This window comes from Oncorhynchus mykiss, chromosome 20 (genome assembly GCF_057628025.1).
Source record: "Oncorhynchus mykiss isolate SJ-2025 chromosome 20, ASM5762802v1, whole genome shotgun sequence".
NCBI lineage: Eukaryota > Metazoa > Chordata > Actinopteri > Salmoniformes > Salmonidae > Oncorhynchus > Oncorhynchus mykiss.
In genome coordinates, this window is record NC_143041.1 from 40,005,473 (window position 1) to 40,076,908 (window position 71,436).

Here is a 71,436-nt window from a genome sequence, read left to right on the forward strand (position 1 = left end):
CTGACTTGAGCTTTTTTTAAAACTCTTTGTTCACACCCTAAGCGTTGCACACAGTTGACTGTGTCTATAGGGAGACATCCCATGCTTATATAGTACAGTATATTGATTGGTCAGTATATACTGTTCAGTACACTGACTGGCCGGCAGAACAGATGTTTGCTAGAAGATTCCTTGATTTTCCAATTTTCCAATAGAATACCACTCAGAGGCCTTTTTGGTGCTAATAGATTACTGGAATTGCCCTCTCCATTCATTTTCTGCGACAGTGCATTTGTGGCCAAGGTAAAGATAGAGCCTGTAGGTATAAAGAGCCTGTAGGTATGTAGCTATAAAATAAGAGACCGTAGGTTACGTTGAAATACTCAAACAGGTAGTTAAAGATGATCTTTCTCCTCATATGTCTTGGTGTGTGCTGAAATACTACTAAATATCCTCCCACTGGGGCTCAACAATGGCATACTTTTGTGTGAGTTGCCCTCAAGCCTATAATAACAATACCATATATGACCATCAATGGTATTTCTTCAGAAAGGCTTTGAGCAATTTGTTTATTTTGCATCAAAAATATGAATACTTTGTTCATGAATTATGTATTAGTACTATTAGCAGTGGCTTATATACAGTACCTCATCCCAATGACCAGGCTTCTGGGCTCTTCCATGGCAACGGTTGAAATGTCTCTGAATTGCTCTCATTTTTCTTATTATACAGTTCAGAGACTTTTCAACCAATAAAGAGCCCTGTGTGTTGTGTCAGTTACCTGATTTCCTGCCCTGATCATGGGGAGATTCTCAATCGGTTTTGCTGACTCCTCCGTCCTGATCATGGGGAGATTCTCAATCGGTTTTGCTAACTCCTCCATCCTGATCATGGGGAGATTCTCAATCGGTTTTGCTAACTCCTCCGTCCTGATCATGGGGAGATTCTCAATCGGTTTTGCTAACTCCTCCGTCCTGATCATGGGGAGATTCTCAATCGGTTTTGCTAACTCCTCCATCCTGATCATAGTGATTTACTTTATCTTTCTCCTCAGAGGGAGGCTCCCTGTCTTCCTGGTAATGACCTGCTGCTGACCGGCTCCGTAGCCTTTATTGACTTGTTGACAGGTAACTGTCACGACACACAGGGTTTTATTGATCACTCAAGTATGGAAAGTCTTTATATCAATTCCCCACCAGCCACCACCCTGGCCAAACGGCTACTAGTGTGATGTTGATGATCAAATATACAGAATAATAGTTACTTGAGGCACTAAAACGAAATACATTTTTCAAACACTGTGGTTTATGAATGGAACAAAGGTTGGAATGAGTGACATCATGTTGGTGCCTGGCAGCCTTCTTTGAATAGGAACCACAAATAATTGTGTTTTCTTTCCACCATTCCTGTTTGACTGCATGGTCAACATTTACAATACGATCTGTCCATTCCTTGTATTCATCCAAATTGAACAGATTCTCAATCTAATGGAGGGAGCTGGTACCACGACTCTTGCCTTGGGAGATACTGCCATCTTCTGGGTAGAATATAGAACATCATATGAGAAAATTGTATCTCTCGTGGACAGACTACACATTTGACTGATGACGTGAGATTTTAGTTCTGGATTACCCGAGAAGACTGACAATGAAACATTACAGCTTTACTGATCGGACAGTTGGATTACCATTTTTGGCCAGGTCGCAGTTGTAAATGAGAACTTGTTCTCAACTAGCCTACCTGGTTAAATAAAGGTGAAATAAAAATAAAAAATAAAATAAAAATTTAAACATAAAACAGCAGTTTGTTATGTTGTATGTCATTCTAAATAATACAAATATATCACTAATTACTAAATAATGAATGGTCACTTGAAAGTAATATCCACATTAATATTTGATACATTTTTGTCACTGTGAATTATCACTGAAATACATCTTGGGTGATGAGATCATCTTGATATATCTTAATCTATGTATTCCGTGCATTTTGCTAGTAATGCATTCATACAAACAGAGGTGTCACCAGAGACGGAAGAGGAAGCGAGACATCCTACTCCCAAATGTTTTCTGCTTCATATACAGCCACCCCGTTAGGCAGACGAGAACTGACCTTTTTTAATGGTAAACGGCCTGAGTGGGACATCTTAATTCTTCCACCATCTTTGGTGTCACTCACTTAAACCACTTCCTGAATGTCTTTGCATTCCATTTACTACAGGAGGCCAGGGATTGGCCGGCCTTTGTAGGCTTGTTCCTCCCCATCAGCAGAACCATTCCTGCCCCTCCTCAAACAGGAGACTCCTCCTCCGCCCTCGTCGACCCCTCTCATCTGCTGCCCGTATGTGTACTATGTGCTCCGAGTTGTTCCACTGGGCGACATTCCCTCTTCTCTGCCTGTGACTGACTGCAGAGGGATGAGGCTCCCTCAGTACCAAGGCCCAATGCAGCACACCCAACAGACCCCAACCCAGCCAGGCAAGATCTGGAGTTACTGAGTCAGTCTGAGCCCATCTGAAACAAGCCAAGCAGTGTGCTGCTGCTATTGTTGCTCTGCCTGAGGTAAGTCAGCACTATTTTCATCAGAGTCCAGACAGACAGTCCAGCGGTTCATTTAGTACTAGTGTATAATGTTAATTTGTTTATGTGCAGGGAACATTCTACAAGAGAACACAGAGGGAGGATGTTACAGTGTAGAGTACATATCTCAGGGAGGATGTTACAGTATAGAATATATATCTCAGGGAGGATGTTACAGTACAGAATATATATCTCAGGGAGGATGTTACAGTATAGAATATATATATCAGGGAGGATGTTACAGTGTAGAATATACAGTATATCTCAGGGAGGATGTTACAGTATAGAATATATATCTCTGGGAGGATGTTACAGTATAGAATATACAGTATATCTCAGGGAGGATGTTACAGTATAGAATATATATCTATGGGAGGATGTTACAGTATATCTAAGGGAGAATGTTACAGTATAGAATATATATATATATATCTCAGGGAGGATGTTGTAATGTAGATTATATATCTCAGGGAGGATGTTACAGTATAGAATATATATCTCAGGGAGGATGTTACAGAGTGTAGAGGACATATCTCAGTCCACGTGTAACTGGTAGAAAGGGAGGGTGCCGCAGGAAATCAGAGTCATATGATAGTGCAGCACTGACTGGCAAATCAGCAGGAAAACAGCAGAAACGTTACTGACACTGTCAGTGGAGACAATGGACTCCACAGTCCTGGTTCCTGCTTGCTTCTGAAAATATAAGAAGGCTGTTCCGACTGTAGAATCAGGAAATGGAATAGGCAAGTTAATAGAATCTGTATGGTTCCACGGAACAATGTTCAACTTATTTAGTTAATGGATCCAAGACCAACATATTTATAATCATATTGCTCAGATTTATTACATTGTTTATCATTTTGTTTATCTCTCTCCATGAGTTCATGACATGCTGTGTTATGGTCCAGATTCAAAACTAAGGACAATAAAGTGCACATTATACTGCGTCAGAATATTCCTGTTTTATGTTGGTTTGTGACCAACTGACACTGTGTGGGCACTCAGTTGGCCCTCGGGCACATAAATCAGTTATTTCCCCTTCAATTACGTGATTTTGGTTTTGCATGAATTATAATTTACATTTCACAGTTATTATTCTCTCATGGGGAGAATGTGTGTGATGTTTTTTCTAAGGCTGTTGTTGGCATCCCTGTATTTGTGTAACACTTCGACTTCTCTCCTCTCTTACTGTAGACTAAATAGTTGTTTGTCCAGGTCCCCGGACCATCTTGGGTTGAAGTGATCTTCACCATGTATTCTCCTCAGAGTTTACATCGCTGGGGCATCACTCATACCGAGAGCATGGAGCGACTTGCATACAGTCAAGGTAAACAAGATCAGATAGCTTACAATTTCTTCTCAATCATATTGTGGTACAATTGGCCACAACACTATTTTTTAAACTGAGTATTACAGACACAGACATGGAAAAACTGGAATCCTACTGAAATGCTCCATTGAATTATGAAAACTATCAATTTCAGATCATTTATTAACTTTGGAGGGACATGCATCAAGTTTATCTAGTGACCATTTTTCATTCATTACTAAGTAAGATTATTATTTTCTGTGAACTTTTAATGACAAGAAATATTAACGTCTGATCAACACTTCTATTTTCTCTAAACACTGTATAGAGCTAGGCAAGTATACTAATTGTTTTATTAATATTTAATTACTTAAATCATATTTTATTTTACTCCATTTAAATAATTGATACCATATCATTATATTATACAGTACTCCAAATTGTATGCAGAAATAACTTGATTTCTTCCAGCCCGCGGTAGAGGGTAGCAGAATCCCAAGTATCTCACGCCATTACGTAGTGCATTGTGTGCGTTTTTGACGCCTCCCATACGGACCTGAGGGATTCGGCTTCATAGGATCTTTACACTCTGCGGCGAATAAGGGATAGTCATTTGTCATTGATGACTGTGAAAGCGGCGTTCACACTTAGAATGTAGACGAAATGTGATAGGCATTATAGTGTTGGGATTGGATGGTTTAGCAATGCTATCCCAGACATTTCTGCAACAATGGTCGCCAGGTGAATTGTCCGTATGATATTTCGACGATGGCGACACCTGCAGAGCACGACCTTGCATTAGCTGAAGCAGAGAGCAACAAAGAGAAGTCTCAAGTATTCGGAATCCTTAGGTTTCAGGAAGAAAAATCGACCGGTGAAAAAGCTAGCACCACCACGTCCACGACCATGAGAGCCGGGGACGGGAGATGGCAGGCACCCATATTTGCACTAGCCAGGAAAGCATCAGAGACCTTTTCAGGAAGCAGCAGTCATGTTTTGGCGAAGGTAGCGGAACCCACATCTTTTGTAAACGAATGGAGTGCCCAAGGTAATTTGGATTTATGTGCTCATCTTGTTTTGTTGTTTGATTTTGCATAGATCAACACAGCTGTCATGTCATCCCGTTCCTGCTCCAGACATGTTGCTACAGTATCAAATGCATATGTGTCGGTCATTGTTGATTGTGCGACATGCATCTATTTTTCTGCGTGAGTTTACGCATCGGCGGAAGAATCTGTTTGGAATTATTCTCTTATCAATTCAACTCATTCACTGTCAAATGGTGATAACCTTATGTTGTGTGATTAACCAATAGCTAGTTAGAACCACACCCCGAGCTCATATCGTGATCCAGATGCGATGCTTGCTGCAGTTACTTTGGGTGATTCAGACCAGTTGCATCCCTTGTGGAGTGGGAATAGGCCTGTAACGCACATTAATAGATCTCTCACCTACTGACGACTCTGATCTGAAGCAGAATAGCAACAAGATAGGTGGCATCATTTGTCCCATGTGTCAGTTGCATATTTACAGCTAAAGGCCAGTGCAAAACTGTTTCTGATCAATGTTTTCTTCTGGTTCGATCAGAAATAGTAATGAAACACACATCACAAATTTAGTTGATCAGAAAAGGTTATTTATTAGCCAGGATGAAACCCAATAACATGCCTACATACGGTGTCATGTCTGTACAACACATATTGCAGAGAACTATGACATGGAAATGTGAGATGATGAATTGATGACTGTTTATTGACATAATGTAGATAGGCATTACAGATGTCAACGTGCTGTATGTTTGTGTGCACCACTATGCAAAACATAATGGCATGACTCTTTTGTTGACATACTATAGGTAGTGTTTGAATTGACCACTCCCAAATGTGGGTCTGTTTCCTTCCCCCGTCCAGCTCTGCGGGACCCTATGGCGATGGAGAGAGCCAACCTGCTGAACATGGCCAAGCTCAGCATCAAAGGCCTGATCGAGTCGGCCCTCAGTTTTGGACGCACCCTGGACTCCGACTACCCTCCACTCCAGCAGTTCTTCGTTGTCATGGAGCACTGCCTCAAACATGGTCTCAGAGGTATTCACTTATCATCGTTACCATGGTGCAGAACTAGTTGAATCCCATTCATAATGTTGACGCGATCAGCTCATGGACACATTTTTATGACATAATGATTTGTTATGTTCATTAATCAACACATACTGTATCATCCTCAAGGCCCGCTGTTGGCAGGACGTGCCGGAATATATAAATGTGCTGTAATCTCCCCTTTCCCATTATTTTCTTGATTGTTAAAAGATGCAACAACATACTTTCTCGACTGTGTTGTGTAACATTACCCATGAGATAAGGCTCAATGTTTATTCTTGCACCCACAGTGAAGAAGTCATTTCTTGGATACAACAAGTCTCTGTGGGGTCCTCTGGAGATGGTGGAGAAGTTGTGTCCCGAGGCAGGAGAGATCGCAGCCAGCGTCAGGGACCTACCAGGACTAAAGTATGGTACCAGAAGAGAGAGATGACTGTAGCTGACATTTCTATGTAGAAAAATGGAGAGATTAACTTCTTAATTAGGGCTTGATTCAATCCGTATCGCCGAAGCTCAACGATGTAGCACGCCTGAAGTTTTAAGGTAATTACGGATTAAGTCGACATGCAGCATTTACCTTGAATGCAGTCTCCACTAATGAGGGAGCATTGGCTTTAAATGTCAATCACGCTGTAAAGCTGCTCTTCAGCGATAAGGGTTGAATCGAGCCTTTATTTTCGTGGCATTTAGTTAGAAATAGTTAAGAACAAGACAAACAGGCCAATGCATTTGGGCATGGTGTCAGCCTTCATCTTTACGCCCTGAAACAGGCTGACACCATGCCCAAACATGTTGGCTTTCGTTTGTCATGTTTTTCAGTTAACTAAGGGGTTGACACATTTGAGCTCACCAGAAGAACAGTGTCTTTTCTTCTCAGAAATGTAGATTTTCTGAACTTTGTGCTTTGTGTTCACGTTGGTTTTGTTTACATTTGTAGGCCCTAATGACCACTACGGTTCACTGCAACAGAACGTATACTACTAGTTTAAAAGCACTAGGCCTAATTGGGTCACTGTGTGCACTGATATGCTAAAGAGAAACTTGAGCCAGAAAAAGGAAGTGCCTCAATGTATTTTTGTACTTTCGCTTCGTGTTTTTCATTAAGACTGAAACTCTGGTGAAGCATAATTTCAGCCCAGATTATAAAGGGAACCCCATATAGAAAGGTTAAGACATACAGTGCGTTCAGAAAGTATTCAGACCCCTTGACTTTTTCCACATTGTGTTACGTTACAGCCAGTTTCTAAAATTGATTAAATGTGATTTTTTTTTCCCCCCCTCATCAGTCTACACACAGCAATGACAAAGCAAAAACAGGTTTTTAATTTTTTTTGCTAATTAAAAAGCAACAATAATAATGCAATATGACATTTACACAAGTATTCAGGCCCTTTACTCAGTACTTCGTTGAAGCACCTTTGGCTGCGATTATTCTTGGGTATGACGCTACAAACTTGGCACACCTGTATTTGAGGAGTTTCTTCCATTCTTCTCTGCAGATTCTCTCAAGCTCTGTCAGGTTGGATGTGCAGGTCACTGCACAGCTATTTTCAGGTCTCTCCAGGGATGTTCGATCGGGTTCAAGTCCAGGCTCTGGTTGGGCCACTCCAGATCTCTGGCCACTTGACCATAAAGGCCTGATTGGTGGAGTGCTGCAAAGATGGTTGCCCACCATTTCCACAGAGGAACTCTGGAGCTCTGACAGTGACCATCCGGTTCTTGGTCACCTCCCTGACCACGGCCCTTCGCCCCGATTGCTCAGTTTGGCCGTGTGGCCAGCTCTAGGAAGAGCTGGAATGATGGAGGCCACTGTGTTTAATGCTGCAGACATTTTTTGGTACCCTTCCCTGTATCAATCCTGTCTCGGAGCTCTGCGGACAATTCCTTCGACCTCATGACTTGGTTTTTGCTCTGACATGCACTGTCAACTATGGGACCTTTTATATAGACAGGTGTGTGTCTTTCCAAATCATGTGAAATTAGGGCTGCGGTGACCGTATTTACCACCATTACCACAAGTTCTGAAGTTAGTCAAATTCTATGTGATCGTTTAGTCACGGTAATTAGACTTCTCCAAGCTCTGATGCTGCTGATGGTCATTAGTAGCCTACCAAACTTACTAACTGCCTGGTACTCAGCACTCTATTGTCCCTCTAATCACTCTGACATCAATGCAAATGTAATCTAAAATCTAATCAAACACTTCATGAGAGCCCATAAGCTCGTGTTGCGCAACAATTCTATAGGCTATGCAATTGTGTGAGAACCGAGTGATGGCCTCTATTAAAAAGAGGAGGATCCCATCAGTTTTCTATAGGCTAGGCCTACTATATTTATTTCTCAACTTTCCTAATATTAAGCAAATATTAATCACATTGCTTCTCTTTACAACAGGAGTATAGACTACCTAGCTGGCATGAAAATGAACCACAGGAAAAGCATCCTCCATTTGCTATTTAAGTGCAGAGATTACATGTATTTTTCCCCCCTGCCCCTGCTTCGAGACAGGTGCATGATAATGGTCCATTCTAAATCAAAACTAATTTCACACATATATTATTTAGTATATGTAAAGACAAGATTAAATCAAGAAATAGTGTGATCGGTGACAATATTAGCCTATCACTTGTGAATGATGCCCAGCTTAAGGCAAAAGTGCATTTTTTCCCCCTTCTACTTTTTCAAATCATAGTCGCACACCTCATGTAGCATAGCCCATAGGCCAATATGTTTTGATAAGGGTTGTAATCACAACTAAAGTGGCCAAATAACTTCTTTAAAATGAAGCACATTAATCTGCTTTACAACAGGTGTAGAGTCTAACTGGTATGCAGCGTGTGAGTTTCAAGGTCTGGGAAGATAACTTTCACCTTAAAAATGCACATTAATAATAAAAGCATTACATGCATAATCACATTTGTGTTCATTTTGATAATGGTGTTTTCCCGTTAATAGAACAACATCTGCTCTTATAGCCTACTGCCGTGTGCACATCGCTGCGCTTATAATGTGAAGAAATAGACTGATAGTTTATCAACATTTTAAGCTAAACGTTCTGATCTGTTGCGTCAGCCTCATTGCATAAAACACGTTTTTTTTTTTATTGCTAGTGGTTGTGTTAATTTGGGATCTCTCTCATCCCACAACTGTCACAGACTATGTTTGGAATATTTATTTCTCGCACAGAATAGAATAGGTCGACTTTTGTACTATGGGGGATAGTAGATTGACAAAGGCTAGTGCTTTTGCTGCTCGTTAGGCCTAAAACTAGATGTGGACAGTTCTTGCAATATCTTCAATATGCACCTCAGATTTGGATAAGGACTCACGCGGTTGCGTCCCGGATGTGTCTGTCTTCACTTGAAAGACATTATCAAGTGCTTGTCAAATTGTGAATGAGAGACTGATGAAGTGTGTACAGCCTGCGCAAAAAAAACAAAGCAGAGCTCATGCCTTTTCAAGTGACTTTTTTCAAATCATCATTAGTCACATCATGCAGCCTTACAATGTATTACAAATCAAAACATATAGCCCCATGTTTGTAGAACAACTAAAGTTATATTAATAACTCTAAATTTAAGCATATAGGAGTACCTATTTCTTTGTTAACGGCTCAACAAAGAATTGCGCACTCCCTCAAATAGTTTGTAGAAAACATATTTGTTCCATTTTATTCTTCATACTATAAAATAATGCCACAGAATTCTAAGCAAATCTTGTCTGCTAAATGAACTAGTGTAGCCCACAGCCATATGGCATAGCCAGATCAGGACCTAACATAAGGACAACTCAGAGTATGCTATTCTGTTCTTCTGAAATAGACTACATTTTCTTCATTTCATGCTTCTTTAGACCTGTCTAAAATAAATAATGGATTTCTTGTGGTGGTGTAGACTATATTACATGGATTTATTAGACTTTTTAAAAATGTAGATGTTCCAAAGGTCAGCATCAGTGGCTTGTAGGCTGTTTGTGGAAGCCAGGAGATGCTAAATGTGTTTATGCTAATTAACAGTCAATTACCGTGAGACTGACAGTTATTTGCTTGACAATCTCCAGCTGACTAAGTGTTTTAATCACCACAGCCCTATGTCCAATCAATTGAATATATAACACAGGTGGGCTCCAATCAAGTTGTAGAAACAGCTTAAGGATGATCAATGGAAACAGAATGCACCTGAGCTCAATTTCGAATCTCATAGCGAAGGGTCAGAAGACTTACTTTTTTTGCTAAAATTTCAACAACAAAAAAATTATAAAAAAAAAAAATCTTTGTCATTTAAAAAAAATATATATTTCACCTTTATTTAACCAGGTAGGCCAGTTGAGAACACCTTTATTTAACCAGGTAGGCAAGTTGAGAACAAGTTCTCATTTACAACTGCGACCTGGCCAAGATAAAGCATAGCAGTGTGAACAGACAACAACACAGAGTTACACATGGAGTAAACAACATTATTCGATGAGGGGGAAAAATTATTCAATAATCCATTTTAGAATAAGGCTGTAACTTAACAAAATGAGAAAAGGGGAAGGGGTCTGAATACTTTGCACTGTATGTTCTATAACCTAGGAAAGCAAGCATACACATTTTCCTCCGTGTGCTATAAAGATGATGACTCAGCCGGGCTGTTAAACATGAAAACAACTTGCATGTCGATCATAAATCATGCACGCCACATCTAATGTCAACACATACAGTACACAGTGTTTGGCTATAGTTTTTGTTCTGTTATTGTAGGACTCCGCTGGGCAGAGCTCGGGCCTGGCTGCGTCTAGCCCTGATGCAGAAGAGGCTGGCTGATTACCTCCGCCTTCTGATCACCAGAAAGGACCTGCTAAGGTACTGGAAGGACACCCAGTCTCAACTCACTCACACACTGGTTTTTCTCACACACATCTTCATCTCCATTCAAGTCCTTGGGCCGGCAGACAGAGAGCCTCCTCAGTAGTGGTTCACCATCTGCTTCTCAGCAGACGAGACGCTAATACCTTCAGATGGGTGGAAGTGGTGTCAGTTATTTTCTATAAGAAAACTGTTAGAATAAGCAGTGATGGTATATACAGTGCCTATCATGAGTATTCACACCCCCCTTGAAGCTTCACATTTTATTGTTACAAAAGTGAAACTTCATTTTTAAAATATGGTCAATGATCTACACAAAACACTGTCAAAGTGGAAAAAATATCCACAGCAACATTATTAACTTGACCGTGCTTGCTTAAACAAAGGGGGTGAACTTATTTTAGTTATTAATTTGTAAACATTGTATGTGATGATGATTTGATGTGAAATATGGCGTTTTGCACCCACAGTGATTTCTATGAGAATTCTGCTGTGATGGTAGAGGAGGAGGGTGCTGTCATCGTTGGCCTGCTGGTGGGACTCAATGTGATCGATGCCAACCTTTGTGTCAAGGGAGAAGACTTGGATACACAGGTGAGTCACCCCCCCCCACACACACACACACACACACACACTTCAGTCATTGTTCTAAAATTCCCCATGACAGCCTTTAAAATAGGCTAGTGAGAGGACACCTCAATGTTATTCAGGGTCCTACCCGCGGACGCAGGATCTGCGTTCCTTTCACCTCATGGAGAGCACTCGTCGCATCCCAACAATCTAATCAAACTAGTATCTATAACTGACAACGCCCAAACAAATTAGTATAATCTAAACTGTTCAGCTGTGCTTCTAGTCTATTCAGATTGTAGCAGCAGATGTTTACACTCCAGTTGTCTCAGACCAATTTGAGACGGAATATAGTGGTCAAAGTCTATGCAGAAATGTTCAACATACTGGCTGTGTGACATTTTACATTTCTTAGGTTGGGGTCATTGACTTCTCCATGTACTTGAAAAATGACATTGATGACTACAGAAGTGAAGAAAGGTAAAGTAGATACTCTTATTACTTTAACGAGGTGGAATATATCCATAAAAATATATCTACTACTACACATTGTCTTGGATACGCTGAGAAAGATAAAAGTACAGTTGAAGTTGGAAGTTTACATACACTTAGGTTGGAGTCATTAAAACTTGTTTTTCAACCATTTCACAAATTTCTGTTAACAAACTATAGTTTTGGCAAGTCGGTTAGGACATCTACTTTGTGCATGACACAAGTAATTTTTCCAACAATTGTTTACAGACAGATTATTTCACATAATTCACAATTCCAGTGGGTTAGAAGTTTACATACACTAAGTTGACTGTGCCTTTAAACAGCTTGAAAAATGATGTCATGGCTTTAGAAGCTTCTGATCGGCTAATTGACAAAATTTGAGTCAATTGGAGGTGTATCTGTGGATGTATTTCAAGGCCTACCTTCAAACCCAGTGCCACTGCTTGACATCATGGGAAAATCAAAAGAAATCAGCCAAGACGTCAGAAAACAAATTGTGGACTTCAACAAGTCTGGTTCATCCTTGGGAGCAATTTCCAAACGCCTGAAGGTACCACGTTCATCTGTACAAACAATGGTACGCAAGTATAAACACCATGGGACCACGCAGCTGTCATACCGCTCAGGTAGGAGATGTGTTCTGTCTCCTATAGATTAATGTATTTTGGTGCGAAAAGTGAAAATCAATCCCAGAACAACAGCAAAGGACCTTGTGAAGATGCTGGAGGAAACTGGTAAAAAAAAGTATCTATATCCACAGTAAAACGAGTCCTATATCGACATAACCTGAAGGCCGCTCAGCAAGGAAGGAGCCACTGCTCCAAAACCGCCAAAAAAAAGCCAGACTACGGTTTGCAACTGCACATGGGCACAAAGATTGTACTTTTTGGAGAAGTGTCCTCTGGTCTGATGAAACAAAAATGGAACAGTTTGGCCATAATGACCATCGTTACCTTTGGAGGAAAAAGAGGAGGCTTGCAAGCCGAAGAATACCATCCCAACCGGGAAGCACGGGGGTGGCAGCATCATGTTGTGGGGGTGCTTTGCTGCAGGAGGGACTGATGCACTTCACAAAATAGATGGCGTCATGAGGGAGGAAAATTATGTGGATATATTGAAACAACATTTCAAGACATCAGTCAGTAAGTTAAAGCTTGGTCACAAATGGGTCGTCCAAATGGACAATGACCCCAAGCATTCTTCCAAAGTTGTTGCAAAATTGTTAAGGACAACAAAATCAAGGTATGGGAGTGGCCATCACCTGACCTCAATCACATAGAAAATTTGTGGGCAGAACTGAAAAAGCGTTTGCGAGCAAAGAGGCCTTACAAACCTGACTCAGTTACACCAGCTCTGTCAGGAGGAATGGGCCAAAATTCACCCAACTTATTGTGGGAAGCTTGTGGAAGGCTACCTGAAATGTTTGATCCAAGTTAAACAATTTTAAAGGCAATGCTACCAAATGATGAAAGAAATAAAAGCTGAAATAAATCGTTCTCTCTACTATTATTCTGACATTTCACATTCTTAAAATAAAGTGGTGATCCTAACTGACCTAAGATAGGGAATTTTTACTACGATTAAGTGTCAGGAATTGTGAAAAACTCAGTTTAAATGTACTTGGCTAAGGTGTGTATCTAAACTTCCGACTTCAACTGTATATCAAAATGCTTAACAGTTTCAAACATAAATGTTCTCTCTTCTGATTTATCTTCCATGATTTGTTTTCCCAATAGAAATGGTCAAATAGCAGCCATCCTGGACCAGAAGAACTACGTTGAAGAATTAAACAGGCAGCTTAAGTAAGTATTTTCATATTTTTTTCTTTACCATACTGTATCATTGTGATTGTTTTTGTTTGTGTGTGTTTGATATTAACGCTCAACTGTGTTTTTTTTTGCTGAGGAAGCTCTTATTTAGACCAAGTTGTTGGCACTGGCTACGCAAATAAAAGTGTCTCTTCTCTTCTATAGTCTTACACTCGTTGCTCAACCTCTAAAGAACTCAAGATCACTAGTTCAACTGCAGGAAATGTCATTCTAAAAGACAATGAAAGTACTTGTGTTTTGTGAGGACCTTTTTTTAAGTCTGTTTTAAACATGCGATGCTTGAAGCAGTGTGCTTCTTCAAACACCTGTTGGGAGAGACTAAATATGAAATGGCACTAAATTAGCACTTGTATCTTTGGCACAGTTCTTCAGTACACGGCTTACAAGGGAGGGTCGATAACTTGGAGAAATCAAACTCTAAACTCATTGAGGAGGTATGGCAAAGTCTCTCATTAGTACAGTACTAACATTCCGAATCATTTACCATTTTATACATCTGATTTGGTATTCATTTGACCTTCTTTTCATTGTAGCTGGCGATTGCAAAAAACAACATAATCAAACTACAAGAGGAGAATCATCAGCTTAGAAATGAGAACACTATTATTCTCATGAAAGCTCAGCAGCAACTTGAGGTTTGCCTTTTACAATGTCCTGTTCTCTCTCCGTGTCAGTCAACTGTAGAACCCTGTTCCTCATTTGTAGTGATTGTGGTATTAGGAATTGTCTGTTGTCTGTGTCATCTGTGTCACTGTCTGTCAGGTGACCCAGGTGGACGTGGACGTGGAGCTGGACACCTACAAGAAGTCGAGGCAGGGCCTGGACGAGATGTACAACGAGGCCAGGAGGCAGCTCAGGGAGGAGTGTCAACTACGCCAAGTCTGTCGTCATCCAGCATTTCCTCTTGATAATTTTTCTATATGGGGCACATTTTCAGTTGAAACCCATTGAAGCCAATGTTTTTTTTCTAGGCAGAGGAAGCAGCTAATGTAGGAAGGGGAGACTCTCACCTTTACAATAGAGGAAACATTGCCAACATAAGCCAATGCAGAATTCTGAAATGGTCATCTTTGGTTGTAATGAGCATTCAGTAGTATGGTCTGTGTGAGAAAGGTCAGTGCTTTACAGTTGAGCAGGATTTGGGGTGACGGACAGCTGTTCTCCTTGTCCCCCGCTGTAGGATGTGGAGAATGAGTTGGTGGTGCAGGTGAGCATGAAGCAGGAAATGGATCTGGCCATGAAACTGTTGGAGAAGGACATCCACGAAAAGCAGGACACACTGATCGGCCTCCGCCACCAGCTGGACGAAGTCAAGGCCATCAACGTGGAAATGTACTCAAAAATGCAGGTGCTGTGGAACTTTTTGTGTGGCGGATTTTGCTGATGCTTTTGTGCATAGAGTAGGCTATGTTGGTTATGTTCCAGTGACTATACTGATCTGATGGCTTTGCTGTGTTGTCGACCAGACTTCCGATGACGGCATGAAACAGAAGAACGACATGATCACTCGTTTGGAGGAGAAGACCAATCAAATCACAGCAACCATGAAACAGCTGGAACAAAGGTAAGGGAGTTGACTTAAAATATCCTCTTAAATGATTTTACAGTAATATTTAAGGCCCGGTTTCCTGGACACAAGAGTAAACCTTTCCCTGGACTAAAAAGTACTTTCAATGGAGATTTATAGTCTGGGACTAGGCTTAATCTGTGTGCAGGAAACTGGCCCAGTGGCATGCAAAGTATTTTCTCTTTTTGCATGTAGGTGTATTGTCATGAATGTATGTTTTACCATTATTACAAATCCATTTTGGAGCATTGACTTGGCTGTAGTCTTGTAGTGTGATGTGACCGTAGCTTTGTCATGTCTCAGTCAACATGGACCATCTTCTCCCTTTCTCTTCCATTCGTTTACCGCCATCTTCTTTGTGATATTTTTATGAGAATACTTTGCTTAACAATTTCTTATTTATTTTGGTCAAATGGAAGTTCCCTGATATTGACTTCCTATTTCTCTTTTCCTTTTCCTTGTCTTTTATTGCTTCCATTTTTTTACCCTCGTGTTTAATTTCATACATATTTCTACATTGATCTTTTACCCTCATACGTATAATTTCATACATATTTCTACATCGATACAACTTCCTGTTTTGTCTACTTGGTCTCAATAGTGATAAAGATTTGCTAAGCCAGACGCGAACGCTCGCCATGTCATTCGTAAAATGTGCCAGCGCAGACACTGAGCACCAATACAAGCTTGTTAAAGACATCTCTTTCTGAGCATTCAAACACAACCACTAACTCTCAGCAAACACTAGGCAGGGGATTTGTTCATATGCAGTATCGTAAAGTAATGGGTTGACTGTTCTTAAAAAGTTTGTTGGTTTTTTTAATCAGTCTAATGTTAAGACGAGCTTCTTTCACTAAAGGAAGTTTTGTAGTGCATCCTGTTATTGTGGCACTGTAATAACTAATACACTCAAACATGTCTGTAAGAGCAAATACTCTACTCATTATAGCCAATAAAAAGTATAATAATTGTCTTTTATCACATGAAACAATAAAGTTAGATGTTTTGAAATTGTGGTCGTGGAATGAATCTTTAAAAAGTATTGCCAGCGTTAAATCAGCTCCCTGATTGTGTCCATAGAAATGTTACAAACTGTCCTGCCATTGTCTGGCCATCTTCTCTTCAGAATGGTCTGCCTGTAGATGTCTGGCCATCTTCTCTTCAGAATGGTCTGCCTGTAGATGTCTGGCCATCTTCTCTTCAGAATGGTCTGCCTGTAGATGTTTGGCCATCTTCTCTTCAGAATGGTCTGCCTGTAGATGTTTGGCCATCTTCTCTTCAGAATGGTCTGCCTGTAGATGTCTGACCATCTTCTCTTCAGAATGGTCTGCCTGTAGATGTTTGGCCATCTTCTCTTCAGAATGGTCTGCCTGTAGATGTCTGACCATCTTCTCTTCAGAATGGTCTGCCTGTAGATGTCTGGCCATCTTCTCTTCAGAATGGTCTGCCTGTAGATGTTTGGCCATCTTCTCTTCAGAATGGTCTGCCTGTAGATGTCTGGCCATCTTCTCTTCAGAATGGTCTGCCTGTAGATGTTTGGCCATCTTCTCTTCAGAATGGTCTGCCTGTAGATGTTTGGCCATCTTCTCTTCAGAATGGTCTGCCTGTAGATGTCTGGCCATCTTCTCTTCAGAATGGTCTGCCTGTAGATGTTTGGCCATCTTCTCTTCAGAATGGTCTGCCTGTAGATGTCTGGCCATCTTCTCTTCAGAATGGTCTGCCTGTAGATGTTTGGCCATCTTCTCTTCAGAATGGTCTGCCTGTAGATGTCTGGCCATCTTCTCTTCAGAATGGTCTGCCTGTAGATGTTTGGCCATCTTCTCTTCAGAATGGTCTGCCTGTAGATGTTTGGCCATCTTCTCTTCAGAATGGTCTGCCTGTAGATGTTTGGCCATCTTCTCTTCAGAATGGTCTGCCTGTAGACGTCTGGCCATCTTCTCTTCAGAATGGTCTGCCTGTAGATGTTTGGCCATCTTCTCTTCAGAATGGTCTGCCTGTAGATGTTTGGCCATCTTCTCTTCAGAATGGTCTGCCTGTAGATGTTTGGCCATCTTCTCTTCAGAATGGTCTGCCTGTAGATGTTTGGCCTCCCCCTTTTCTTTTGCCAGCTTGTCCCATTGCATCCCAATCCCCTGCACCCCTTTTTCCTTGTTATTGGAGCCTCAGTTTTACCCAGTTGGTTTGAATTACACCAGATTACAGGAGGTTGATCGGGACCGCTGGACCGCAGAAGATGGAACGCGCAAATTCAAGCAGGACTTTGTCAACAAAGCCGACAGCCTCCAAAAGCAGATAGCCCAGAGAGAGAAGCAGAGGTAAGAACACATCCATACGGTATATTTACAGCAGCTCTTAGCACTTGTTCCTTCTATATAATAAATATATTGTTTTTCTCTGTACCAAAATGAAGATTTGGGGCTCTATTCATTCTGTATCGCAGAAATTCAGCGTTACAGTGTGATGTGAAATTTAAAGACAGTGTCCCCGTGCTAGCGGAGAGTGCCTTCATGGTAAACGCTACAAATGTCGACTCAGTTGGAAATTACTTTTACATGTTTAGCGCCAATCTTCAGCGATACAGACTGAATAGAGTTATCCGGGATGTTGTTCCTGTTGTAGGTTGCAGCTGGAGACAGACCTAAAGATTGAGAAGGAGTGGCAGCAGACCTTACAAAACAACCTGGAGAGGGAGCGAGACATCGTCGCCCAGCTCAGTGCTGAAGCCCAGCAAATAAATGGACTTAAAAAGGTTTGTGAGGGTTTCCTCGTAGGGCTTTTTGTGACCTTGTGGCATTTAAAAAGTATTATGTTCAAGTTCAACATATTTTCCATTTGACGTTGTGTCACAGAGACGGAGTATATTTACACACAGTGGATTGATGTATTTGACGTGTTTTTCTCCAGGAGTTCCACAGGCTGCAGGATGAAAACAGCCAGCTGACTGGAATATGTGACGAACAGGAACAGGCCCTGGAGGAGCTGGGATGCAAACTTAGCGAGTACTTGTCTATTTTAAACTCCTCATTTTATGTGTTTTTATTTAACACGGTCTGTCTTTCAAAAAGGAATGCACCCTCTTACCCACATCAGTTAGAGCAATCTCAACGTACCTTTTCAGAAAGGAGTGGAAAGGAGCAACATGCTTTTATGTTTGTGGAGGAGGGAATATAATCACATCCATGATCCTTTTATATGCCTCTTGGCCTTAGTTAGTGCACATACTGTTGCAAAGTTCCTTTTAGGATAAATTGAGAGACGTGAACTCTGTAAACTGTTGCCTGGCTTTTCTTATTCTTAACACAGATCAAAACTTAAAATCGAGGACATAAAAGAGGCAAATAAAGCTCTTCAGGTAAGTGTCTCTTGAGTTCTACGTTGTTATTCAAGTGAAAGTTCAGTCCAATCAGACCATTTTTTTTGTTTTTATGAAAACAACTGATCTACTAACATGCATGTTAACCTTGGCCCATGCTGTTCCACGAGTCGCCTAGCTTACAATCAAATATTCCAGGGGGGACAGATCTGGCTGAAGGACAAAGACGCCAACATCTGTAAACTGTGTGAGAAGGAGTTCTCCATCTCTCGGAGAAAGGTTAGGTTAAACTCATTAAATTTTTTGTGTGAAATTAATTGGGACAGTGCTTAACCAGCATGCAACACAAAAAGATGTGACATAGTTGCCATTCTAATTGTAAAACTATGCAAACCATAACGCATATCTTTTCCTTGTGGTATACTTCTTGCCTAGGTTAGCTGATTTGTGTTTTCCATGCGTCTCATTTCTCTAGCACCACTGTAGAAACTGTGGGGAGATCTTCTGCAATGCCTGCTCTGACAACGAGCTGCCCCTCCCTGCCTCGCCAAAACCAGTGAGGGTCTGTGATACGTGCCACGCCCTTCTTCTCCAACGCTGTTCCTCAAATGCCACATGAGGTGCCTCCTTTCAGCCCCATCCACAGCTTTTACTTAGCCCCCCCTCTGAGTTTGTGTGACTGTTATCAGGTATCAAGCATTCATGTTCTCCTAGGTGTTGTCCTTTGTGTAACATGAGATTTGAGATGTTATATCTGTGACACTTATATGACACTAAGGCTGCGTTTAGATAGGCAGCACAATTTTGATGTTTTTTAAACTTTTGACCAATCATATCAGATAATTTGCCAATAATTGGGCAGAAGATCAGAATTGGGCTGCCTGTCTCCACAATAGACTAAAACCATGTGGGCAGCTGAGCATATCGTTCTAAATTTGCAGTAAGAATATCAAGAGACGATGCAAAGTATGTTTCTCTACGAACGGAGGAATACAGTGGTTGAGCCTGTTGTGATAAGCCGTGGAGTCATTGGACATAATCATATTTTGGTTTTGTTGAGTCGTGTTATTTCACTTGATTGTGGATGGTCTTACCTGTTGTAATTCACACGTGCCTCTAATAAGCCAAAATACTGAATGAGTACCATTCACAGATTTGTTTCTGCATGAATAGAATGCAGGCACATTTCAGAAGTATGTTTACCAAAAGCACTAATGTTCCCAATGCTGCCTTGGTGATGAAGAAGAAGAAACTACATGAAACAGCACAGTAAATGTATATGTTGTACTTTTGATTACTGACTGAAAAACACAATATTAACTTAAGTAGGCCTCATTCATTATTAACTTAACAATAACTATTATTATCGTAAAAATATACTGTAGCTACCTAACGTAGCAAATGATTACGTTTGCAAACATACCCATCTTGTATTTATTTTTATAAAGTGGAAAAAAATATTTCATTTCAGAGTATTTGTTATTTTTCTGCACATTTTATTTGAATATTTGTCATACAAGTTTAAAATCTTGTATCAAAGTGACAAATAATTTCAGATGTACTGTACATTCATTTGTGTGTACCAAATTATACACTTGCTGTATATTTTGTTTTGTATTCAATCAGCAAAACAGTGTGTTTCAATGTTTAATTTTCCAAAACTGGAATGAATACTTTTCATTAAAAATAAATGGATATGGTACATCTCACATAATCAAAATATATGCTGTGTGCCTTATCAGTTTTCAATATATTCTCTTGTTCACTAGATGCCAGTTACTTTGCAGTGCATCAAAGTTGTCCAGGTCCTGAGGCAGCAATGCATCCCCAAACCATCACACTACCACCACCATGCTTGACCGTTGGTATGAGGTTCTTACTGTGTTTGTTTTTCGCCAGACATAATGGGACCCATTTCATCCAAAAAGTTGACTTAAGTTTGCCAAGAAGCACCTGGATGATCATCATTTTGGGGCGGTAAGGTAGCCTAGTGGTTAGAGCGTTGGACTAGTAACTGGAAGGTTGCAAGTTCAAACCCCTGAGCTGACAAGGTACCAATCTGTCATTCTGCCCCGGAACAGGCAGTTTAACCCACTGTTCCTAGGCCGTCAATGAAAATAAGAATTTGTTCTTAACTGACCTGCCTAGTTAAATTAAAGTACAATTTAAAAAATCAAGACTCTTGGAAGAATGTTCTATGGACATGATTCAAAAGTTTTAACTTTTTGGATGACATGGGGTCATTATGCAAGCATGGTAGTGTGATGCTTTGCTGCCTCGGAGCCTGGATGACTTGCCTTAATAGAAGGAACCATGAATTAAGCTCTGTATCAGATAATTCTACAGGAGAATGTCAGGCCATCTATCTGTGAGCAGAAGCGCAGTTGGGTCATGCAGCAAGACAATGATCCAAAACACAAGCAAGTTTACATGAAAATGGCTAAAAAGCCACAAATTTGAAGTTTTGGAATGGCCTAGTCAAAGTCCAGACCTAATCAGTTGAGATATGGCAGGACTTGAAACGAGCAGTTGATGCTTGAAAACCCACAAATGTCACTGAGTTAAAGCAGTTAAAATCAAATTTGACTTGTCACATGTGCCAAATACAACCTTACAGTAAAGTGCTTACTAGCCCTTAACCAACAATGCAGTTTAAGAAAAATAAGTGTTAAAGTATTTACTAAAATACCATTTAAAAAAAATAAAAATAAAAATGCATGCTAGAGTTGGCCAACATTCCTCCACAACGATGTGAAAGACCGATCAATAACTGCAGGAAGCGTTTGGTTGGAGTCATTGCCGCTAAAGGTGGCACAACCAGTTAGTGAGTGTAAGGGGGCATTCACACGGGGGCATTGGGTGATGCATAACTTTGTTATTTGTAAACTCAGGTTCCCTTTATCTAATATTAGGTTTTGGTTGAAGATCTGATAACATTCAGTATAAAAAAAATATGCAAAAATAGAGAATCTGAGAGGGGGAAATGACTTTCTCATGGTATTGTATGATATGGTCATTATAGTGGACTCTGCTTGTAAATTCAAGGTAGATTTTCCATCAAAATATTACACAATACACACTGCACCATTCTACGACATCAATCACCTGAATAGAGCCTGCCATACACGCATCTTGTCTGATTTGTGAAAACAGCTCTTGCAAATGTGTGGGGAAAATACTTTAAGGCAGGGAGAGGTAGGGAGGGCTACGTGATCTCTAAACATGTACAGTTTTACACTTTGGACTCTTCTCTGACACGACCCCCCCCCCCCCCCCCCCCCCGCCGCCCGCACTCGAACATTGACCAGCAAAAGACCAGCAACACTTCCTTTGACCTCTAGTGAGTAGACTGGACCCTGGTTTTACGAACACAATTTATAGTTTTTTCTGTACAATGCTATACTTTGATGTGATGTATACAGTAGGCTACGTGTAAAAAGTACATGATTTTTTTTGTTGTTGAAATGTAGTGATGTAAAAGTTGTCCAAAATATACATAGTAAAGTACAGATATCCCCCCCCCCAAAAAAAGTAGTACTTTAAAGTATTTTTACTTAAGTACTTTACACCACTGGAAATATGCCTACCTTGAAAATGTAAATATTTCCTCAATTTGGTACTTGAAAAGTCCTTGTAATTATTGTAGCCAATTTACAAGTTCTCCTGCTGCCTTATAATGATGCATGATTTCATTTTTGATCTGTTTTTGTGAGAGATGTGGCCACTTTCGTTTGTTTCCTGCTGCTTCAATTGAAGGGTGTTGTGCTACTTACTTTGTTGCGGTAAAACCACGTGCGGTTTTTATGAGGACAACAACACATTGGCTTCAACAACAAGTTGGTTTCAACTTGTCTTTCCATACAAATCCTTCCATTACTAAAGGAACCCATTTTTGGTCGCTTTCTCGTTTTAAAAACAGCAACGGTGAGAGTGAAATGGTGAGATTAATGCTATGGCTATTCATGGATGTACTATCTGTGCCTGCTTCGACCACAATAGGCTTCAGAAAATCGACATGCATGCATCCAATTTATTTAGTCAGGCACGTCTGTTATGTTTATTCCTTATATAATGACAAACTGGGGCGTAGGTTTAACTACTTTTAATGAACATATACATATACAGCTAGAAAACTCCATGTTTAGCCATGCAAGGCATTCTTTAACCATCCAGCCTAGCCTGCTGGGTAACGTAGTCCTAAATGTTATTAACGCATAACAACACAACGTCCAAAATTATTCTATGTTAGGCCCTATTTCTACAAATATCCCTAGTGAATTGATGTTGATCATCTGTTGTTTTCTGCTTGATTGAAATTGATATTATTATTTGACCCTGCTGGTCATCTATGAACATTTGAACATCTTGGCCATGTTCTTTTATAATCTCCACCAGCACAGCCAGAAGAGGACTGGCCACACCTCATAGCCTGGTTCCTCTCTAGGTTTCTTCCTAGGTTCTGGCCTTTCTAGGGAGAATTCCTAGCCACCGTGCTTCTACACCTGCATTGCTTGCTGTTTGGGGTTTTAGGCTGGGTTTCTGTACAGCACATTGTGACATCGCCTGATGTAAGAAGGGATTTATAAATACATTTGATTGATTGAATGATTGACAACACGGCCTCCTTAGATTTAAGAAAGAAGGCATCAAGGTAATGAGTTCATGTTTTCTATTTATTTAGTCAGGTATGTCCACATTATTCAATAAATGATACAATTGTATAAAACTGAGGTCCTTGAAAATTGTAATTTTAAATGCTTAAAGAATGTATAATCCTAGGCCTATTTTGTTGTATAGGTAGAGTTATGGGCCAATTTCTTCTTCTAAGTACATGTGGAACTGCATAAAAATACGTTTTATTTTGGTTTCAAACCCTTTTGAAATGTTGATCCCAATGTCACACATGGGCCCCATTGTTTATAGAAAGACCCATACATTGCACTGTACACAATTATCTGCACAAAACAGATGAGTTTGAACAAAAAGCTAGGTCATATGAAGTGCTGCTGGACTTCTACGGTGGTCAAACAGTTTAATGTGGGGTGCTTGGACACTACAGGCAAAACAATCAATTGTGTGTCCATAAAACCAGGGTCTAGTCTACTCATCCACTCATCTAGGCATTTAATCCTAGTAAAAATGCCCTGTTTTAGGTCAGTTAGGATCACCACTTTATTTTAAGAATGTGAAATGTCAGAATAATAGTAGAGAGAATTATTTATTTCAACTTTCATTTCTTTCATCACATTCCCAGTGGGTCAGAAGTTAACATACACTCAATTAGTATTTGGTAGCATTGCCTTTAAATTGTTTAACTTGGGTCAAACGTTTCGGGAAGCCTTCTACAAGCTTCCCACAATAAGTTGGGTGAATTCTGGCCCATTCCTCCTGACAGAGCTGGTGTAACTGAGTCAGGTTTCTAGGCCTCCTTGCTCGCACACGCTTTTTCAGTTCTGCCCACACATTTTCTATGGGATTGAGGTCAGGGCTTTGTGATGGCCACTCAAATACCTTGACTTTGCTGTCCTTAAGCCATTTTGCAACAACTTTGGAAGAATGCTTGGGGTCATTGTCCATTTGGAAGACCCATTTGCTACCAAGCTTTAACTTCCTGACTGATGTCTTGAGATGTTGTTTCAATATATCCACAAATTTTCCCTCCTTGTGATGCCATCTATTTTGTGAAGTGCCCCAGTCCATCCTCCAGCAAAGCACCCCCACAACATGATGCTGCCACCCCCGTGCGTCATGGTTGGGATGGCGTTCTTCGGCTTGCAAGCTTCCCCCTTTTTCCTCCAAACATAACAATGGTCATCAGACCAGAGGACATTTTTCCAAAAGGTACGATCTTTGTCCTCGTGTGCAGTTGCAAACCGTAGTCTGGCTTTTTTATGGCGGTTTTGGAGCAGTGGCTTCTTCCTTGCTGAGACGCCTTTCAGGTTATGTTGATATAGGAGTCGTTTTACTGTGGATATAGATACTTTTGTACCTGTTTCCTCCAGAATCTTCACAAGGTCCTTTGCTGTTGTTCTGGGATTGATCTGCACTTTTCGCACCAAAGTACGTTAATCTATAGGAAACAGAACATGTCTCCTTCCTGAGTTGTATGACAGCTGCGTGGTCCCATGGTGTTTAAACTTGCGTACTATTGTTTGTACAGATGAACGTGGTACCTTCAGGCCATGATGTCACGCAAAGAGGCACTGAATTCGAAGGTCGGCCTTGAAATACATCCACAGGTACACCGCCAATTGACTCAAATGATGTCAATTAGCCGATCAGAAGCTTCTAAAGCCATGACATCATTTTCTGTAATTTTCCAAACTGTTTAAAAGCACAGTCAACTTAGTGTATGTAAACTTCTGACCCACTGGAATTGTGATACAGTGAATTATAAGTGAAACAATCTGTCTGTAAACAATTGTTGGAAAAATGACTTGTGTCATGCACAAAGTAGATGTCCTGACCGACTTGCCAAAACTATAGTTTGTTAACAAGAAATGTGTGGAGTGGTTGAAAAACGAGTTTTAATGACTCCAACCTAAGTGTATGTAAACTTCCGACTTCAACTGTATGTGGTTTGTTTGTAGAATAAGTGATGTTCCTCAGAGTGTAAACTGTGAATTTGGAAACTAGAAGTGCTCCTGAGTAGAATCGACGTACAGATAATTTTGTATGGTGGAATATGTATGTCCAATATGAACATATTGGATTTAACTTGATGGTCCGACCCTACTGTCGGGGATGGTGCTTCCGATGGTCCTGGCATGGTTTCGAGGCCTGTTCAGAAATCTTGTGTTCGTGAATGTGCGGTGTCAAAGCACACTTTGATAATGAATAACGTTGACTTCATAGCTTTTATTGGTAAGGTTATCAATACGACTTGGGTTGTGGAAAGCAGAAATGCCAGGTTGAAGGTTATTGTGGAGATGGCAAAAGAGATATTGGAGTAAAATATAATTTTATTTTTTATTTAACAAGGCAAGTCAGTTAAGAACAAATTATTATTTACAATGATGGCCTACAGATGTTACTGTTGAAATGATTGTTGACATGCTGAACAATCTGAAGGGTGGAGTGTATATCAAGTTGAATGGGGTTGGGAAAGGGGGTTTGGGGGGAGGGTGTGTTAGAAGTTAGGGATTTATTTGGTTTCGAATTTTATTTTCATGGTAGTACAGAATTGGGGAGATCATGATTGATCGTACATTCCAGCACGGTAGGTGGCGGCATGCACTTCAAATATGTTTTGCGGACCGCCATGATACCATAGAAGCAGGAGCAGCAGCGTTGTGTCCGACCGTAACTAGCGAATCTTGCTGCAAAAACAAAAATTTCTCAATCTCATCCCTTTCTTCCCTAACATGTATAAACTACAGCTGCTTAATCTGTTTCTCAACGAAAAATTAATCGCAGTTCCTTTGGAGATATCCGTGGCAGTTAAAAAAACGATAGCAGAGCACCAGGAAGAAATCTGCCGTTTGAGACGGGCGAATGAACGTTTACGAAGAATCCTGGATTTGGTTTTCAAACCAGAGATAAAGTTGCATAGATTAGCAGGTTTGTGACTATATCTCTCTATTTGACTGTCAGTTGACATTTAGCACAATTTTAGAGGCTTTGCGTACCACAAATTAGCCATACACTGACAGTGGGAGAATCTAAAATGTTTTGCTCAATTTCTCGCGTTTCTCCTCCGGTTGCCAGGTGTAGCTACATTTTCGAGACAAATGACGACCCAAAACCTGCCCAAAAGGCCTGAACCTGGGCAAATTTGATTTCACACCCTAATTAAACTCGCCAACGAATGTTCCATCAATGTATGTCGTTCTAACTCGTATGACTGCTATGAGTATGGTATATGGCCAGTATACCATGGCTAAGAGCTGTTATTTCATGACGCAACAAGGAGTGCTCGGATACAGCCATTGGCCATACACTAAAAATTCCAAAGGTCCCTTATTGCTATAATAAACTGGTTATCAAAGTAATTAGAATCGTAAAAAGTTTTTCTTGTCATACCTGTGGTATATGGTCTGATTTACTTTGGCTTTCAGCCAAGCAGCATTCAGGCTGAACCAGGTTTATAATTGTAAATAAATCCCCTTTGCGCATGTGCATAACTATAGATACATTTGACAGGAGAGTTTGGGCGATGAAAGTTGGACAGAGGATCCCAGTCTCTGAGCAATAAACACTTGGATGAACATAAACTAATGTTAGGCTATTTTCCTGCAATTGTGCTCTTATTATGTGCCAGATGTTGAGACTAAAAACCATTATAAATGGAATCCTATAGCCCCTGATAGGCCTACATCTAATTTTAGATGATCTACAGTAGCCTAGACATGATGTAGGCCTGATGTAAATTGAATGAACTAGCAGCTTGCTTAGTTCAAATTAAGACACATTTATTCCACGTGAATAGCGAGGGGATTTCGAGGTAAGATGTACTTGTGTTTCCCAATAGCCTGCTGGAATAGGCTACTGAGGATGGGGTCATAATTTCAATTTCTGAATTAAATATTAATAATATGTTGCTACCATGCTGTGTTATGTGTTGCTGCCTTGCAATGTTGTTGTCTTTAGGTCTCTCTTTATGGAGTGTTGTCTCTCTTGTCATGATGTGTGTTTTTGTCCTGTATTTATATCGAATTAAAAAAAAATTAAAAAATTATCCCACCCCGCAGGAGGCCATTTGCCTTTTGGTAGGCCGTCATTGTAAATAAGAATTTGTTCTTATCTGACTTGCCTGGTTAAGTAAATATGAAGTGAATATAATTGTATTTATTTTTCTCCCTGTAGCCTAATCTGACTACAGTTACCATCAATCTAATGCGTTCTAGCAACTGATCGGCAGTTGCGATAGAACATTGATAACTTCCAATTTAATTAATTAAACGTCCATTCAAATTTGCATAGTAACATAAGGCTACAACAACAAACTGAAGTTATAGGCTACTTATTGAATTGGTTTGTCAGCTCCATGTATGCTACACAAGTGGCACAAATGTATTTGCAATGAAGCCATTGATATCATCATTTCAACATATTTATTGTATCAAATGGTAGCCTACAATGGCATATTGATGAGTTTACTTGATGGCCAACAAAGGCAAATGTATCATTTTCCACAGTTTTAATGTCAGTTTCATTGAGGACTTAACAAAGAAAAAGAACCACACAAGGGAGTCTCGACTTCCATTTCAGATTTCCACTCGTGCAGCCCCCAAGAACTAAGCATGGCATAAAACATTTAGCTCTTTAATTACTTGTTCCTTTTTATTCCTTATTATTTGTATTTTAAAACGGCATTGTTGGTTAGGGCCTTGTAAGCAAGCATTTTATTAGGCGCATGTGACTAATAAAATTTGATTTATACCCTTTTCTAGTAATGTTAACATTCAACTGCAGTTTAAACCACCTCCAAGCGAATGTACATAATGCGCTCTAGTGCACCCAGTCGTTTTCCAGTGCTTTGTCTGCACTATTTCTTGCCGTGCATCAGTTCTAGCGTATTAATATGTTTTACGGAAAAATGGTTGAAAATAGATGTGCATTCTAGACATGCATTCTCCTCATGCTCACGTGACTCAGCCAATAGCTGTAGTTCTCTCTCAACAGACACACACCCCTCCGGCCCTCCCCATCACTCACTCACACCTGACAGTAAACTGCAGGTCACAGTGAAATATACATTTTAAAAAACACCATGGCAGCTGCGGTGCAACTTAGCCCAAAAACCAGCAACCCGCGACCAATACATTTTCACCCATTTTCACCCCTTTTTAAAGTACCAATTAGCGGGGAAACCAAGAATATGGCAACACTTATCTGCTGTGGTTCTCTCCTCTTTTTGAAAAAGGTAACTACATCATCTAAAATTGTGGCTCTTGTTTTAGCTCTTTAAAAGTATTTTTGTGGTAATTGAAAAAGTGTTCTGATTTTAGATTTGAAAATCAAGATTCCATGCGCTCTTAGTTGGTCTAAATTCAGAAAGTGGCCTACTTTGTCTGTCCATATAATTATTCCATTGCTGACGAAGTCTGTCATAATCTCGTGATCCAAGCCCATGCTTGCTATTATTATTTATTCTCAACCAGGCATGTTTACTAAACAACAGATCATTAGAACATAAAATTACAAATGTAATTACCTTCATCTAAATATGTGTTTGGATAAATGCGGTTAGAATTAAACTACCTTCATCTAAATCGGTGTCTGGAATAAAATCAGGCAGAAGTAGCCAGCCATGCTGTTTTGTTCAGTGGCGACTCATCATTCAGGGCAGGTGGGGCAGAACCACACCAGTTTTGAGTCCCACCTGTTTAGCTAAAAATATATATACACACACACACTGCCTTTGGAAAGTTTTCAGAACCCTTGAATTTTTCTATATTTTGTTACATTAGACTTTTTCTAAAATTGATTAAATAAATGTTTTTCCTCAGCAATCTACACACAATACCCAATAATGACAAAGATAAAATGAGTGTTTAGAGATGTTTGCAAATGTATTCAAATAAAAAAACTTAAATACCTTATTTACAAACTATTTAGACCCTTTGCTATGAGACTTTGAAATTGAGCTCCGGTGCATCCTGTTTCCATTGATCATCCTTGAGATATTTCTACAACTTGATTGGAGACCACCTGTAGTAAATTCAATTGATTGGACATGATTTGGAAAGGCACACACCTCCCTTTTATAAGGTCCCACAGTTGACAGTGCATTCCAGAGGAAAAACCAAGCCATGAGGTCGAAGGACTTGCTCGTCGATCTCAGAGACAGGATTGTGTCGAGGCACAAATCTCGAGAAGGGTACAAAAAATGTCTGCAGCATTGACAGTCCCGAAGAACACGGTGGCCTCCATTATTCTTAAATGGAATACGTTTGGAACCACCAAGACTCTTCCTAGTTGTGTCAAAAGTTACATAGAATAGAATGTTGGGAGTCATGATGTCACAATGGGCCTTTTAGAATGCTGAGGAAATCCCATGAAAGTGGATGGAGGACAAAAAGCTTAATAGTTTGAAAAGTATTAAAGATATCAAAAAGTTGTATACAAGCAGCTCAATCCAGACCAGTCTGCATGACCACTCTGCAAGTTTGAACAGCGTTTCTATCTTAAACGGAGTAAGAGGAGTAGCGTCCCAACGAATAATACGTCTGAAGTATGTCTAAGATTTAAAGTGGGGACTCTTGCTTCACAAGCCCCATTAATAAATCAAGGTGACAAGAAGAAAAGTGGAAACAAATGGGCTTGTATGAAATAAGACTATTTGTCCACTAGCAAAGCTTTGTCTATCAGGCAAATTACATTTACAGAAGAGGAATCCCAAAATATAAGGGAGATTCTCAATTGGGTTGCTTGACTCCTCGCGTCTCCTCCATCCTCTCCTTGCCTCTTTTTCAAAAAGGTAAAAGGAAGTCAAGGAGAGGTGGAAACAAATGTTCTTGTATGAAATTACTCTCCTTCTCCACTCGCTGGTCATCGGGCACATGACGTTTACAGAGGATTCCCAAACTGTACAGTACCAGTCAAAAGTTTGCCACACCTACTCATTCCAGGGTTTATTTTCTATGTTGTAGAATAATAGTTTAGATATCAAAACTATGAATGAACTATGGAATCCTGTAGTAACCAAAAAAAAGTGTTAGACAAATCAAAATATATTTTATATTTGAGGTTCTTCAAAGTAGCCACCCTTTTCCTAGATGACAGCGTTGCATACTCTTGGCATTCTCTCAACCAGCTTCACCTGGAATGACACACTCACGTTCTGTCTTACACAGATCTTATTACTGTTAACATCTGTTCTTGTAGTCATGTTTCTTAACTTTGTATTATATGACATTTCAGATGTAGATTTGACAATTTGTTTATGAGATAGGTTTGATGTAGTGAACTACTTTTTAAAAGTAACTTAAACGGTAACAAAGTAACAAAATACACTATATTCCTCTTAAGGACAGCTTTACTATAGTTTTAACGTCTTCCAGTGTGATATAATTGGTAGCTTGTTAAACTATATTTCAGAGTACCTCCCCCAACACTGTATACAAAGCATTCAGAAAGTATTCAGACCCCTTGACTTTTTCCTAATTTGGTCACGTTACAGCCTTATTCTAAAATGGAGTAAAACATGTTTACCTCAATCTACACACAATACTCCATAATGACAAAGCAAGAATATGTTTTTAGAAATGTTTGCAAATTTATTACAAACCAAAAATATTTTACATAAGTATTCAGACCATTTACTCACTACTTTGCTGAAGCACCTTAGGCAGCGTTAACAGCTTCTAGTCTTCTGGGGTTTGACGCCACCGCCATGCTTCACCGTAGGGATGTTGCCAGGTTTCCTCCAGACGTAACACTTGGCATTCAGGCCAAATAGTTCAATCTTGGTTTCATCAGACCAGAGAATCGTGTTACTTATGGTCTGAGAGTCAAGGTGTCTTTTGGAAAACTCAAAGTGGGCTGTCATGTGCTGAGGAGCTGCTTCCGTCTGGCCACTCTACCATAAAGGCCTGATTTGGTGGAGTGGTGCAGAGATGGTTGTCCTTCTGGATAATCAATGGAAACAGGATGCACTTGAACTCACATTGCTATGAGACTTCGAAATTATCTGAATACTAAATAAGGTGTTTAAGTTTTAACATTTCTAAAAACGTGTTTTTTCTTTGTCATTATGGGGTATTGTTTGTAGATTTATGAGGAAAAAAATATTTTATACATTTTAGAATAAGGCTGTAACTTAACAAAATGTGGAAAAAGTCAAGGCGTCTGAATACTTTGCCTATACTTACAGTGCATTTAGAATCTATATCGGACCTTTAGCGGCATAGCTAAGCTGGTAAACTTATTTTCAAACAACCTCTACTTGGCTTTCTTCATTTTGGATTCGGAAGGCACTGGGTGTCTTACACACCTGTTTTAAGTTGCAGGTGGAACTCTGATAACCAGAGAATATTCATAACAATATTTAAACCACTTTTTGTGTGAGGAGTTCCCTCGCCAATTTAGTCGCCGGACGTCTCGCGTTTCCCAACGTCTTTGCAGGAAGTATTAATTTCTAAGTGACACGGCCACATGTAGAAGAAGATGACTCTGGGTGCGTTCATAAATTCACTCCGGCTTATCTACTCCGATTTCAGAGCACCCTCGTCTGAGTGTGTCAGAGACTACAAATTTCACAGCAAAAACTGTTATTCATAATCTATATTTTAGGCCATTTTGTATTCAATTGTATCTAATACGTTTCTGAAAGAGTAAACCTATTATATTTTACTGGGATGCATCGTGTGTTCAGTCCAATAATCAGTCAAAGGTAGGTAGTAGCCCCATTTCCTGTCACTTTTCAGTGTTTTAATTTTGCTCTTTCATCCTTTCTTCCCTCCAGACCTCCAGCAATTCACTCTTCCTGAAGAGGAGGTTAACTATGGCCAGCAGCACTGTGAGCAGGAATGGAGTGCCAATCTGGGGCCGGTGGAATCTGATGCCGTAGAGTCTATATGGGACTCTATCAACATCATAACGGTAGAGAACCAAACAGAATCTGAAGACGAGAGCAACAGAGAGTCCCAATCAACCAGTGACTATCAGCCCCACTCTGATGTAAACCCAGACAGTGACAATGAAAAAGTGGATGGAGTGGTGAGCAGAATACCACCGTCAAGGTCAAAGAGGGGAAGAGGACGGCCAAGGAAGCACACCGGTGAGTCACCTGATCTGAAATGTGACGTGTGCGGGAAATTCTTGGCGACAGCAGCTAATCTGAAAAGGCATCAGCAAAATCATCACCGTGAAGAGAGACCAAGAAAAGAAACCAGTGGATTGCCTGATCTAAAATGTGACATGTGTGGAAAATGCTTTACGGCAGCACGTAGTCTGATGAGGCATCGGCGGAATCGGCACAGTGATGAGAGACCATACATGTGCGACACATGTGGACAATGTTTCACCCTGAACTGCTACCTGACACGGCACATGAAGCGACACACGGAGGAGAGACAACATTCCTGCACCGAATGTGGCAAATGTTTCTTTCACCAAGAGAACCTGGAAAATCATATGGGTGTTCATAGAGGGGGGGATTTTAAATGTGATGTGTGTGGAAGATGCTTGACGACAAAAGGTGGTCTGAAATTTCATCAGAAAAAGCACACGGAACAGAAAACGCATCGGTGTAAAGAATGTAGCAAAGCCTTTTTCTGCAGGTCAAACCTGAAAAAGCATATGAGGATTCACACAGGGGAGAAACCATTTTGGTGCAAAGAATGTGGCAAATGCTTTGGTGAGAATGGAAGCCTGTCAAAGCATATGATGACTCACACCGAGGAGAAACCTCATCGCTGTAATGAATGTGGCCGATGCTTCGGTCTGAAGGGAAACCTGACAGTTCATATGAGGACTCATAGAGGTGAGGGAGTGCAATGTCATTTGTGTGGAACTCATTTGAAGTTAGCTTCAAGTCTGAAAAGACATCTGCGAACTCACAGAAAGAATATTCATAATGACTGAGAACATATAAAAATCCTCCTGTGTAAAATGTGTTAGTTGAAAGAGAATATTAAGAGGACATACCCCTCAGGTCACTGCTCGTGGTTAAAAGTACTGTCTGAAGTCTGGGAATCTGTTCAATGGTAAATTCCATTAATATAGTCGCCTATTAAGGCATCAATCATGAGCTAAGCACAAATGTTTTACTTTATTTTAGTTACTTTTTGAAAATAAATTGGGTAGAGCCCAGAGAAAGGATGTTTATCCATTGTTCTTTGTCAGGTAGCGATGTAGCCCACATAATAGACACATTGTTTTAACTTCTATGGCACTTTTCATGACCGAAAAAAATCCGGGTAGCCTAATTGCAGTTGAGGCAGTGGTGTGGTCAATTCTAGGGATGGGCATTTGAAAGTTATGAAAATGATTGAGTACTCGCATGTTTGTGTGAAACGGGGCTGAAGGCAACAACAAAAAAAGTCTGCAGTATGCTATCGGTTGTTCCAAATACTGGATGTTCTGACAATTGAAAATGACATTTTAACGTATTTTCATTGCACTTGACATAATTTCAGGAAATGTAAATTGCTTTTGGAATGTCAGTTGGTATGGAATGCCTCGAAGTGACTGAATTTAAGTGGAATTGATCCCAACCCGAGTCATAGTAAGGTGTGTAGCACCCATGGCGATACTATATACTTTAATACTTATTACATTTCTGTTCAATTGTTATCATTTAATTATATGGTAGCAGCACTTGAGCCAGGAGTCTAAAGACACAATGGAAACGTCATTACTTCTGGTTCCTCACTTATCCCATAACACCAGGATTGTCCTCTCCACAGGAGAGACTATGGGGACTTTCCTGACCAGCATCCAGACAGACAGATTAGCTTATTGAATACTTGCCCATACTTTAACCTAAGCCTTTACCAAACCCTTAACCCTATTCATTTACAAAGTTCTCTTCCAGAAATTACATTTTTTGTTTAAACTGACTGGTTTTGTATTATAGGGACTGGACCCTGGTTTTATGGACACACAAACTGATGCATTCTAACTGCAGGTGATATTGGGAGAGTATGTACAGTGCCTTGCGAAAGTATTCGGCCCCCTTGAACTTTGCGACCTTTTCCACATTTCAGGCTTCAAACATAAAGATATAAAACTGTATTTTTTTGTGAAGAACCAACAACAAGTGGGACACAATCATGAAGTGGAACGACATTTATTGGATATTTCAAACTTTTTAACAAATCAAAAACTGAAAAATTGGGCGTGCAAAATGATTCAGCCCACTTAAGTTAATACTTTGTAGCACCACCTTTTGCTGCGATTACAGCTGTAAGTCGCTTGGGGTATGTCTCTATCAGTTTTGCACATCGAGAGACTGACATTTTTTCCCATTCCTCCTTGCAAAACAGCTCGAGCTCAGTGAGGTTGGATGGAGAGCATTTGTGAACAGCAGTTTTCAGTTCTTTCCACAGATTCTCGATTGGATTCAGGTCTGGACTTTGACTTGGCCATTCTAACACCTGGATATGTTTATTTTTGAACCATTCCATTGTAGATTTTGCTTTATGTTTTGGATCATTGTCTTGTTGGAAGACAAATCTCTGTCCCAGTCTCAGGTCTTTTGCAGACTCCATCAGGTTTTCTTCCAGAATGGTCCTGTATTTGGCTCCATCCATCTTCCCATCAATTTGAACCATCTTCCCTGTCCCTGCTGAAGAAAAGCAGGCCCTAACCATGATGCTGCCACCACCATGTTTGACAGTGGGGATGTGGTGTTCAGCTGTGTTGCTTTTACGCCAAACATAACGTTTTGCATTGTTGCCAAAAAGTTCAATTTTGGTTTCATCTGACCAGAGCACCTTCTTCCACATGTTTGGTGTGTCTCCCAGGTGGCTTGTGGCAAACTTTAAACAACACTTTTTATGGATATCTTTAAGAAATGGCTTTCTTCTTGCCACTCTTCCATAAAGGCCAGATTTGTGCAATATACGACTGATTGTTGTCCTATGGACAGAGTCTCCCACCTCAGCTGTAGATCTCTGCAGTTCATCCAGAGTGATCATGGGCCTCTTGGCTGCATCTCTGATCAGTCTTCTCCTTGTATGAGCTGAAAGTTTAGAGGGACGGCCAGGTCTTGGTAGATTTGCAGTGGTCTGATACTCCTTCCATTTCAATATTATCGCTTGCACAGTGCTCCTTGGGATGTTTAAAGCTTGGGAAATCTTTTTGTATCCAAATCCGGCTTTAAACTTTTTCACAACAGTATCTTGGACCTGCCTGGTGTGTTCCTTGTTCTTCATGATGCTCTCTGCGCTTTTAACGGACCTCTGAGACTATCACAGTGCAGGTGCATTTATACGGAGACTTGATTACACACAGGTGGATTGTATTTATCATCATTAGTCATTTAGGTCAACATTGGATCATTCAGGGATCCTCACTGAACTTCTGGAGAGAGTTTGCTGCACTGAAAGTAAAGGGGCTGAATAATTTTGCACGCCCAATTTTTCAGTTTTTGATTTGTTAAAAAAGTTTGAAAATAAATGCCTATAAATGCCTTTCCACTTCATGATTGTGTCCCACTTGTTGTTGATTCTTCACAAAAAAATACAGTTTTATATCTTTGTTTGAAGCCTGAAATGTGGCAAAAGGTCGCAAAGTTCAAGGGGGCCGAATACTTTCGCAAGGCACTGTACATTATCCTGTGCTTGCTACATGGCCGCATGTACTATTAAATCTCTACCTGGCCACCAATCGGAGCCTGGTTCCTCTCTAGGTTTCTTTCTGGTTTTCTGCCTTTTAGGGAGTTTTTCCTCACTACTTTGCTTCTGCCTCTGCATTTCTTGCTCAGTGGGGTTTTAGGCTAGGTAACTACTGTAACTGTAAAGCACTTTGACAACTTCTGATGTACATTTGCATGTACAGCACATTTGAGTAGAATTTGAGTAGGATGGCTTACCCACCACTACCTATGTGTTTTTATTCTTAGATTTGTTTTAAATTAGTTTTTATTTTTAGATATCTGATCTGTGCTCTTTAAGATCCTATTCTGGATGTTTTATTTTCTTTTGATATTGAACAGTGCATTGTTGAGAAAGAGCTTTTAAGTAAGCATTTCGCTGGATTGTTTTAGAATGTACACCTCTTATATCCTGTGCACCAGACAAAATAAACTTTTGATTTGATGTTCCAGGAGGAAGCCAAGAGCTTCGTCACCCAAGAGAACCATGACTAGCGTATTATGGAATCCCTGGACAACCCTAAGAACTATAACTTTGCCATCGACACAGATGGCCATGTGGTGAAGAGGACTTTGCTGCAATGTCTACCTCACTGCAGCACAGTCATCTTCACCACATGGCCATTTTTGTCGCGGGATGGCTTCTTCTTCTTCTATGAGGTTAAACGGCGGTTGGCATCCAATTTGTTGCATTACCGCCACCTACTAGACTGGAGTACAACTCCCTTATACTTTACTTGAAAAATAAAAATGTACTAAATAAATACCCTACAATCTAACACTATACTCACTAATTTCAAATGTATATAAAATTAAATAAACCCCCCCCCCCCCCCACACTCCACTAATTGAATGTATTTATTCCTACCTCATGCCATCACCCTAAAAGGATGGGACATCACCACTTAACACATCCTGTAACTCTTCTGCTGTTAAGTCTCGCACACCCAAATACCTCTGCAGCTGCTACCACAACCTCCATTTTCTGAAACTTCCGATCCATCCCTGCAGTACGATTGATAACCATGGCTATAAATGCAAAAAAATCCTATCTTAATTAAACTTATTTCACTTTTTGGCCTCTCCCTCTATACTGATATTTCTACTACTCTCCCCATTCCTCCCCCTTAACCCATCTAACTCTACTTTCTTCACTGCCTCAGCATATGACAACTTCTGCACTACTCTAACCCTGGAAACCTCAACCTGCCTCTCTCACATGGAACATTTCTAATCCCCAGCACCATGGGCACCCCTACAATTAACACATACCACTACTTTCCCCAATACTACACATTCCTTTGTCTCATGCCCTTCTGCACATTTCTCACACATTGGACCCTCCCTCCTACACATTGCTGCCACATGCCCATAAACTTGACACCTATAACATCTTAATATATTCGGCACATACGCTCGTACAGGATAACTTCTATATCCTAACTACACTTTGTCAGGCAAAGACTCAACTTCAAAACTTAAAATAACAGACAATGACTTTTCTGTTTCCCCACTCTCGCCACCCTGTCTGCGTCGTTTGATGCGACGCATCACATATGTAACCGTTGTGAAATGGCTAGCTAAAATGCAAAAAAATAAACTGGGCAAAGATTCCCGGTGTATGTGTAACAGTATAGCTTCCGTCCCTCTCCTCGCCCCGAACCAGGGACCCTCTGCACACATCAACAACAGGCACTGTTATCCATCGCTCCAAAAAACTCTGCAAGGGGAACAACTACTTCAAGTCTTTCAGGGCCGTCAAGGTATCTGCAATGTAGTCGGGCAGGAACGTAACCCGTATACGTTTTACAGCCCACCGCACAGGGTAATGTCTAGACGGGATACAGCTTTGGTCAAATTGACATCAAAAGTGTATTTTTTTTGCATTTTAGCTAACCCTAACCCTTTCCCTAACCTTAGGAAACCCTCTCCCAATTGACTACATTAAAATGGTGGTATTCCTCAATGGTGCTGCCCATACTAAAATAGCATTTTTTCCACTAGAGGTTTCTATCATTCTCTATGGTCGTGATCTAGGTTGGGGACGTGTCCCCTAATTCTCCTAACCTGATAAGAATAAGTCACCTATAGGCCTGCATTGCCGTGAATAGAGTGGGTGGAGTAGAAAGTATTGCAGGTCATTTAGACCTCACTCCCGCATGAAATAACACTATATTATTTACTTCGGCACCTAGAATAGTACTCTCTATAAGCCTATACGTATTTTTTAAACACTGTATTGTATTGGGGGCATTTATTTGACCCTGGAACATGTTTAAAACCCAAATGTAATTCCAATGTCACTTAAATATGAACTAATATGAATCATTAATGTTTAAATAATCATTTTTTATATTTTATTAATAAATATAGGTTGACACTTCTATTACGTGCGGAGCTTTTATTTAGAACGTTTCTGAAATTCTGTGACCCGGAAGTACTTCAATTTGTGTGTTACTCGACCTAGTTAGGTCGTGGTCTGATAGCTGGTACGTGGATCTAGCTAGTAGCCACAGTTTTATGATTACGTTTTTATAAATCCGTAGGTTACTAAAGGCAGAAATAGTTGAAGATCCATATGGTCAAGAAAGGAGTGTGAATTGTTGAATTTGTTGTAAAAGTTATTTTACTGCATTCTGACTGATGCAACAACATGTCAACACATGTCAATCGTCCGCTCTTCTGGATAATCAGGAGGTACACTGGGGAATATCTCCGAAAATGTAACATTTTGAACGAGCGAACACTAGGACGAGTTTCCGGTGTTTCTGTCGGTTACAAACAGCACTCAACGGGAGACGCAAACACCTGTCATGTCAACAATGTTCCGACCATTTGGAGCGCAGGAGGCGGCAGGGGCAGTGGCTCAGAGCGGACTACTCTCCTCAAGTCAGTTGCTGTTGGGTTGGGACTCTGTAGTGCGGCAGTTCTGCATTTCAGAGGGGACGAGGAGGACAACGTTTGTGAGAGGAGAGGTTTACTTTGTGATTCGATCCTAGAACGTGTCTTGCCAACAGCCCACTGTGCCTCTCCTTTTAAACCCGACAGTCCACGATTCAAGTTCAACTTCATTGCGGATGTGGTGGAAAAATCTACGCCCGCTGTCGTGTATATTGAAATCGTCGGCAGGTAAGATCACATGACCGCTTTGATGGGCTAGTTTGTTTTGATAACAAAATACAATAGTGCCAGTCCCGTTTGTGCTATCGTACCAACTCCATGTCACTGATGATCATGTCATGTTTGGATTGGCGATGTTGGCAAGAGCACATACAGATCTGAGACCAAGTTGATGAAAACCCCTGACCAACAATTGCTCTCCATCCAGGGACTCCGCACTGCATCTGACCCAATGACTTTCAATGTGTGTGTGTGTATTTAGGGGATTGTGAAAGGGCGTCCATTATAACCAATGAACAATAACGTAACCTGTAATGTTCAACTATGATACTGACAGGCACCCGTTCTCTGGTCGGGAAGTCCCCATCTCCAACGGTTCTGGTTTCATTGTCAGCAGTGATGGGCTCATAGTCACCAATGCCCATGTAGTGGCCAATAAGAGAGGAGTCCGGGTCAAGCTAACCAATGGGGAGACTTATAACGCCACTGTGCAAGACGTCGATCAGGTGGCGGACATAGCCACTATAAAAATCAATGCCCAGGTAAGAGGTTATGATTGAGGCATGACACTCACCCTACCCTCTCGGTCTGTCTCCTCTCTTTATCACCCTCTGTAGCATTTTCTCCTCTCTGTAGCACCCTCCCCGTCTCTCTTCTCTTTAGCACCCTCCCCGTCTCTCTCTTCTCTGTAGCACCCTCCCCGTCTCCCTCTTCTCTGTAGCACCCTCTCCATATCTCTCTCCTCTCCATTATCTCTCTCCTCTCCATATCCCTCTCCTCTCTGTAGCACCCTCTCCATATCTCTCTCCTCTCTGTAGCACCATCTCCTCTCTGTAGCACCCTCTCCGTCTCTCTCTCCTCTCTGTAGCACCCTCTCCGTCTCTCTCTCTCTCCTCTCTGTAGCACCATCTCCTCTCTGTAGCACCCTCTCCGTCTCTCTCTCTCTCCTCTCTGTAGCACCCTCGCCGTCTCTCTCTCTCTCCTCTCTGTAGCACCATCTCCTCTCTGTAGCACCCTCTCCGTCTCTCTCTCTCTCTCTCCTCTCTGTAGCACCCTCCCCGTCTCTCTCTTCTCTGTAGCACCCTCCCCGTCTCCCTCTTCTCTGTAGCACCCTCTCCATATCTCTCTCCTCTCCGTAGCACCCTCTCCATATCTCTCTCCTCTCCATATCCCTGTCCACTCCATATCCCTCTCCTCTCCATATCCCTCTCCTCTCCATATCCCTCTCCTCTCTGTAGCACCCTCTCCATATCTCTCTCCTCTCTGTAGCACCCTCTCCGTCTCTCTCTCCTCTCTGTAGCACCCTCTCCGTCTCTCTCTCTCCTCTCTGTAGCACCCTCTCCGTCTCTCTCTCTCCTCTCTGTAGCACCCTCTCCGTCTCTCTCTCTCCTCTCTGTAGCACCCTCTCCGTCTCTCTCTCTCCTCTCTGTAGCACCCTCTCCGTCTCTTTCTCTCCTCTCTGTAGCACCCTCTCCGTCTCTCTCTCTCTCCTCTCTGTAGCACCCTCTCCGTCTCTTTCTCCTCTCTGTAGCACCCTCTCCGTCTCTCTCTCCTCTCCGTAGCACCCTCTCCGTCTCTCTTTCTCCTCTCCGTAGCACCCTCTCCGTCTCTCTCCTCTCCGTAGCACCCTCTCCGTCTCTCTCTCCTCTCCGTAGCACCCTCTCCGTCTCTCTCTCCTCTCCGTAGCACCCTCTCCGTCTCTCTCTCCTCTCCGTAGCACCCTCTCCGTCTCTCTCTCCTCTCCGTAGCACCCTCTCCGTCTCTCTCTCCTCTCCGTAGCACCCTCTCCGTCTCTCTCTCCTCTCTGTAGCACCCTCTCCTCTTTGTATCACCCTCTCCGTCTGTCGTCTCTGTAGCCCCCTCTCATTACCCTCGAACTGTGTCTCTCTCCTCTGTATCACCATCTCCATCTCTATAGCACCCTTTCCGTCTCTCTCCTCTCTGTAGCCCCCTCTCCCTACCCTCTAACTGTGTCTCTCTCCTCTCTCTAGCCCCCTCTCCCTACCCTCTAACTGTGTCTCTCTCCTCTCTGTAGCCCCCTCTCCCTACCCTATAACTGTCTCTCTCTCCTCTCTGTAGCCCCCTCTCCCTACCCTCTAACTGTGTCTCTCTCCTCTCTGTAGCACCCTCTCCCTACCCTCTAACTGTGTCTCTCTCCTCTCTGTAGCCCCCTCTCCCTACCCTCTAACTGTGTCTCTCTCCTCTCTGTAGCACCCTCTCCCTACCCTCTCTCTGGGGCTGTCGTCGGATGTGCGTCAGGGGGAGTTTGTGGTTGCCATGGGCAGCCCGTTTGCCCTGAGGAACACCATCACTTCAGGTATTGTCTCTTCAGTCCAGCGGGGCAGCAAGGAGCTGGGTCTGTCCAAACCCAACATGGACTATATCCAGACAGACGCTGCCATCGATGTGAGTACCCTGGTCTGTTTACAGTAACCCTAGCCTGCTAGTAAAGCATTGACAGTAACCCTAGCCTGCTAGTAAAGCATTGACAGTAACCCTAGCCTGCTAGTAAAGCATTGACTCTAACCCTAGCCTGCTAGTATAGCATTGACAGTGACCCTAGCCTGCTAGTAAAGCATTGACTCTAACCCTAGCCTGCTAGTAAAGCATTGACAGTGACCCTAGCCTGCTGGTAAAGCATTGACTCTTACCCTAGCCTGCTAGTAAAGCATTGACTCTAACCCTAGCCTGCTAGTAAAGCATTGACTCTAACCCTAGCCTGCTAGTAAAGCATTGACTCTAACCCTAGCCTGCTAGTAAAGCATTGACTCTAACCCTAGCCTGCTAGTAAAGCATTGACTCTAACCCTAGCCTGCTAGTAAAGCATTGACTCTAACCCTAGCCTGCTAGTAAAGCATTGACAGTGACCCTAACCTGCTAGTAAAGCATTGACTCTAACCCTAGCCTGCTGGTAAAGCATTGACTCTAACCCTAGCCTGCTAGTAAAGCATTGACTCTAACCCTAGCCTGCTAGTAAAGCATTGACTCTAACCCTAGCCTGCTAGTAAAGCATTGACTCTAACCCTAGCCTGCTAGTAAAGCATTGACTCTAACCCTAGCCTGCTGGTAAAGCATTGACTCTAACCCTAGCCTGCTGGTAAAGCATTGACTCTAACCCTAGCCTGCTAGTAAAGCATTGACTCTAACCCTAGCCTGCTAGTAAAGCATTGACTCTAACCCTAGCCTGCTAGTAAAGCATTGACTCTAACCCTAGCCTACTAGTAAAGCATTGACTCTAACCCTAGCCTGCTAGTAAAGCATTGACTCTAACCCTAGCCTGCTAGTAAAGCATTGACTCTAACCCTAACCTGCTAGTAAAGCTTTGTGGGCCACTGTCGTCGACGTAACTCCACTAGTCTGGTCATGGACGTGAACTAATTGCCAGTAGTCATTTAGTAGACACTCTTATCCAGATAAATGTACAATCGGTGCGTCCTGCTTGTAAGGAACGAGTTGTATGAACAACCACACATCACAAGCACCTATCTGCAAAATCAGAGCTAGTAAGAGTAAAGCGGTATGTTCTCCAAATGTATGACATGATCAATAATGCTTCTGGATTGTTCTGTCTTGCAGTTTGGGAATTCTGGAGGGCCTCTGATTAATCTGGATGGTGAGGTGATCGGCATCAACACCATGAAGGTGACGGCAGGGATCTCCTTCGCGATCCCCTCGGATCACGTCAAACACTTCCTGAACCAAGCCACCGACAAGAAGAGTGAGTTACTTTACCGTGCTGACAAAGTGCCATAGCCTGGTCCCAGATCTGTTTGTGCTGTCCTGCCAATTCCTATGTTGGCTCCTATGGTCATTGTGTGACAATAGGACTAGGTCAGACACCACCAACAGGTCTGAGACCAGGCTAATAAGACCATAGACCCACTACCTTGAAGTTATTTGCACTTCTTGGAAGTTTAAGGTTTTTGTGATTGTCTCTCCTAGAGTCTCGATTGGGGGTGTTGGACACCAAGCGGAGATACATCGGGGTCATGATGCTGACCCTGACTCCAAGGTAAAGGTCATATGACAGCTATTGTGCTGCACCTGAGTGAACAGGAAAGCTATCACCTACCTGGGGTAGGATGAATGACAGTGGAGGATTTAGCCATAGTTGGATGTCTATTCTGTTGCAGTATCATTGCCGAGTTGAAGCTGAGGGATCCCTCCTTCCCGGATGTCACTTACGGGATCATGATCCACCGGGTCATCATGGGCTCTCCAGCCAACAGGTGAGCAATTCAACTGATGTGTACATTGTTTATTCTTTCTTCCTGTGTCAGTGAAATACACTTAAGAATGTGGAATGCACTCTAAAGGTATATTTCAATAAAAAAATTCCAGGGCAGTTATGAAGCTAGGTGACCGTGTCGTTATAACCCTCCACAGGGCAGGTATGAAGCCAGGTGACATAGTGCTGGAGATCAATGGCACCAAGGTGAACACGTCAGAGGAGATTTACAATGCCGTGAGGACCAGCGACAGCATCACCATGGTGATCAGAAGGGGTCAGGACCTACTCAGACTACACATGACCCCAGAGTTCACAGAGTGATGTCATCAAACGTTGCCAGTTAGTGGAGCCGCATGACATTGAGGTAGTGTACGAAGAAGAGGACAGTTGGTGCACTGAAGAGGACGGGGATACTGAATGATCCCACCCACAACATGCTATCACATCACTGTCTGTGTGGTTCTACACATTAAATAAACCACAGGACAGAAGTCATGTAAGATATAAGATGGCCTATTAACAGATAGCAGCCGACTTTAAAGCCGAGTCCAGTCTGACTGATATACAAATCACCTTGTATCATAAATAACTACTCCAATATTATTTGTAGATCCATCAGTCACAATTTGCACGATTACATCGCAGTTTTGATGCTCTCGAACTCTGCCTACCATGGGTTTACAGTCGTGAGATAAGATGGGCTATGATTAACACAGTATTAGATACTGTAACTGAAGTCTGAAGGAAGTGACAGTTGGTTGTGACTGATTGGGTTCAAACCAAGACACTGCCCTCAACAGACCACCATGTGATTTATAATGAAACAGATACTTATACTAACATATTGAGCTATAAGGCTCTGCACTGAAGTATTTACAGTTATGACATCAATATACAGTACATCCATCATCAATTAACTTGTATTGTTCTGGGATTTAATTACAACTTCATTGAAGATCTGATATAACCAACAAGGGGTGTGATTCAATCCGGTCTGTGGTAGATCCGCGTTATAGCGTGCTTGACATTTTAAAGGTAATCTTTAATACAGCCAACATATGAAATGTTTACCATTAATGCCATCTCTGCAAATGCTGTGAAATTGTCTTTAAAAGTTGCATTGTCTACAAGTGCTTTCAGATTTAATCCCGCCCAAGGTTGTAATTAGGGTTTTCATTATAATACACTGTATCAGTTGTGGCACAATATTTTTACTGAAAGTCACTACAATAAACTATTTTAAAATCAGATACAGTCCTACCAATCTCAGCATCCCAGAATAGAAAACCTCATGTTAGTCTGAGAGATTACTGTACAACACACTTTACTTGTTTGTTTTTGGTAAAGCAGGTAGTAGGTTAGCATATTTCCCTTTCTACTTCCTGCCTGTGTCTTAAATAGTGTGGTTTTAAAGGTTCAGGTTGGGTTGTGAGAAGTAGGTATTGATCTTAAGCCAAAAAAGTAAATTAACATGAGCACCACAATGCCTAACTTCAGTGATGCTCTACCAAGGGGTTCCAGCAGACAGCTTTGACCTACTACAGTAGCTATGTTGGTCTATTGTATTTCAAACAACATATAGACAGGTTAGTTAGGATTCAAAACTACTGTAGTAGGTCCAAGCTGTGTGCTGGATAATTTTATTTGAGCATTGAAGTAGGCATTGTGGGGCTTATGTGATTTTCCTTTTTTGATCACAGACAAATGCCTGCCTGAAAATGTTGTTTAATTTCCATGTTTTTTTTTACACTGAAAGTAATTATACAACATTTCCACATGCAAAAGGCGTCTTTTTTTTGTAATTTGCACTTCAAATTATGTTCTAAAAATTGAAGTGTTGGAGCTGAAAATGTGGACTCAATTGTTAAACAAATTTGTCAGAGATGGAGAAGTATGCACTCTGGAAAGATATGGATATGCAACCACCCCAGATTTAGACATTCGAGTGGTGTGACAGCCACAAACTCAAACATAACAAATGCAAATACATATTACCTTACAGTCAATGTCTCTAGTCTCATCCTTCAGATGCAGTTGGAACTGAGTTGATAACCTATAGCATTGAAAAGTGTGAGCTAAAGGTCTGTTACTGGTGGCTATCTTAGGTTGTACCGGTATGTCAGATTAGCGAAATTGCCAATTTCTCAGCCTCTGAGTACCACAGAAACACTTTGAATGAATACCAGACATGTTCATAACAAGTGGCAATGGATGAAGATCAAAATATCTGTTCAAAAACATATTTTAAAACCAAATTTAACTACATTTTAAAATATGATTATTTTAGGGAATTTAAACCATTTCTTAGCTAAATATAGCTAGGTTTCCTCGCTTGTTGGTTAGCTAGCAAGCCAATGTTAGCGCTCCTTTGGCTGGTACAACTTTATTTTAGCTAGCTAGCTGATCAAAACACAACCACATTCATTGGCTCAAATCAGAAACAGCTCACCGATAACAACCCATTTTCTCATGTCGGATAATGTCGGATGCATTTTATTAAATAAAGGGTGGCTACAATTAAGAATCTCAAATATATTTTGGTTTGTTTAACACTGTTTTTGGTTACTACATGATTCCATATGTGTTCATAGTGTTGTCTTCACTATTATTCTACATACAAGTAGGTACTTTTCATGAACGTAAAAACATTCAAATTCATTAAAATTCAATCTTCAAGACTTCAAGGTTTAGTTAACTCCGTTTTAGAACATCCCCCTCAGTCCACTCACTCTTGAGCCCATGACTCTTGAGTTACCCTAGAAACCATCACCATGGCCTAAAACCTAAAATCCAGAAATTAAAAACATTGATTCAACCATTGTCATCTGCGTGTTTTCTGAAATACAGGCAGATGATGGTATCAGAGGAGATGATGGAAAGTATTTACCCATTTTAGATGCTCCACTAGCAGTTGAGTTTAAGAAGAGCTCAATATATCAATGTTCTGCAGAACAAAAAAAACATAATGATTTATGTAATGGTTCTCATTGAAAGGGGTTATCATAACGGGGCAATAGTTAAAACTTCTTATGGCTGCAGGGGCAGTATCGAGTAGCTTGGATGAAAGGTGCCCAGAGTAAACGGCCTGCTCCTCAGTCCCAGTTGCTAATATATGCATATTATTATTAGTATTGGATAGAAAACACTGAAGTTTCTAAAACTGTTTGAATGATGCCTGTGTATAACACAACTCATGTGGCAGGCAAAAACCTGAGAAGAAATACAAACAGGAAGTGGGGAATCTAAGGTTGGTCGATTTTCAACCCCGCCCCTATTGAATACACAGTGGGATATGGATAAAGTTACACTTCCTAGGGCTTCCACTAGATGTCAACCGTCTTTACAAACTTGAATGAGGCTTCTATTGTGTTGTGGAGCCGGATGGGAGCTCTTTGAATCAGTGGTCTGGCAGAGAGCCAGGTCCTGGTCACGCGCATTTCACATGATAGCGACCTGCGTTCCATGGCTTCGCTACAGACATAGAAATTCTCCGGTTGGAACTTTATTGAAGATTTATGATAACATCCTAAAGATTGATTCTATACTTAGTTTTACAAGTTTCTTCGACCTGTAATATAACTTTTTGAAGTTTTCGTCCGACGTTTGAATGGACCTGCATGAGCGTTTGGATTTGTGTACTAAACGCACCAACAAAAGTAGCTACTTGGACATAAATAATGGACATTATCGAACAAATCAAGCATTTATTGTGGAACTAGGATTCCTGGGAGTGCATTCTGATGAAGATCGTCAAAGGTAAGGGAATATTTATAATGTGATTTCTGATTTCTGTTGACTCCAACATGTCGGATAATTTTATTTATTTTCTGAGCACCGTCTCAGATTATTGCATGGTGTGCTTTATCCGTAAAGTTTTTTTGAAATCTGACACAGCGGTTGCATTAAGGAGAGGTATATCTATATTTCTATGTCTAACAATTGTATTTATCGACATTTATAATGAGTATTTATGTAAAATGATGTGGCTCTGCAATATCAGCAGATGTTTTTGGAACTAGTGAACGCGCCAATGTATACTGAGATTTTTTTTATATAAATATGAACTTTATCAAACAAAACATACATGTATTGTGTAAGTTTGTACATCTCAACTGTCAGTAGAAACCACATTTGTTTTAAGCAAGTCAGCCATATCAGTTTTTTTTTTTTAAGGGCAGTAAATGAGGCTGAGTTTCGCTGCCAGACAAGGCCCTGCTGATAGCCAGGTGTAACAGTGGTAAGGATGCACTACATGGTGCTGAAAAGAAGGTTCTGCTGTTGGGACAGCTTTTATGTAAGCCTTAAAAAAAATATATATATTATTTTGTTGTGTCGTTGCTTTTTATTTAACCAGGCTTTGCTGGCATGCATCTAAAAAAAATGTTTTTTTGAGTTTGCCGCACCAAGATTTACATGCTAAAATCGGCACAGGGTCTTAAGTTTTTCTCAGGTGACAGACAGTTCACAGCAGGTAATGTAGCGAGAACCAAACATCTTAGCGGGCAGTGTCAGTCTGCGGTGCGTTTCGTTCGATAAAACTTTGTGCAACGTTTTATTCAACGGACACGATACTGTACTAAACGACTATTTGAAGAACGATGTGATTATGGTAGCCCAGATGGATATTGTGTATGGTGTGTGCTGCACGAGTTGTGATTTCAAATGGTCACACCCATATTGATCAGGCCACACTACAACGTACCCACCAAACTGTTGTAGAACAATGCAGTTTTGGGAAAACGTGTCGTTTAGTACAAACCGATTTTGCTCGAGGGGGCAAGGGAAGAACTGTAATCACTTCTGGGGTTGATATGACCCACAATTCAATGCAAACTATAGTCACGTGTCAAACTCCGGCGTACAGGAAGTCTCAAATGTAATCAACATGACTGCGTTTTTGGCATGTCAGACAAAATTACAAAACTAGCTTTCTAAATAGATATATATTTAAAATGTAGCTAGTTTCATAAACATATTTTGGGGAATTCTGATATTTTATTGGAATAAATGCCCAAACTATAAAACTAGCTAGCTACCTGACAGTTACGTTAGTTTTAACTAGCTATGTTCGCTTGCTAGGTACCTTTTTAAATACGTTTTTAAGATCAATATTTCCACCAAGGAGGTTGCCTCTCCAATCATCACTCTCACTCGCTTTGGCAAGGGACATAAGGTATACTCGGATTTTACGATGTAAAACGTAATTCGAGAGTTTAGGACCCAGGGCTGTAGTTTGTACTGCTGCCTATATATGATCAAAATAGTCTAGGTGGGGTTCTCTCATTGTCTCCTCTTTACAAGGATTTTGAAACAAAATACACATTTACCCTGGGCAGATGCCTACCTACAGTTTCGATCAAATCAATGAAATAAAGATAGCTGGGAGACCAGAGTTGCCTAACCTTTTTCACCTGCACTGGTCTGAAAGCGCAATATTTTGGGCCTATTCTATGGGGAGATTGTCTAGCCAAGCCAGCCCTATCAAGTCGGCGCATACGAAGAAACTGTGAGGAAGCAATAGACTTTAGACTCTTGGAATGATACACCCTCTGGTTAAAGTTTATTTGGAGGCGTGCAGCTGTTAAACTTATTCATTTCTCTCCGTGAAATAAGCACAGGTCTACTTTAGTAGGTAATGGAGATTCCAGTATTCACTGTTGATGCGTTTACCAATTTACCTTTCAAAGGAAATCCTGCAGCAGTTTGTCTGCTTTTACATGTAAGTACACTTTTTTCTACTTGGGCAAATAATACATGATTACATGTCATTGCATATGTTCATGTGTTGCTGAATAATCAACATGAGTATTTGCTTTAAGTTATCTTACCACAGGTATACTTAAATATTACCAATGTAATCATGCAAAAAAAATACTGTTGACTGTTCTCAACCAAAGGAATTGCAGGATGATATGTACCAGAACATTGCTGCTGAGATGAACCTGTCAGAGACTGCCTTCATCATACGGCTGAATTCAAAAGATGACTTCAGCTCAGGTATCTTTTTCTGGACGTTCTGAAATAGAGTTGTAACTTACAAATGTATTCGAAATCAAAAGGTATGCCACTTTTACAATTTTCTGTGCAGAAGTTTGCAAATCTGCCATCTGGTGGTAATCTATTTTATTGTAATTAACTAAGAAGGGGTGACTGCTGCCTATGAGAGTAGATGGGGATTGAGGAAAGAACATTTAAATCTACTCACCACAACTTCCTAAAATGACTGACATGGGAACTTGTATGTGTTGTATTGAAGGAGCACGCTTTCGTTTGCGTTGGTTCACCCCCACCACTGAGGTTCCTCTGTGTGGCCATGCCACCCTGGCTTCAGCTGCAGTACTGTTTTACAAAAAAAGTAAGAATGACAGTGACGACATTAAATAATAAGGCACAGGGGGCATATAAGGCACAGGGGGCATATACCACAAACCCACAAGGTGTCTTATTGCTGTTATAAACTGGTAACAAACATAATTACAACAGTACAAATAAATGTTTTGTCATACCCGTGGTATATGGTCTCATATACCACTGCTTTCAGCCAATCGGCATTCAGGGCTCAAACCATCCAGTTTATAGTACAGTATCTCACATGTAAGCAAGTGAATTGCAACAAGTACACACTTTCTGTATAGACTGCAATTCAATGAACTGTTTCTATCCCACAACCCCTTCCTTCAGAAAATGTCAACTCAACAGTGGTATTTGAGACATTGAGTGGAGAGCTGTATGTGCGACAACAAGGGGAATCTATAGTGATGGATTTCCCCCTGAACAAACCTACTCCTGTGGTAGGTGATGGAATCAATGTGGTACATTCATGTTCAGCATGTTATATACACGGAGTATACCAAACATTAGGAACACCTACCTAATATTGTAGGCCGCCATTGTGAATAAAAATTTGTTCTTAACTGACTTGCCTAGTTAAATAGAAAAAATTTAGTTGCACCCCCCTTTGCCCTCAGAACAGCCTTAATTCGTTGGGGGTATGGACAAGGTGTCAAGCGTTCCACAGGGATGCTGGCCCATGTTGACTCAAATGCTTCCCACAGTTGTGTCAAGTTGCCTGGATGTCCTTTGGGTGGTGTACCATTCTTGATACACACGAGAAACTGTTGAGCGTGGAAAAACCCAGCAGTGCTGCAGTTCTTGACACAAACCGGTGCACCTGGCACCTACTACCATACCCCGTTCAAAGGCACTTCACTTTTGTCTTGCCCATTCACACTATGAATGGCACACATACACAATCGTTGTCTCAAGGCTTATCTATCCTTCTTGAACCTCTCTCCTCCCCTTCATCTACACTGATTGAAGTGGATTTAACAGGTGACCCCAATAAGGGACACTAGCTTTCACCTGGTCAGTCTGTCATGGAAAGAGCAGGTGTGCTTAATGTTTTGTGCACTCAGTGCACATGCTATTATAAATATTGCATAAAAGCCTTTGCATATCAATGTAACTTTTTAAATGATCTAATTTAAGCTTAATATCCACAGGGTCTTAATGAATTTAAAGACATAGTTAAAGTAAGTGCGTCATCCTTCTTACCACTGTTTCTATAATTTATGGTGAAGAATAAGACTTGATGTGACAGTCTGAATGTGCAGGCTGCTGTGGGAGACCAGCCAGTTCAAGAAGTGTGCCTCTGTGCCATCACCAAAATGCTAATGGTGTGCCTTGCTGACAGTTGTGACAGGTAACATTCAAATATATAATAAAAACACTCATTATCCCTGGGCTGTTGGGAAATGGAGAGGATGGAAGGGCAACGTAACCTGAAAGGGATTGAAACAGTGAGTCTTGGGTTATAGGTCAGTGCTCACATCCCTGCAGCCAGACCCAGCAGTTCTGCTTCGTGTAGACACTGGCGGGAGGGTTAGGGGTCTGCTTGTCACCAGTATTGGAGACCCTGGCTGTCAGCCTGGCTATGACTTCTACTCCAGAAACTTCTTCCCTTGGTTCGGGGTTCCTGAGGACCCTGTGACTGGTAAGAACAGAGGACATTGGCCAGTCTTATTCTTATTCTTTAATTCAAATATATATATTTTTTAAATATTTTTTTTTAGGCTCTGCGCATACTGTCCTTGCAGGCTACTGGTCAGAGAAACTTGGCAAGAAAAAGATGCTGGGTGGGTAATCTAAACAGTATTGCAACATGGAGGTCAAATTCCATTGCACAGAACAATACATTTACAGATATTGGTGGACATGTACATCTTGAGTCCAGTAAAATCCAATCAATAATCATGTAATTTGAAGAACTGCCACTGACATACTATATTTCCCCGCTGTGTGACAGCCTATCAGTGCTCTAGTCGTGGCGGGGAGCTGGAGCTTGAACTACAGGATGATGGCAGGCTCAATATCGCTGGCCAGGCGGTAACTGTCCTGCAGGGGATTCTCACTGTGTAGAGACTATGCTGTTTACTCAGAACGAGCCAAATGTACAACAGGAGCATAGCAATTAAATGTTTTAAAAAACTCTGACTGTGTCTACAAATTATTTGGGTTTTGAGAGATTATTCCATTGTGTCAAGTTGTTAGTCAACATTCAGCATACAATCCTCACTATTTGTACAGTGAAGCTAAAATTTTAAATGTCTCTATACTCCAGAATTTTGGATATGAGATCAAGTTTTGAATGTGAGGTGACTCCTGAATGTCACCTTTCCATTGGGGGTATTTTCATACATGTCGGTTTTACCATTAAGGAAGTTCACTTTATTTAAACCAAAAGCTGTATTTTGGGTATAAATGACATGTTATAGAGGGGTCCAAACATTGTTTGTTTGTTGCAATTTCACTTGGTTTTGAGAAACGTCCCCCGCCAGCAATATACTTTCTCATGCTCATCCTGCAGTGTAGGGGTTTAGATAAAACATTAACAAAAGCAACAACAACAAAAAACACACACCCAAATACATCTTTTAAGAAACGGAAGCACTCTTAGTATAGTGATGCAGGTCTTTAGACGTTATACACATGAAATTGTGCCATACCAAACTTTATCTGCAAAGTTGTATTTCATTTTGTTTCCCCTTTCCAGCTGTGATATCTATGTGTAGCCCGCCTATGCAAACACAAAGAAAGTACGACTCAAGTCGTACAAAATGGAATGTAATGTTGCAGATAAAATTCGCAACGACACAGTTTCATGTGTATAACATCTAAAGACCTGCATCACTATACTGAGAGCATTGCCATTTCTAACGTTATGTTTTGGGATTTTTTGTTCAGAACGACTATGAGGAAGTGTATCTCTGATCGGGGTAAGTTGCTCAAAACCAAGTGAAATTGCAAAAAAAATAAAATTGTCTGGATTCTTCTATAACATGCCATTTACATCCAAAATACAGATTTGTCTCAAATAATAAAGTGAACTTCTCCTTTAAGAAATAAAAGCACTTTAGGTATCCCCACACTTGAAGTCAGAATTCAAATTTTAGCTACGTTGTTCAAATACATATGGTGAGGACTGTATTTCAACAGTCTGGGATTTTACTGACAAACAGGGAAATAGACATGTACAATAAAACCCCAAAATATTTATTCACATAAAAAAAAATACACCATTTGTGTGAATATAAAAAGTAAAAGTTTGACAATCAGTACTGTCTCAAAAACATGACTAATTACCAATCTTAATCTAACAGAGGGCAGCAGGGTAGCCTAGTGGTTAGTTCAAATCCCCGAGTTGACAAGGTACAAATCTGTCGTTCTTCCCCTGAAAAAGCAGTTAACCCACTGTTCCTAGGCCGTCATTGAAAATAAGAATTTGTTCTTAACTGACTTGCCTAGTTAAATAAAGGTAAAATAAACAAAGAGGTCTGTGTGAGGAAAGGTTTGAGTAATTAATTCATTTGTTTTGCTGCAGAGTATTGCTACATAGCCCTAATAATTGTGCAGATTCAGTGTTAATGGTACCTGTACTTCAACTTTCCAATGGTCACATTCTGTTGTAATATAAATCTTTAAAACGATAACAAAACATACCAACCCATAGTTAAAACGATAACAAAACATTCCAACCCATAGTTGAAACGATAACAAAACATTCCAACCCATAGTTAAAACGATAACAAAACATTCCAACCCATAGTTAAAACGATAACAAAACATTCCAACCCATAGTTAAAACGATAACAAAACATTCCAACCCATAGTTAAAACGATAACAAAACATTCCAACCCATAGTTAAAACGATAACAAAACATTCCAACCCATAGTTTAAACAACAACAAAACATACCAACCCATAGATGCAATGGCTTGGTGTTAAAACACTCATCTCCAAAAATACTGTAGCATAGTTTCAACTACTTTTTAAAGTAATCAATATTTAGAAATTGATCCATTGCTTGATCAGTCTGAAGGCTGATTTCCAGATGGTGAGCAGAGGAAAGGCACTGTTCAACCTCAGATGTCCTGTTACAGGTGCATGGTGAGTCAGACCTCATGGGAGGGAGCTGGAAAACGTGGGCCAATTAATAAAAACAATCCTGAATGGATTGAACAGTTATCATTATCAATCATCATTCAACAACTTTACACGTTTTTAAAACCTGTAAAATACTGACCTCTATACAACATTGACATGTCACAGCACCTCTACAACATATCAGCCAGCTTATCTGCAAACTACAGAATCCATTCATCACTGTATTTCTCTCATCCAATATTTAGGCCATACTGACAAGGCCATGCTGGACAGTGTAAAGGATATCATGCTCTCCTGGCTGGACAGTGTAAAGGATATCATGCTCTCCTGGTTGAGGTGGCTGAGGTGTTTCTCCAAGTGCAGGATGGTGTCCGAGACCACCATGAGGAGCTTTTGTGATGGCCACGTCCAGCCTCCTCTAGTCTTTCAGCAGCTCAGACCAGGTCACACACAGGTCAAAGGTCATGACCCATACAATATGTCCAATTCAGATTCAAATAACTCATGTTGAAATTTGCTCAAAGTCTGTTATAACTATCCATCCAAAAGTTATGCACTTTGACTAAGTAAAGGTTCATATCTCAAGAGACATGGTTGGTTTAAGGTCCACTCACGTTGCCTTCTGGGTGACTCTTGACAAGGGAAATGGTGATGACCCTGTTGTACTTCTCCACAGCGTTGACCTCCACAGTGCTGAAGGCTTGCGCAGTTAGCAGGCTTAAGATGGCCTTCAGCTGCTGTCTGTAGGGAGCAATGACCCCAATATCACTGGCCCTGCAACCAGCCTAGTAGAACAGGATGGTATAAGGCTAAATTCTCTGCTGTTTTAGTATCCTTGCTACCACACTGTAACAGATCTCGTTCCTCTCAACATCTGCTGTGCTGCTAGTGGCAATGGCATTTCGCTGACTCTACCTTTAAGTGTGGTTGGTTTGACCTGTGTATTGTGTAACTGTTGTTGGACCTTTGTACAGTATGTTATTGGAACTGTGTCTGCATGCTGCAGCTGTCTGGCCGGTTCCTGTCCTGGAGACGTTTGTCAATGGGGGAATCAGCAACCAAACGGAAGCTGCTCTGATGCACGGCTTAGTCAGCCTGCTACTGAAGGTGAGAGCTTCAATGAAAGTCAAATGAAATACACAAAATAATACATTTGAAAATAATTTGTCTGATTTACATAGATTCACAGCAATGATAGAGATAGTATGTACTGTGTATCAGAACAGCATATCTGTCTTGAAGAAAGTATGTAGTAATCTGGTCACTGGTTCAACATCCATTCCTTTGTGTTCCACTACCGTTTTGGTTCAAAATGCCCCGGTTTGTGATTAATACTGATACATGTAGAGGTATTACTACACTAACTCATCGCTCTTAGTTGTTCCGGAAATTGACCCACTATGCTGTTTACTAAGAGAGAGAGAGAAAAGAGAGAGAGAGAGCTGCCTGGACCCAGGCCAGGTCTCCCAGATGGATCAGCCCCAGCTCCCTCTGGACAGAGCCCTGGGAGGGCAGGGTTAGCATGCCTCCGTACATCAGTGTTACTCAGGGACATGATCTTATAGAGTGGGACACCAAGAAATTTGTTTAAAAACATAGGGTGTGATGGATGAAAACAGCAACCTTTGAGTGCATAGAAAAGGAGATATGATATTTGAGAAAAAAAAATGCAGTTGAAATATTTTATGAAATAGTTGACATGATTTTGTTATGGAGAATAACCCACCTGTTCTTCCTGTACTGGACGTTCAGCTTGACTACAGCCTCACTGTGATTCTCAAGACGCATGAATAGACTCTTGTCCATCCCCATCGACCTGAAGATGTGGAACTGATGATGATGTGGAACATTAGAAACTGAGAGGAAACTACACTCCAAGACTCCACACTCTTGCCACTTAGGAGGCTGGTGGGAGGAGCTATAGGAGGACAGACTCATTGTAATGGCTGGAATGGAATCAATGGAATGGTACCTAACACATCAAACACGTGGAAACAATGTGTTTGATTCCATTACATTGATTCCATTCCAGCCATTACAATGAGCCCGTCCTCCTATAGCTCCCCCTACCAGCCTCCTCTGGTGTCTACTCACCTGCCCCCTGTGTTCTGTACAATGGCATTCAAAGAAAATGGTTATATAAAGGTGAGAACTAAAGTGAGAAAATGAGGGAGAGTGGAAAATGGGTTACCAATCAGAGGACACACCTTTCAGGATGTTGGCGACTGTGTCCTTAGCTTCCTTGGGCTACACACTGCCTAGGTTGTCTTTAAAGCTAGGAGGCCAGAAATCCACTATCCGCTCCCTCAGTCTTTCATTGTAAACACAGGGGGAGGTGAACCCATGAGTTATTACCTACCATTAAACAGAAGCACGATGTTCAAGAGAAAAACACTTTTCATCATTCTTTCCATTTCAGGCAGTAGTACTGAACAGACCTTGGAGGAAAGCTTTCCATCAGCTTGGAGAGGTTGACCAGATGTGTGCTCAGCCCAATTGCTCCTTCGTCCTGGTCCAGTCAGAACACAACATCACAGGAACACTTTAAAAGTTCTCTATGGAGAGGAGTCCATGAAACTTATATGACATTTTTCTAGCACATTTTTACTCCTGAACTTATTTAGGCTTGCCATAAGAAAGGGGTTGAATACTTATATACTTATTGAAAAAAGGGGGCTTACAAGCCGAAGAACACCATCCCAACATGAAGCACGGGGGTGACAGCATCATGTTGTGGAGGTTGCTTTGCTGCAGGAGGGACTGGTGCACTTCACAAAATAGATAGCATCATGAGAAATGAAAATGATGTGGATATTTTGAAGCAACATCTCAAAACATCCGTCAGGAAGTTAAAGCTTGGTCGCAAATGGATCTTCCAAATGGACAATGACCCCAAGCATACTTCCAAAGTTGTGGCAAAATGGCTTAAGGACAGCAAAGTCAAGGTATTGGAGTGGCCATCACAAAGCCCTGACCTCAATCCTATAGAAAATATATAGGCAGAACTGAAAAAGTGTTTGCGAGCAAGGAGGCCTACAAACCTGACTCAGTTACACCAGCTCTGTCAGGAGGAATGGGCCAAAATTCACCCAACTTATTGCGGGATGCTTGTAGAAGGCTAACCAAAATGTTTGACCCAAGTTAAACAATTTAAAGGCAATGCTACCAAATACTAATGGAGTGAGTGTATGTAAACTTCTGACCCACTGGGAATGTGATGAAAGAAATAAAATCTGAAATAAATAATTCTCTCTACTATTATTCTGACATTTCATATTCTTAAAATAAAGTGGTGATCCTAACTGACATAAGAGAGGGAATTTTTACTAGGATTAAATGTCAGGAATTGTGAAACTGAGTTTAAATGTATTCGGTTAAGGTGTCTGTAAACACCTGCGATAGTACTGTGTCTGTATTGACCTACTGTACCTCAAACAACATGTACTCACATTGGATGAGTAAATCCATCTTTGGTTCAGGGTTACCTTTCGTATCAGGTCTGGGGGAGAGAGGAGAACAGAGATGCAGTGGCGAGGCAGGTTTATATACATCATTGCTGGTAACCCTTGGAAAACACAAAGGTTATCTATGCACCCTAACTAAGTTCTGGGTCCTGTTCCAGACAACAGTCAGCCTATTAAATGTGGCTGACAGAGGCTATACTGTTGAGCAGACATACTATACACTTCTCCAGAATAGCCAGTAGGTGGCACCATTGCTTTGAGTAAATCCCTCCTTGGTTCAGGGTTACCTTCAGTATCAGGTCCACTACCCTTGTTTCCCTTGGGTGCCCAAAGGTTCTCTACGCACTTTCAAGCATGACAAGGAAACTATATGCAACCATAGCATGACTCTGCATATAGTATCTACAATTCTTGTTTTGTATTTGATTGTTGGACTGAAAGAAGTGCTGATGACAAGCCAACAATCTTTTAACATCATTAATCTACTATATAACCTATCATATCATATACTGCATGCTGTACTTTCAGCCATTTCTGTAATGAATGCCAACAATAGTTACAAATGCAAGAAATCCATCCTAATTCAACTCTGAGAGGACTTGAAATCAACTGTTTGAAATGTTTTAATAAGGTTTTGAGATCCCCTCCCACACATTTCCCTTTCATTTATTAGTTATGAGATCACCTCCCACACATTTCCCTTTCATTTATTAGTTATGAGATCACCTCCCACACATTTCCCTTTCATTTATTAGTTGTGAGATCCCCTCCCACACATTTCCCTTTCATTTATTAGTTGTGAGATCACCTCCCACACATTTCCCTTTCATTTATTAGTTATGAGATCACCTCCCACACATTTCCCTTTCATTTATTAGTTGTGAGATCACCTCCCACACATTTCCCTTTAATTTATTAGTTATGAGATCACCTCCCACACATTTCCCTTTCATTTATTAGTTGTGAGATCACCTCCCACACATTTCCCTTTCATTTATTAGTTATGAGATCACCTCCCACACATTTCCCTTTCATTTATTAGTTGTGAGATCACCTCCCACACATTGCCCTTTCATTTATTAGTTGTGAGATCCCCTCCCACACATTTCCCTTTCATTTATTAGTTGTGAGATCCCCTCCCACACATTTCCCTTTCATTTATTAGTTATGAGATCACCTCCCACACATTTCCCTTTCAGTTAATGGTTGTGAGATCCCCTCCCACACATTTCCCTTTCATTTATTAGTTGTGAGATCACCTCCCACACATTTCCCTTTCAGTTAATGGTTGTGAGATCCCCTCCCACACATTTCCCTTTCATTTATTAGTTGTGAGATCCCCCTCCCACACATTTCCCTTTCATTTATTAGTTGTGAGATCACCTCCCACACATTTCCCTTTCATTTATTAGTTGTGAGATCACCTCCCACACATTTCCCTTTCATTTATATTTCTTCATTATATTGTTCTGTTTTATCTCATTACTCTACCCCAAGTGTTTTAATCCAATATAGATATGCTCACACAGAACTATGGCTGTTTACAGTGAGGGAAAAAACTGCCTCCTTTCAGAATTGCTTTTGGCCCCTGGGCAAAGGAAAAACGAATAATTTGGTAATAACTCTGGGAGTGGGAAATGAACCATATTGTTTTGTTATTGCCCTAGCGTTTACTATTGACTATTGGAAATGAAATATATTTCAGCCTCGTTATTGAGCTAAGAAGACAACAAATAAAAAACTGGTAGTAGCAGGCAGAGAGCAGATACAGACAGAAGGAGAAAAGACTGGTAGTAGCAGGCAGAGAGCAGATACAGACAGAAGGAGAAAAGACTGGTAGTAGCAGGCAGAGAGCGGCTACAGACAGAAGGAGAAAAGACTGGTAGTAGCAGGCAGAGAGCGGCTACAGACAGAAGGAGAAAAGACTGGTAGTAGCAGGGAGAGAGCGGCTACAGACAGAAGGAGAAAAGACTGGTAGTAGCAGGGAGAGAGCGGCTACAGACAGAGAGCGAAAAGACTGGTAGTAGCAGGCAGAGAGCGGCTACAGACAGAAGGAGAAAAGACTGGTAGTAGCAGGCAGAGAGCGGCTACAGACAGAAGGAGAAAAGACTGGTAGTAGCAGGCAGAGAGCAGATACAGACAGAGAGTGAAAAGACTGGTAGTAGCAGGGAGAGAGCGGCTACAGACAGAGAGTGAAAAGACTGGGAGATGCAGGGAGAGAGCGGCTACAGACAGAGAGCGAAAAAACTGGGAGATGCAGGGAGAGAGCGGCTACAGACAGAGAGCGAAAAAAATGGGAGATGCAGGGAGAGAGCTGATACAGACAGAGAGTGAAAAGACTGGGAGATGCAGGGAGAGAGCTGATACAGACAGAGAGTGAAAAGACTGGTAGTAGCAGGCAGAGAGCGGCTACAGACAGAAGGAGAAAAGACTGGTAGTAGCAGGCAGAGAGCGGCTACAGACAGAAGGAGAAAAGACTGGTAGTAGCAGGCAGAGAGCAGATATAGACAGAGAGTGAAAAGACTGGTAGTAGCAGGGAGAGAGCGGCTACAGACAGAGAGTGAAAAGACTGGGAGATGCAGGGAGAGAGCGGCTACAGACAGAGAGCGAAATAACTGGGAGATGCAGGGAGAGAGCGGCTACAGACAGAGAGCGAAAAAAATGGGAGATGCAGGGAGAGAGCTGATACAGACAGAGAGTGAAAAGACTGGGAGATGCAGGGAGAGAGCTGATACAGACAGAGAGTGAAAAGACTGGTAGTAGCAGGCAGAGAGCGGCTACAGACAGAAGGAGAAAAGACTGGTAGTAGCAGGCAGAGAGCGGCTACAGACAGAAGGAGAAAAGACTGGTAGTAGCAGGCAGAGAGCAGATACAGACAGAGAGTGAAAAGACTGGTAGTAGCAGGGAGAGAGCGGCTACAGACAGAGAGTGAAAAGACTGGGAGATGCAGGGAGAGAGCGGCTACAGACAGAGAGCGAAAAAACTGGGAGATGCAGGGAGAGAGCGGCTACAGACAGAGAGCGAAAAAAATGGGAGATGCAGGGAGAAAGCTGATACAGACAGAGAGTGAAAAGACTGGGAGATGCAGGGAGAGAGCTGATACAGACAGAGAGTGAAAAGACTGGTAGTAGCAGGGAGAGAGCAAATACAGACAGAGAGTGAAAAGACTGGGAGATGCAGGGAGAGAGCAGATACAGACAGAGAATGAAAAGACTGGGAGATGCAGGGAGAGAGCAGATACAGACAGAGAGTGAAAAGACTGGGAGATGCAGGGAGAGAGCAGATACAGACAGAGAGTGAAAAGACTGGGAGATGCAGGGAGAGAGCAGATACAGACAGAGAGTGAAAAGACTGGGAGATGCAGATACAGACAGAGGTAGAAAAGGAGTGAAAATAGAAAAAGAGATAGGAATTAGAAGGAGCGAGGTGACATTGATCCTACGACAGTGACAGATGAAATCATTTTACCAGAACCTGATCTCCTAATGTAAGTTTCTGTGGGTCTGTGTCCTGGGAAAAGGAGCAGATAGACTATGAATAGTCCTAAATCTTCCAAAATATACCCCAGGTCAGGGTGCTCTGTGGTACATTTTTAGGGATGGTTAAATTGGTTCAAGGTTTCTGTGGGTTTAGTAGCTGAGCTCCAAGCTGATGATGTTCTGCTAAAAAGGAAGGAAAACAATGACACACACACACACACACGCAATAACACACGCACACACACAGGAACCACTTATTACATCATTATAATAAACTTCAATGGCTCTCTCTCGCTCTCCCTCTGTGGTTTTGGGGGAGAAAGGTATTCATTCGAGTGTTGCATTCATTCATGTGTGAGTGTGGCTCTGGATTGGTGAGATATTTAGTTCACACATACACACAAATGCAATATAATCTGTTGAAGTTGCACGAACACTCTACCATCTTGCTTAGGTGAAAATAAGGCTAGTTCAGTTTAAATCTTAATGCAAAATGCAGACTTTGTTGTTGTTGCAAGATGCAGAGAAATACTCCTGGTTTCGACTGTTTCAAAGGAAAGATGTGCCTATTTTGGGTGGAAGTCTGAGAGGAACAGATGAGGCTGGCATGGCTTTGTGTGCCACACTGCCACTTAAAACCCTCTGGTCCTTGAGGACTGAAAGTAGATGGACAGAGAAAGAGAGAGAATTCATGTAAACGTTTTTTTTATTTTTATTTTGTACAGATGTAGGATCTTAATTTGATCACTTTTGTTACTGAGAATTTTCCTACACAGCAGTGCGTGCATGCGTGTGTGCGTGTGTGTGTGTGTGTGTGTGTGTCTGCTTGCATATGTGTGTACTGATCCAAACACATTCTCATCTAATGGGCGAGTTGGAATGGCAGTGAAATTAACATACAGTGGTTGAGAAAGTATTCATCGCCCTTGGCATGTTTCCTATTTTGTTGCCTTACAACCTGGAATTAAAATTGATTTTTTTGTTCCATGTAGAACCTTTTTCACAGAGGGTTCTATATGGAACCCAAAATGGTTCTACCTGGAACCAAAAATAGTTTTACCTGGAACCAAAAAGGGTTCTCCTTTGGGGACAGCTGAAGAACCCTTTCAAAAAACGTTTTTTCTAATAGTGTAAACCCCCATGACTGAGTCAAAAAGATTAAGGATTAGCATGAAACAAAATAATCCACATAAAGCCGAAGCCCGTTCCATACTCCTATGTCATCACAGGATACTGATGAGTTTAACCATGAAGATAGAATAATGTTGACGTTGTTCTACACAACTTCTCCTGGTTGTTGCACACCTGTTCTGGAGGACCTCTATAAAACGGAATTATGTATCTGTTATTGCTCTTTACTCAATGCCATCCTGGATTAAATAGGCTGAGTGCTCAATGGGTGAGTGAATTCTTTGCTTTATGCCCTACAATTTGCAAACACTCCGACGAGACCATCATGTCAATACCACCAGGAACTTGGTCTCTCTCTGCAGCTGCATTTGTACCACTCTCAAACGCAAGTGGATCTACACTTGATGGCACACTTCCAACATTTCAAACTACTGAATTACTTTCTTTCTGTGTCAAAAGATTTGTTTTATTGACAATGGTGCTGGCTCCGCCAAGTCCTCACGCATTGGGCAACTGAGAGGTATTGTTATGCTTTTACTGTTGATCTCCAGTAATGTGCGACCAAACCTTGGGCTGGTGGATCCCATGCAATCTCTACTGACTCACTATGATTTTAAAAACAGAGCAGGTTTTGGCCTCTTACAGATTAATGTCAGAAGTACATTTTCAAAAATATAATATGGGCCAATAAGACAAATGCAGATATGATTTTATCAGAAACTTGGCTAAAGAAATGTGTAAAATAACTTGATTTCTACACGGTTTTTAGAATGGATTAGATGAGTAAAGGAGGAGGGGTTGCAATTGATGTGAGTTTAACACCTCTGAAATTCTCGACGCCCAAAGCCTAACATTTTGAATTGCTTCCAGTTGAAGTGAACGTATATAAGGACTCCCACATGTAGTTAGCTGCTACAGACCACCCTTGGGAGGCGCACGTAACTCTTTCTGATGTCCTGCACAAGCGAAATGACTGAATTCATTCTTTCGGTTGACTTGAACATGCTTACGCCTGTATCGGACTCTCTTAAACTCGCAAAATTAATGAATGTGCCTACAAGACTAAATCCCAGAGCACCTAACAAATCAACACTATTTATAAGGGCACAAGGAGAGACCCAAATGCAGACACAGGAGGCAGATGGTTGAGCTCCGATATTTATTATAACAAAAGGGGTAGACAAAAGGCAGGTCAGGGACAGGCGAGAGTTTCTAAACCAGATCAGACTCGAGACAGTACCAGGCAGGCTGGAGGTCAGGACAGGCAGAGTGGTCAGGCAGGCGGATTCTGCAGCAGGACAGGCAAAGGTCAAAAACCAGGAGGGCTAGGAAAAAAAACTGGGAAAAATAGGAGCTTGGAAAACCGCTTGTTGACTTGGCAAAACATTACGAACTGGCACAGAGAGACAGGAAACACAGGGATAAATACACCGGGGACTAGTGGGGAAAACAGGTGACACCTGGAGGTGGGTGGAGACAATCACAAAGACAGGTAATACAGATCAGGGCGTGACACTACTGGACATTCCGAATACCCCTCACAAATACACATTGACTGGGATTTTCTGTAATGATGTCAGTGATCACTATGCAATTGCTTGTGTTAGAAATACAAAAATGACCAAAGTCAAACCCCGCAACAGACATTTTGATGAGCAAGCGTTCTTATATGATCTGTACCATAATATTGACAGAGTAAGCCTGATTCCTGATGTTTACCCTGCCTGGGACTAGTTTTATATGAAATATGTGTCCGTTTATGATAAGAATGCCGATGTTAAGAAATTTAGAATCAGTGGAAGGAACAATCCCTGTTTTTCAGATAACTTGGCAGAATTAATTTGAAAGAGAAATGTACACATGTTCCTGTTGACTAGCCCTCCTTCAGAGTGCTAAAAACAAATGTACAGGATTGATCAGGAAGTCCAAAACAGATTTCTATCTAAACGCAGTCACAGAGAACCTAAACAACCCTACCAAGTTCTGAAAGTGAATCAAATCAGTGTCAGGTTCTAATGATGAATTCTAATGAAGTGAAGGAATAATGCCAATATTGTAGGGTTTTTTAACAAGCACTTCATATCTGCTGGTTCAGGTTTTGATAATGGTGGGGCCCAGGCCTCTAATGTAAGCTCTGTTACAGTCAACTATGATGGCCCTCATGTGAGCCATTTTAATTTTGAGCCTGTTTCTTATACTGAGGTGTATAAAGCACTAAAGGCAAAAGACACTGAAACGTCTGCAGGTCCAGACAACATGGGCCCCTACCTCTTAAAGATAGCAGCTGGTATTATTATTGAACCTGTGGCTCACATTTTCAACTTGAGTCTCTTGACCAATTCCATACCCAGCATTTAGAAATCAGCTTATCAGCCCATTGCTAAAGGGTGGATATCCCTCAAATGCTAATAACTATGGTCCTATTTTCAAACTCCCTATCCTGGCCAAAGTCTATGAATCCCTAGTGAACTCACAGTTTAAAAATGCCTTAAGAACATACTGAGCGGGGTTCAGTCTGGCTTTAGATCAGGGCACAGCACCACAACTGCAGCTATGGCAGTGGCAAATGACATCATAAATGTACTTGATAAAAAGCAATGTTGTGCTGCTATGTTTGTGGATTTATCAAAGGCATTTGATTCAGCTGACCATGAATTGTTGCTAGCTAGACTCAGTAACGTTGGTCTCAGTGAAGGGGCAGTATAATTGGTTTACAGAACTATCTTTCTGACAGAACACAATGTGTTATATACTGACAATCACAAGTCTAGCTTTCTTGAGATGAATAGAGGTGTGCCCCAAGGTTCCATTTTAGCTCCTGTTTTGTTCTCAATTTGTATTCATGATTTGGGACGTGGGATGCAACCAGCAGAGTTGTATCTGTATGCAGATGATACAGTCATATATTCATGTGCTCCTTCTCTGGTTCAGGCTGTTGAAGAGCTCCAGACTGCTTTTCAGTCACTGCAAGCCTCCCTTTATGGTCTCAAACTGGTCTAAATTCATGACCTTTACCAGAGCTCGCACTCAGACAGAGAAGGTTAGCATTGTCACATCTGGTGGATTATCCATTGAAAAAGTGTCATCCTACAAATACCTAGGTATATTGTTGGATGACAAGTTTTCCTTTAAAGTTCATATGCATCATCTTTTGAGGAAGCTTAAATTGAAATTGGGTTTTTATTTTTGTAATAATCTTCCTGCTTATGGCTAGAAAGAAGCTTGTTCAGGCCACTTTTCTCTCTGTAATTGATCATGGTGGCTTGTTGTATATGCATGCAGCCTCCTCTGTATTACAGAGAATGGGACACTGTTTATCATGCATCCTTGCGCTTTTATTACAAATGCCAAGTCACTCACCCACCATTGCACATTGTACCAAATGGTAGGTTGGACCTCACTTTATATGCGCAGAAAGCTACATTTGTATGTGTTCATCTACAAAGCCCTTTTGGGTAAACTCCCTCTTTACCTCTGTAGTCTGGTCTCCACCACCAGCAGTTACCATACCTGGTCTGCTAGGTGGTTGCTACTTAAAGTCCCCAGGACATTTACAGTATTAGGCAAGACTGCCTTCTCCTCTTGTACCAGAGGTATGGAATAGTCTACAAGCCATGCTCCATCTAGATATGTTAGTGCCACTGAATTAATTTACATGTTTAATGGGAGAGACTGTTACAGAGGAGTATAAATGTTTTTTTTAGGCTGGATCATGTTTTGAATTGTATTGTATTGTTGCAAGTTTTAATTCTGTAATGTTTTGATTTTTGCTGCCTTCTTGGCCAGGTCTCCCTTGAAAAAGAGACTGAGGCCTCCCGGGTGGTGCAGTGGTTAAGGGCGCTGTACTGCAGCGCCAGCTGCTCCACCAGAGACTCTGGGTTCGCGCCCAGGCTCTGTCGTAACCAGCCGTGACCGGGAGGTCTGTGGGGCCACGCACAATTGGCCTAGCGTTGTCTGGGTTAGGGAGGGTTTGGCCGGTAGGGAAATCCTTGTCTCATCACGCACCAGCGACTCCTGTGGCGGGCTGGGCGCAGTGCATGCTAACTAACCAAGGTTACCAGGTGACATATTGGTGCGGCTGGCTTCTGGGTTGGCGCTGTGTTAAGGAGGACGCATGACTTTCAACCTTCGTCTCTCCTGAGCCCGTATGGGAGTTGTAGCGATGAGACAATATAGTACAATTGGATACCATGAAATTGGGGAGAAAAAGGGGTAAAATTCACACAAAAAAAGAAAAAGCAAAAAAAAAGACACTAGAGACTTTGGGCTTTTTCAATGGGCTTTTCCTGTTAATTAAAGGTTCAAATAAGCCACATAAAGCCATTCCCAGTTCCATACTCCTATGTCATCACAGAATACTGATGAGTTTAACCATGAAGATGGTGTCTCTACTTTTTCATAACCCTCTTGCATTGCCTCTCATTGGACATCAGACAAGCTGTGGCAAAAGGTTGTTGTGGCCTTATGTCACACCCGGGACAATGAGGACTACAGGTGTAGGATCTTAGTTTGAGCCAGTGTGCTACAGTGGGAGAATAATCCTGCAGCAACAGAACATGTGAATTATTACGTGGATTATAATTATTGGACATTTTTGTAGGGGTTTAAACATTTTTTTGTAAAGGAAAATCAAGTCTGAAATTTCGAAGTGAAAATTACAAACTTCAGAAGCCTTTTTAAACCTCAAATTTTAAATTTCCTACATTGCAGGACAGTTCTCCTGCAACAGGGTGATCAAATTAAAATCTTACATCTGTAAGTAAGTAAGTACTTACTGGGGCAACGGGTAGCTTAGCGCTTAAGAGCGTTGGGCTAGTAACTGAAAGATTGCCGGTTCAAATCCCTTAGTCGACTAGATGAAAAATATGTTGATGTGCTCTTGAGCCAGGCACGTAACCCTAATTGCTCTGGGTGAGAACATCTACAAGAATTGTAATGTGAAATACATTATCTCCACCTGCCACTCTGTTACCCAGTTGATGGAATGTATTGTTTCATGTGTATATCTCTCAAGGTTCTGTAATGTTGTCAAGGTTAGGTAATTTATAATAGACTGTAACTAGAGCTGTAGCGGTGACCGTATTACCGTCACACTGGCAGTCACAGGTCATGACAGCAGTAGAATTCCACGTGACTGTTGAATCACAGTAATCTCCTCTCATGCACTTTGGACATGCTTGGTACCCAATTCGCTGACGAATGTGATGGGAAAATGTTTGAGTACCAGATAGAGCTGCATTTCTCTTCCTTTTCTTCTTCTTCTTTTATAGAACTGAATGCAAGAAAAAAAAAGGTGTCATAGATCTTCAAAAGAAAGGACATTATAATGACATGCTAGCCTAGAGATCACTCAAAGGGAAGACTGTCCCAATCTTTACAGGGATGAAAGAGTGGCAGAGAGTAGTGTCGTGGAAATTCAGTACTGAGAGAAACTTGGTCATTTCTTCAAACAATCATCTTTATTTAATATCAATGAATTATTGCAATAATGAGGAAGGTTGACCCCCCCCCACCCCCCACCCCCCACCCCCACCCACCCCCCACCCCCACCCTTGAGTGTTGGACCGAGTAACCTAACCTTTACACAAATGCAGAGTACTATATATAGCTATATATAGTATGCTCAGTCATGGTTGGTTGCTCATGCCTCATAAGCCACTCTGGGTTCATCATGTCATTTTCTGTCATTTTCTGCATTTTCTGCACATGGGTTGTTGTCTTAACCCCACTTTTCACCCCATTTTTCACAGTAGTTATCAATCAATGTAATCTTGTTCATTATGACCTATATGGCAGAACTGCTCCTAGATCAGCACTCCTACTCTGAGATGCTTGATACATATGGACCCTGGTCCTAGTGCCAGGGAGATTAGACAGAGGGACAGGGAAGGCTGGAACCAAAAGGTCCTGTGTTTGGGGGCGGACATTTGACGTTAGACCTTTGGAATGACAAGGTGACAGGTGTGGTCTGTGGGTGAAACTCTGACAGGTGACAGGTGGGGTCTGTGGGTGAAACTCTGACAGGTGACAGGTGGGGTCTGTGGGTGAAACTCTGACAGGTGACAGGTGGGGTCTGTGGGTGAAACTCTGACAGGTGACAGGTGACAGATGACAGGTGACAGGTGGGGTCTGTGGGTGAAACTCTGACAGGTGCAAAAGCCCTGTCTCACAACACACACACACACACACACACACACACACACACACACACACACACACACACACACACACACACACACACACACACACACACACACACACACACACACACACACACACACCATCCCACCATCTGCAACAGGCACCTTTTTAGGCACTACTGAGTCATTCAGGTCTCGTCCAGTGACAGTTAGCTTGTTATCGGCCCTCTGAGATCTGTAATACGGCTCCTGCTCCTGCAGTGACAGTAGAGAGGGAAGGCCACAGACGAGTGCCTTCTTCTCTTTCCCCAGGGCTCTGTCTCTTTAGACACACAGCACAGGCCAACACACGCACCACACACTACAAATACATATACACACATACACACACACAGACACACACATTACAGTAAACTAATCACCTCTCTGAAATTGATTTCTTAAGAATTTCTCAGTTTGTTTTCACCTTTCCATCGAAAATCAATTGCTTCAGTGAACTGGAAGTAAATCCCTGGAACTGGAACAGTCAGAATAACTGTTGAGAGAGCGGTCTTTCGGTGTTTTGTATGTAAGACAATGGTCCGTATTATTTTGGAGCGCATAAAACATCCTAACATGTTGGCAATGACGTGACAGATCTTTATTTAGCTCTCTCTCTCTCCCTGATTTTTCTGTCGAGTTCTATCTATATCCCTCCGCCTCCCTCATCCCTCCCTCTATCTCTCCTTCTGTTCCTTGCTCTTCTCTCCCTGTGAGTCATTCATTCACAGCATCCATTACACCGGCCCTGCGCTTTGCTATTAGCTTGACCCCCATCTTTCGCTCACACATGCATATACTTACCCTGACACTTAGAGACACACACACACACACACACACACACACACACACACACACACACACACACACACACACACACATTTCAAGCATTTTGCTACACCCGCGATAACATGTGTATGTGACCAATAAAATTTGATTTTATAAGCCTGGCCTGTTACATGGTATCATTACTAAGCCTGGCCAGTTACATGGTATCATTACTAAGCCTGGCCAGTTACATGGTATCATTACTAAGCCTGGCCAGTTACATGGTATCATTACTAAGCCTGGCCAGTTACATGGTATCATTACTAAGCCTGGCCAGTTACATGGTATCATTACTAAGCCTGGCCTGTTACGTGGTATCATTACGAAGCCTGGCCTGTTATGTGGTATCATTACGAAGCCTGGCCTGTTACATGGTATCATTACTAAGCCTGGCCTGTTACATGGTATCATTACTAAGCCTGGCCTGTTACATGGTATCATTACTAAGCCTGGCCTATTACATGGTATCATTACTAAGCCTGGCCTGTTACATGGTATCATTACTAAGCCTGGCCTGTTACATGGTATCATTACTAAGCCTGGCCTGTTACATGGTATCATTACGAAGCCTGGCCTGTTACATGGTATCATTACGAAGCCTGGCCAGTTACATGGTATCATTACTAAGCCTGGCCTGCTTCACTGTCCTGCGTCAACACGCACACACACACACACACACACACACACACACACACACACACACACACACACACACACACACACACACTGTATACACACACACAGACAGTAAGTCTGACACACACACACACACACACACACGCGCACACACACACACACACACACACACACACACACACACACACACACACACACACACACACACACACACACACACACAAACACACACACACACACACACACACACACACACACACACACACACACACACACACACACACACACACACACACACACACACACACAGACAGTAAGTCAGATACACACACACACACACACATGCACATACACATACACACAGAAATACATACTCATTCACCACACACATACAACCATGAACATAGAAACTATGTCATCCCTCACATGCACTCTGTCACATGGCTTCCCTTGATGGTTGGCCAGAAAACAATCACCAAGGCCCACAAGATTTCATTTATACGTGCAATGTCTTTTTTGGCTCAGTGTTTTTTTTCCTTCTCACAATGCTATGATGGGATATTTTATGTCCTTCAGGCTAATATGTTATTATCCTTTCAGACCGTCTGAGTTCTAAAGTATAAATCAGTTTATGGACTTTTTAAAAAGTATTATTATTTCATTATTTTAGGTGGTAGATCTGCTTTAATATTGCAGCTATCTTGTAGCTTCCATCAATGTAATTGTCTGCATAATTTCCAATCCTCCATATATTTTTTCCAATCCTCCACGACCCTCAACCCCGCGCATCTATTTCTGAAGGCCATCCAGTTTGATTTCTATTTGCCATATTTTTAACTGTGCTGTTTTCACAAAAGTTCTGAACCTTTCTATTCTCATAGTTTCTACAGATTGTAAATTAAAGATAAACATTTTTGCTAAAATTATTATTATATTAATGATTGATTTACTATGACTTTTCAAATCACCCAGTAGTGCTATCTGCAGAGTTGGCTCCAGGTAAATGTTGCAATTTGTCAGCCATTCCTGGACCTACGACCAAAACAATCTACATATGGACAGTACCAAAACAAATGCTCTAATGATTCTGTCTCTTCGCAGCAAAATCTGCAGAGCTGGGACTGTTGTATCCCCCATATATATAACATTCTATTGGTTGCAAGAATTTTGTATAATAATTTAATCTGATTCAAATTATTTATCACAAAACCATTTGATGTTGCCAATTATTTTTTATGATTACTTCATTGGCAAAGTGAGCAAACTTAGGCAGGAAATGCCAACAGCGAACAGTGAGCGATCGTATTCATGCTTAAAAAAAACATGAAAGAAAAGCAGTGCAAGTATTGAATTTTGTAAAGTTAGTGTGGGAGATCAATAATGACAAACCTCCTGGCATTGACAACTTAGATGGAAAGCTACTGATGGGATAAGTCGATTTTCCACAAAGCTTCATCTTGTTTCCTGTAAACAATAGATGTAAAATTCCTTCTAACCTCCGCAACAGATGTGGGATATATACACACACACTCATACACACTCAACCCCTTTCCCCCTGCAAACAACCACACGCTCAGATGTTCAACAGTTGTTCCATCTCCAAGCCCAACTCAAGAAAGGACTTGATGTGTGAATGTATATACAGTTGCAGCTGTTTGAGAAGGCATGTTTGATTAACCAATGTCAAGTCCTAGGTGATGGAGGTCAGATTCACCCCTTTCCCCTGAAACACACACACGCTGGTCACCCGTTGTGACCATTTTCCCAAGCATCTCTGTGCAGTCAGACCTTTGGTTATTCTGTGCCAGCAGGGACACAATAATTTGCCCCCTCTCTGACTGTCCGAGACAGTTATTGTTGCCAGCACTGCCACTACCTGGGTGGGGGCACCCCACCGGAATCCCCACCGGCTAGATACAAGATCGTCAATGTGCTCATTAGCAGCTTTGAGCAATTCCTTGTATATTATGCTCTCCCATCAGGGGGCTTTGTAGGACCAACCCTGCCAGGCAGGCTCAGAATCTTGAGGGGTTTTATGGACGTTATGTGGTTGTATTTCTCAGAATTTCGCAAATTGT

At 41.4% G+C, this 71,436-nt stretch overlaps 4 protein-coding genes across 16 annotated transcripts; all 4 read left to right on the forward strand.

Annotated features, from left to right (window-relative positions):
* Positions 1-2,199: 2,199 nt before the first annotated feature.
* Positions 2,200-20,303, forward strand: LOC110499411 (RUN and FYVE domain-containing protein 2). 10 transcript variants are annotated; one of them, XM_090213066.1, is made up of 20 exons: positions 2,200-2,540; positions 3,753-3,885; positions 4,719-4,915; positions 5,778-5,951; positions 6,254-6,371; positions 10,705-10,806; positions 11,280-11,403; positions 11,795-11,859; positions 13,611-13,676; positions 14,068-14,137; positions 14,237-14,338; positions 14,466-14,582; positions 14,884-15,051; positions 15,170-15,267; positions 17,466-17,585; positions 17,890-18,019; positions 18,175-18,269; positions 18,574-18,622; positions 18,782-18,862; positions 19,059-20,303. In XM_090213066.1, exons 3-20 carry the CDS (start codon positions 4,774-4,776, stop codon positions 19,200-19,202), a joined length of 1,965 nt encoding a protein of 654 aa, XP_090069192.1. In that variant the 5' UTR covers positions 2,200-2,540; positions 3,753-3,885; positions 4,719-4,773; the 3' UTR covers positions 19,203-20,303. The 10 variants fall into 10 exon arrangements, 9 of the variants coding, with proteins under 9 accessions (XP_090069192.1, XP_090069194.1, XP_036812155.1 ...); XM_090213067.1 differs by having other exon boundaries at positions 2,248-2,540; positions 18,754-18,862; XM_090213068.1 differs by lacking the exon at positions 4,719-4,915 and having other exon boundaries at positions 18,754-18,862.
* A 5,538-nt stretch (positions 20,304-25,841) lies between these two features.
* Positions 25,842-33,349, forward strand: LOC110499412 (uncharacterized). The gene is made up of 2 exons (XM_021576543.3): positions 25,842-26,143; positions 31,992-33,349. The coding sequence occupies exons 1-2, from the start codon at positions 25,948-25,950 to the stop codon at positions 33,110-33,112; spliced, it is 1,317 nt and encodes a 438-aa protein (XP_021432218.3). The 5' UTR covers positions 25,842-25,947; the 3' UTR covers positions 33,113-33,349.
* A 4,925-nt stretch (positions 33,350-38,274) lies between these two features.
* LOC110499413 (serine protease HTRA2, mitochondrial) lies at positions 38,275-44,443 on the forward strand. The gene is made up of 7 exons (XM_036956263.2): positions 38,275-38,975; positions 39,304-39,508; positions 41,178-41,372; positions 42,543-42,684; positions 42,909-42,978; positions 43,100-43,195; positions 43,353-44,443. Exons 1-7 carry the CDS (start codon positions 38,500-38,502, stop codon positions 43,516-43,518), a joined length of 1,350 nt encoding a protein of 449 aa, XP_036812158.2. The 5' UTR covers positions 38,275-38,499; the 3' UTR covers positions 43,519-44,443.
* Positions 44,444-48,034: 3,591 nt separating this feature from the next.
* LOC110499414 (phenazine biosynthesis-like domain-containing protein 2) lies at positions 48,035-51,695 on the forward strand. 4 transcript variants are annotated; one of them, XM_021576546.3, is made up of 10 exons: positions 48,035-48,370; positions 48,811-48,916; positions 49,095-49,194; positions 49,454-49,552; positions 49,879-49,988; positions 50,700-50,729; positions 50,811-50,899; positions 51,015-51,190; positions 51,270-51,332; positions 51,503-51,695. In XM_021576546.3, exons 2-10 carry the CDS (start codon positions 48,833-48,835, stop codon positions 51,613-51,615), a joined length of 864 nt encoding a protein of 287 aa, XP_021432221.3. In that variant the 5' UTR covers positions 48,035-48,370; positions 48,811-48,832; the 3' UTR covers positions 51,616-51,695. The 4 variants fall into 4 exon arrangements, with proteins under 4 accessions (XP_021432221.3, XP_090069197.1, XP_021432222.3 ...); XM_090213071.1 differs by lacking the exon at positions 49,454-49,552; XM_021576547.3 differs by lacking the exons at positions 48,035-48,370; positions 49,454-49,552 and having other exon boundaries at positions 48,476-48,916.
* The last annotated feature ends 19,741 nt before the right edge of the window (positions 51,696-71,436 follow it).

Coding starts and splice junctions, on each gene's coding strand:
- LOC110499412 (XM_021576543.3), top strand. CDS start 25,948: ATGTATAAACTACAGCTGCTTAATCTGTTTCTCAACGAAAAATTAATC. Junction 26,144..31,991: donor AAAGTTGCATAGATTAGCAG/GTTTGTGACTAT, acceptor TCTTCCCTCCAG/ACCTCCAGCAATTCACTCTT.
- LOC110499411 (XM_036956258.2), top strand. CDS start 4,636: ATGGCGACACCTGCAGAGCACGACCTTGCATTAGCTGAAGCAGAGAGC. Junction 11,860..13,610: donor GACTACAGAAGTGAAGAAAG/GTAAAGTAGATA, acceptor TTTTCCCAATAG/AAATGGTCAAATAGCAGCCA. Junction 18,020..18,174: donor AAATAAATGGACTTAAAAAG/GTTTGTGAGGGT, acceptor GTTTTTCTCCAG/GAGTTCCACAGGCTGCAGGA.
- LOC110499414 (XM_021576546.3), top strand. CDS start 48,833: ATGGAGATTCCAGTATTCACTGTTGATGCGTTTACCAATTTACCTTTC. Junction 50,900..51,014: donor CTTGCTGACAGTTGTGACAG/GTAACATTCAAA, acceptor CTTGGGTTATAG/GTCAGTGCTCACATCCCTGC. Junction 51,333..51,502: donor TGGCAAGAAAAAGATGCTGG/GTGGGTAATCTA, acceptor GCTGTGTGACAG/CCTATCAGTGCTCTAGTCGT.
- LOC110499413 (XM_036956263.2), top strand. CDS start 38,500: ATGTCAACACATGTCAATCGTCCGCTCTTCTGGATAATCAGGAGGTAC. Junction 42,979..43,099: donor ATGCTGACCCTGACTCCAAG/GTAAAGGTCATA, acceptor ATTCTGTTGCAG/TATCATTGCCGAGTTGAAGC. Junction 43,196..43,352: donor ATGGGCTCTCCAGCCAACAG/GTGAGCAATTCA, acceptor AACCCTCCACAG/GGCAGGTATGAAGCCAGGTG.